The 71,239-nt window shown below is 47.3% G+C and overlaps 2 protein-coding genes across 4 annotated transcripts; both read left to right on the top strand.

The window, feature by feature from the left end:
* The first annotated feature begins 2,412 nt into the window (after positions 1 to 2,412).
* On the top strand, positions 2,413 to 17,143 carry pmf1 (polyamine modulated factor 1). The gene is made up of 5 exons (XM_072548831.1): positions 2,413 to 2,668; positions 7,696 to 7,801; positions 11,688 to 11,788; positions 14,807 to 15,002; positions 15,855 to 17,143. Exons 1-5 carry the CDS (start codon positions 2,430 to 2,432, stop codon positions 15,897 to 15,899), a joined length of 687 nt encoding a protein of 228 aa, XP_072404932.1. The 5' UTR covers positions 2,413 to 2,429; the 3' UTR covers positions 15,900 to 17,143.
* A 3,670-nt stretch (positions 17,144 to 20,813) lies between these two features.
* Positions 20,814 to 70,440, top strand: LOC140453952 (immunoglobulin superfamily DCC subclass member 3-like). Of its 3 annotated transcripts, none has more exons than XM_072548824.1 (14): positions 20,814 to 21,136; positions 37,147 to 37,452; positions 38,138 to 38,282; positions 39,227 to 39,357; positions 40,527 to 40,664; positions 50,252 to 50,410; positions 57,159 to 57,327; positions 58,947 to 59,197; positions 60,236 to 60,400; positions 62,031 to 62,219; positions 64,863 to 64,967; positions 65,051 to 65,183; positions 65,517 to 65,664; positions 65,766 to 70,440. In XM_072548824.1, exons 1-14 carry the CDS (start codon positions 21,067 to 21,069, stop codon positions 65,868 to 65,870), a joined length of 2,214 nt encoding a protein of 737 aa, XP_072404925.1. In that variant the 5' UTR covers positions 20,814 to 21,066; the 3' UTR covers positions 65,871 to 70,440. The 3 variants fall into 3 exon arrangements, with proteins under 3 accessions (XP_072404925.1, XP_072404926.1, XP_072404924.1); XM_072548823.1 differs by having other exon boundaries at positions 20,815 to 21,136; positions 65,763 to 70,440; XM_072548825.1 differs by lacking the exon at positions 62,031 to 62,219 and having other exon boundaries at positions 65,763 to 70,440.
* The last annotated feature ends 799 nt before the right edge of the window (positions 70,441 to 71,239 follow it).

The following is a 71,239-nucleotide window of genomic DNA, read 5'->3' as shown; positions in this document are numbered from 1 at the left end:
GGATTGGGGCTAATCCAAAAGATTAGAGAACAGCAAACATTTCCTCCTCACACAAAAATAGTTGCAGAAGTGCTCTCGCAGTTCCAGATGATTTAACAGCAGTGGTGTGGAAACTTCAAGAACATTGTTCTGCATAGATTAAGAGTCACATGGAAAACGTGGAGTGATTCGCAAGAGTCAGCACAGATTTGTTTGGGGGAAATTGTCTAATTAACTTGGGGTCTTTTGAACAAGGCTCGATGAGGGTGGTGCTGTTGGTGTGGTGTACATGGTCTTTGAAAGGTGTTTGATATAGTGCTACTGAAAAGACACAGGTAAGGAAAGTTATAGGTCATGGAATTATAGGGACAGTAGCAACATGGCTGCGAGATAGGATACAGACTTCGGGTGAGTGGGTATTTTTACAGCTGAAAGGTTTGTAATGGTATCATAGAATCCCTACAGTGTGGGAGCAGGCCATTCAGCCCATTGGGTCCACACTGACCCTCCAAAGAGTATCCCACCCCTCTACTCTATAACCCAGCATTTATTATAGAGCAAACTCTTGCAGACACAGGGAGAGTGTGTAAACTTCACACAGTCATCCGAGGATGAAATCAAACTCAGGTCCCTGACAACTGAGCCACCATGCTGCCTAAAGTTCAATATTGGGATCCTTGCATTTTCTGATACACACAAGTGATCTCTATCCTGTGTGCAGGGGACAATTTCAAAGTTACACAACACTTTGGAGAATTGTTGAGGAGGACAATGTAGAAATTCAAAAGGACATTGGTATGTTAGTAGAGAGAATGGATCGATGAAAGACGAAGTTCAGTGTGAAGAATGCTGGGGTGATGCCCATCACAAGGAAGAGGGAAAAACTATAAAGGGAGATTGCAGGAGATACTCAGCAGATCTGGCAACTTCTGAAGACAGAAACAATTAATACTTTGAGTGCAGTGATCCTTCTTCAGAGTGTTAATTCTGCTTTTTCTCCACAACATGGGCTTCTCCAGCACTTTGCTTTTGTTTTAGATTTTAAGTCACTGCAGTTCTTTGAATTATTATCATATAAAATGCATGAATCTGAAGGGTGTGTAGGAGCTAAGGGAGTTGGGTGTATAAATACTTGCTGTTAAGGGCGTTAGAACAAATAGCTGTTTGCAGAGCATACCAATTCTAGGTTTCATAAACGGTGCTGAAAATGAGTTGCTGGAAAAGCACAGCGGGTCAGGCAGCATCCAAGGAACAGGAGAATCGACGTTTCGGGCATAAGCCCTTCAGGAATGACTCTCTCTGCCCGAAACGTCGATTCTCCTGTTCCTTTGATGCTGCCTGACCTGCTGCGCTTTTCCAGCAACACATTTTTCAGCTCTGATCTCCAGCATCTGCAGTCCTCACTTTCTCCCCTAGGTTTCATAAATAAGAGTACAGGAGTAGGGACGTTATGACGATCTTATACAGAACCAGTAGTTAGACCTCTGCGGGAAGATTTGTGTTTGGTTTTGGACACTGCATTAGGAAGGATAGAGTCATAGAGATGTACAGCATGGAAATAGACCCTTCGGTCCAACCTGTCCATGCTGACCCAGATATCCCAACCCAATCTAGTCCCACCTGCCAGCACCCGGCCCATATCCCTCCAAACCCTTCCTATTCATATACCCATCCAAATGCCTCTTAAATGTTGTAAAAGTACCAGCCCCCACCACATCCTCTGGCAGCTCATTCCATACACGTACCACCCTCTGGGGGAAAATGTTGCCCCTTAGGTCTCTTATATCTTTCCCCTCTCACCCTAAACCTATACCCTCTAGTTCTGGACTCCCCCACCCCAGGGAAAAGACTTTGTCTATTTACCCTACCCATAATTTTGTAAACCTCTATAAGGTCACCCCTCAGCCTCCGATGCTCCAGGGAAAACAGACCCAGCCTGTTCAGCCTGTCCCTGTAGCTCAAACCCTCCAACCCTGGCAACATCCTTGTAAATCTTTTCTGAACCCTTTCAATTGTGTTCTGTGATTTTTTTTTAACTTTGACTGAAATAGGGAGCCAGGAGGAGTAGGATGGGCTGAAAGGCCGCCTACCCAGTCTCATAGTTTTGATAGGCTCAAACGGGGAGAGGGTGGGGTCTATGTATTGCGTGACCCTCAGTCTGGCCAATCATGGGTTTAGAGTGGTCCGCGCGATCAAAGCCGATGGTAGGCGGTTCCGCGAAGATTGGCCAATGACGGGAGTCCACAGAAACAAACCGGGCGCAGTTATCGTGTCGCTTTCCCTGATTCGCCGGGAGCGAAAGCGGGGCGACGGTGGATGCACGGCGTGACCCAATCAGTGCAGAGAGGGTGGGACGATCGGCGCTTGACTGGCAAGCCTCTAACCCAATTGGCAAAGCGTCCGTCGGCCAGTCAGGTTGAAGCGCGCGGGTGGGGACTTTGGCGGGAAGAATGGAGCTCGAGAGCGGCGAGGGGAGCGGGAGCGGAGTAACGGTCACCCCCGAGGGAGGGCGGGAGACAGCGGAGGCTGCCCCACCTGAGGGGGAACGGGGAGGGGTAACCCCGCCGTCCGTGGGCCTGGACTCTTCATCCGGATCGGGGGCGGACACTCCGGCCTCGGACTCAAAAAGGCTGAGACTGTTCAAGGCGGCGATAGACACCACAGTGGAGAAGCTTCTAGAAACCGCCAGGTAACAGTCAACAGGGCTGCACACCTTTCACAGACTGTCCCTTTAAGGGACACCTGCCCGTGTTACACTGGCACTGCCCCTTTAAGGGAAACCTGCCCGTGTTACACTGGCACTGCCCCTTTAAGGGAAACCTGCCTGTGTTACACTGGCACTGCCCCTTTAAGGGAAACCTGCCCGTGTTACACTGGCACTGCCCCTTTAAGGGAAACCTGCCCGTGTTACACTGGCACTGCCCCTTTAAGGGAAACCTGCCTGTGTTACACTGGCACTGCCCCTTTAAGGGAAACCTGCCCGTGTTACACTGGCACTGCCCCTTTAAGGGAAACCTGCCCGTGTTACACTGGCACTGCCCCTTTAAGGGAAACCTGCCCGTGTTACACTGGCACTGCCCCTTTAAGGGAAACCTGACCGTGTTACACTGGCACTGCCCCTTTAAGGGAAACCTGACCGTGTTACACTGGCACTGTCCCTTTAAGGGAAACCTGCCCGTGTTACACTGGCACTGTCCCTTTAAGGGAAACCTGCCCGTGTTACACTGGCACTGCCCCTTTAAGGGAAACCTGCCCGTGTTACACTGGCACTGTCCCTTTAAGGGAAACCTGCCCGTGTTACACTGGCACTGCCCCTTTAAGGGACACCTGCCCGTGTTACACTGGCACTGCCCCTTTAAGGGACACCTGACCGTGTTACACTGGCACTGCCCCTTTAAGGGACGCACTGCCCGTGTTACACTGGCACTGCCCCTTTAAGGGACGCACTGCCCGTGTTACACTGGCACTGCCCCTTTAAGGGACACCTGCCTGTGTTACACTGGCACTGCCCCTTTAAGGGAAACCTGCCCGTGTTACACTGGCACTGCCCCTTTAAGGGAAACCTGCCCGTGTTACACTGGCACTGCCCCTTTAAGGGAAACCTGACCGTGTTACACTGGCACTGCCCCTTTAAGGGAAACCTGACCGTATTACACTGGCACTGCCCCTTTAAGGGAAACCTGCCTGTGTTACACTGGCACTGCCCCTTTAAGGGAAACCTGCCCGTGTTACACTGGCACTGCCCCTTTAAGGGAAACCTGCCCGTGTTACACTGGCACTGTCCCTTTAAGGGAAACCTGCCCGTGTTACACTGGCACTGCCCCTTTAAGGGACACCTGCCCGTGTTACACTGGCACTGCCCCTTTAAGGGAAACCTGACCGTGTTACACTGGCACTGCCCCTTTAAGGGAAACCTGACCGTATTACACTGGCACTGCCCCTTTAAGGGAAACCTGCCTGTGTTACACTGGCACTGCCCCTTTAAGGGAAACCTGCCCGTGTTACACTGGCACTGCCCCTTTAAGGGAAACCTGCCCGTGTTACACTGGCACTGCCCCTTTAAGGGAAACCTGCCCGTGTTACACTGGCACTGCCCCTTTAAGGGACACCTGCCCGTGTTACACTGGCACTGCCCCTTTAAGGGACACCTGACCGTGTTACACTGGCACTGCCCCTTTAAGGGACACCTGCCCGTGTTACACTGGCACTGCCCCTTTAAGGGACGCACTGCCCGTGTTACACTGGCACTGCCCCTTTAAGGGACACCTGCCTGTGTTACACTGGCACTGCCCCTTTAAGGGAAACCTGCCTGTGTTACACTGGCACTGCCCCTTTAAGGGACACCTGCCCGTGTTACACTGGCACTGCCCCTTTAAGGGACGCACTGCCCGTGTTACACTGGCACTGCCCCTTTAAGGGACACCTGCCCGTGTTACACTGGCACTGCCCCTTTAAGGGAAACCTGCCTGTGTTACACTGGCACTGCCCCTTTAAGGGACACCTGCCCGTGTTGCACTGGCAATGCCCCTTTAAGGGACGCACTGCCCCTTTAAGGGACACCTGCCTGAGTTACACTGGCACTGCCCCTTTAAGGGACACCTGACCGTGTTGCACTGGCACTGCCCCTTTAAGGGACACCTGACCGTGTTGCATTGGCATTGCCCCTTTAAGGGACGCACTGCCCCTTTAAGGGACACCTGCCCGTGTTACACTGGCACTGCCCCTTTAAGGGACACCTGCCCGTGTTGCACTGGCACTGCCCCTTTAAGGGACGCACTGCCCCTTTAAGAGACACCTGACCGTGTTACGCTGGCACTGCCCCTTTAAGGGAAACCTGCCCGTGTTACACTGGCACTGCCCCTTTAAGGGACACCTGCCCGTGTTACACTGGCACTGCCCCTTTAAGAGATACCTGACCGTATTACACCGGCACTGCCCCTTTAAGAGATACCTGACCGTATTACACTGGCACTGCCCCTTTAAGGGAAACCTGACCGTGTTACACTGGCACTGTCCCTTTAAGGGAAACCTGACCGTGTTACACTGGCACTGCCCCTTTAAGGGACACCTGACCGTATTACACCGGCACTGCCCCTTTAAGGGAAACCTGACCGTGTTACACTGGCACTGCCCCTTTAAGGGAAACCTGCCTGTGTTGCACTGGCACTGCCCCTTTAAGGGAAACCTGACCGTGTTACACTGGCACTGCCCCTTTAAGGGAAACCTGCCTGTGTTACACTGGCACTGCCCCTTTAAGGGAAACCTGACCGTATTACACTGGCACTGCCCCTTTAAGGGAAACCTGACCGTGTTACACTGGCACTGCCCCTTTAAGGGAAACCTGACCGTGTTACACTGGCACTGCCCCTTTAAGGGAAACCTGCCTGTGTTACACTGGCACTGCCCCTTTAAGGGACACCTGCCCGTGTTACACTGGCACTGCCCCTTTAAGGGAAACCTGCCCGTGTTACACTGGCACTGCCCCTTTAAGGGACACCTGCCCGTGTTACACTGGCACTGCCCCTTTAAGGGACGCACTGCCCGTGTTACACTGGCACTGCCCCTTTAAGGGAAACCTGACCGTGTTACACTGGCACTGCCCCTTTAAGGGAAACCTGACCGTGTTACACTGGCACTGCCCCTTTAAGGGAAACCTGCCTGTGTTACACAGGCACTGCCCCTTTAAGGGAAACCTGCCTGTGTTACACTGGCACTGCCCCTTTAAGGGAAACCTGCCTGTGTTACACTGGCACTGCCCCTTTAAGGGACACCTGCCCGTGTTACACTGGCACTGCCCCTTTAAGGGACGCACTGCCCGTGTTACACTGGCACTGCCCCTTTAAGGGACGCACTGCCCGTGTTACACTGGCACTGCCCCTTTAAGGGACACCTGCCTGTGTTACACTGGCACTGCCCCTTTAAGGGACGCACTGCCCCTTTAAGGGACACCTGCCCGTGTTACACTGGCACTGCCCCTTTAAGGGACACCTGCCCATGTTGCACTGGCACTGCCCCTTTAAGGGACACACTGCCCCTTTAAGAGACACCTGACCGTGTTACACTGGCCCTGCCCCTTTAAGGGAAACCTGCCCGTGTTACACTGGCACTGCCCCTTTAAGAGATACCTGCCCCTTTGATGAAAGGCCTTGTGTGTTTGGATTGTCCCTCAAGGGGTACACCTCTATAAAGTCCTGCCCCTTTAAGGAATGCATCTTTAACTTTAAAGAATCACCCCTTGCCCAGAGATTCCCTTTTTTAAGAGTTTATACTCAGAGACTACACCATTGTGGAATCCCCATTACAATGGGGAAATGCCTGCTGACACTAGAACTGACCCTTTAAAGAATCTCCCTTGTACTGGGTCTATTCCTTTTAAGGAATTCCCCCTACATTAGGAATGTACCCTTTAAGAGAACCTCCTTACATCGGGGCTACCTGTTTAGATTGCCTGTTCATTGATCAGATCGTGTGAGTTGGGACAACATGTTGAGGTTGTACAGGACATTGGTAAGGCTACATCTGGAGTATTGTGTACAGTTCTTGACACCCTACCTTAGGAAGGACATTATTAAATTGGAGCGAATTCACAAAAGATTTACCAGGATGTTGCTGAGACTGGAGGGTTTGAATTAAGGGATAAGCTGGGAACTTTTTCACTGGAGCATTAGGGTCTGAGAGGTGACCTTAGAGAGGTTTATAAGGGGCATGGTAAATGGCCATGGTCTCTTTCCCAGGGTGACAGGAGAAAGATTTAAAAGGGACATGTGGGGCAACTTTTTCACACAGAAGGTGGTTCGTATGTAGAATGAACTGCTCGAGGAAGTGGTAGATGGAGGTACAGTTACAACATTTAAAAGTTTTGAAAAATCACGTAACATCAGTACTGGGATTTACATATTAATAAACCAAAACCTGCAACCCATTCTAAAAGATGAAAGACTTAACAGCAATCTAGGTTTGTTCAATATATCATTTCAGTTGCACGACACTGTAATCTTTTGCTCGGAATTCTGTGTTTTATGGTCCTGCTCCACATACTGATGAAGGAGCAGTGCTGTGAAAGCTAGTGCTTCCAAATAAACCTGTAGGACAATACCTAGTGTTGTGTGATTTTTAACTTTGTCCACCCCAGTCCAACACTGGCTCCTCCACATCATAACGTTTAAAAGACATTTGGAAGGAATGTGCACAGGAAAGGTTTAGAGGTATATGGGCCAAACACAGGCAAATGGGGCCAGTTTTGTTTAGGAAACTGGTCGGGGTAGACAAGTTGGACCCAAGGGTCTGCTTCCATACTGCATGACTGTCATAAGCAAGATCAACCCAGTATTTACTGCCCTTGAGAAGGTGTGAATCAATGCACTCCATCTGTTGTACGTCCAGCTTTGGAAGGGAGTTGCAGGATTTTGATACTGCTGATTTGATTACTGCTCTGTCTCCGAATACTCTGTCAGATCAATCCTAACTGCAAGCAGAGCGTGTTCTGCTTGAGCTCTTTAAATGCCTCAATATCCGCAAACTAGGTTGTTCATTGACCTTTGGTATATGTGGTCAACTAATAGCAACTGCTGGTAATTTACTCCACCTCTAAATTTGAAATGAATCTGATTACTTTATTTTGTGTATTTGTTTTGATTTTCACACTGACAATTGTTTGATGGATGTGTTTTAATAATTGAGGGCATGGCACCCTGTTTTTCTTCCCTCCGTATGTAGCTTTGAGAGGTTTGCTCAGTGCTTTCAACCTGTTTACAAAATTCAGCCACAGTTCACACATAGTGTCTACAAGCAGCTTATTTCTCAACTCCAGACCTCTATCCAGGTGAGCAATGAAGAACCCTGTTTATTAAAATTTCTGGCTGTTATCAAATTTGTTAATTGATCAATTGGTTCAAAATTAATAGCTCTGTCAAAGAAATGGAATAGGCTCAATGGGCCAAATAGCTGTGTTGTGTGATTCTTTGTTTGCCTTCCTACCAAACCTTTTGCCATTTTTTTGTGTTTTTCACTAGTTTAATGTTCTGTTTTCCTCTTTATCAGTTTCTTGGTCCTATTTTGCTGAAGGAGAAAGTGAGGACTGCAAATGCTGGATATCAAAGTCAAAGAGTGTGGTGCTACAAAAGCACAGCAGGTCAGGCAGCATCCGAGGAGCAGGAGCGTCAACGTATGCTGGAAGTGTTGAACTCTCCTGCTCCTTGGATGCTGCCTGGCCAACTGTGCATTTCCAGCACCACACTCTTCGTCCCTATTCTGCTGAAGTCGAAAATGTTCCCAGTCATCGGTCTTCGTAATATTTTGGCAACTTTATTTCTTTCGTCTAATGCAATCTTTTAATTTCTGTCAATGACCATGGTTAAACTACCTTCCTGACAAGATTTTTGAGTCTCAAAGAAATGTAAATTTGTAATCACCATGTTTTAAACTGTCTGTGAACTGGCCCTATTGCTCAATCTACCCAATTACAAGTGTCTTTCACTGGAGTGTCAGACGTTGAGAGGTGATCATATAGAAGTTCATAAAATAACGAAGGGTAGAGATAGAGTTAATAATAGTTGTCTTTTTCCCAAGGATGGGGGAATTTCAACACCAAGAGGCACAATTTTAAGGTGAGAAGAGTCAGATTTTAAAAAGATGCGAGGCGCAAATGTTTTGGACAGAGGGTGGTTCGCATGTGTCATAAATTTCCTGAGGATGTGGACATGTTTAAAAGACACTGGGATAAGTACTTGAATAAGAAAGGTTTGGAGGGATAGGGGACAGGAGCAGGCAGGTGGGATTAGTTTAGGTAAAAACGAGGACTGCAGATGCTGGAAACCCGAGTCTGGATTAGAATGGTGCTGGAAAAGCACAGCAGGTCAGGCAGCATCCAAGGAGCAGGAAAATTGACGTTTTGGGCAAAAGCCCTTCATCAGGAATCATTCCAGCACCACTCTAATCCAAGTGGGTTTAGTTTGGGATTATGTTTAGTATGGACTAGTTGGACCAAAGGGTCTGTTTCCATGCTGTATAACTCTATAATTCAGTAGAAAATCAATCTCAATTGTAATCAAAATGACCCTACTTCAATACATTTTCTACTTGTCTGTGTATTAGTGACATAGGTCACAAGCTAGATGGCCAGTTTTGAGTATGCTGACCTTTTCAAAGAACTGATGTGACCCAGAACAGTTCAAGGATCTTTTCACTTTGAAGTGTTAAGTTCCACACTTCTTAAAATTCGTTTCATGAGAGAAATACAGTATTTTTAAATGTTAGTATGCAAAGGGGTAGCCAGATTGTTTCTTACAGTTTCCTAGTTTATTTTCAGTTGAAGAACCTGGTTTAGGTTCACTTTCAAATTTAATGTATAATTCTATAATATTATATAGAGTATATATAATTATATATATTCCGTAGAAGTTCCATTACAAAAAGAGTATGAATTATAAATTTAAGGGTATTGCAGCTGTACAAGTTGCTGCTGAGACCACATGTGGAGTATTGTGAGCAGTTTTGGTCCGCGTATTTAAGAAAAGATATTTCTCTTGAGGCAGTTCAGAGAAAGTTCACTGGGATGATCCCCAGCGTGGCGGGATTATTGTATGAGTGAAAGTTAGGTCGTCCTGCTCAATGGAGTTGAGAAGAATGAGGTGATCTTATTGAAATAGATAGGGGCTCGTTGGGCTAAATGCTGAGAAAATGTATCTTCTGCTGGGAGTCTAGGATCAGAGGGCATAGTCTCAGAATCAAAGGGTGCCAATTTAAGACTGAGATGAGGAAGAATTTCTTTTCTCAGTGGTTTGAGGTTCTTTGGAACTCCTTGTCAGAGAGATCTGTGGGGGCAGAGTCTTTATGTCTATTTATGGCTGAGATAGACAGATTCTTGATCAGTCGGGAAATCAAAGATTATGGGGACAAAAGGGGAGGAAAATGAACATGAGGTATGTCAGATCAGCCATGATCGTATTGAATGGCACAGGAGGCTCAACGGGCCAAGCAGGCTGCTCCTGTTCCTGTTTCTTACGGTCTTGTAATTAGATCTTTTTCATTGCACAATACTATATCTAAAATAGAACGTAGAACAGTAATGCACAGCTCACCGTATCTGTGCTGACCATGATACAATTTCTAAACTAATTCCATCTACCTGCTCAAGGTCTGTATCCCTCTGTTCTCTGCCTGTTCATGTGTCTGTCTAAATGCCTTATAAACTTTACTATTGTATCTTCATCTACTACTACCCCAGCAGCATGTTCCACGCACCTACTACCCCCTGTGTTTTCCTCACTTTAAAGTTTCTCCCCATCACCTTAAACCTTTGCCCCACGGTATTTGACATTTCCATTCTGGGAAAGAGCCTCCCAACTACCCCCCCCATATCCCTTGTAATTTTATATACTTCTATTAGGTCATCTCTCTGCCTTCGGCTCAAGCAAAAACAATCCAAGATTACCTTTGTAGCAATACACTGCAATCCAGTCATCATCGACGTAAACCTCTTCTGCACCCTCTCCAAAGCCTCCACATCCATCCTGTAGTGCAACAGTCAAAACTGCACAGTACTCCAAATGTGGCCTGACCAAATCCTTGTGCAGTTGCAACATGACTTTAATACACAGTATCGTAACCAATGAAGCAAGCATGCTGCGTCTCTTCTTTATCATCTTATCCACTTCCATTGCCACTTTGAGTGACGGCTTTTACTAAATTCATATTCCACCATCTGCCATTGCAGGACTCAAACCTAGGTATCAAGGACATTATCTGAATTGCTGGATTAATAGTTCAGTTACAGTACCAGTAGACCATCATTTTCTCAGAATGCTACAAGAAATAGCATGTTATCTTATTGGATCCCTGAAATACAGTCCAAGAAAACTATCTTGTAGGTTGGTGTCCGTCTGTGTCAGTTGAAATTCCATGTGATCCAGCTTCCTGATTTATACCATGCTGTATAATACTGTTTAGTGGCTTACAAACAACTCCCACCACTCTTTGTCCTTTGCTGTTTCTTATCTCCACACACTGATTCTACATCTTGAATTTCACTGTTGTTGATCCTTCACTGACAGCATTATCCCACCTTCTTTTCCTTACTATCTATTGTTCCTGAATGTCAAATACCCGTGAGCATTTAGTTCCTGGTGTTGGTCCACACTGCAGCCATGTCTGCATCATGGCACTTAAATCTTACCTGTTTATTTGTGCAGTCAATTCATCTACCTTGTTGCAAATGCTATGTGATTTCAGTGAGAGATCATTTCAAAGAATCCCTACAGCATGAAAGCAGGCCTTTCGACCCATCGAGTCCACACCAACTCTCCAAAGAGCATCCCACCCAGACACAACCCATCCCCGTAACCCCAACTTTCCATGGCTAATCCACGTAACCTGCACATTCCTTTACACACGGCAATTTAGTATGGACCATCCACCCTAACCTGCTAAATGACATCACCAACCCAAAGAAACCCAAACGTATAAATAGAAAGCAAAAATCATCAGCAGTGCTTCGCCCGGAGGTTCACTGAAGATGTTACCTAGTAGGGTGACAAAACGTCTGGAAATGAACCTTCTAGCCCAGCCAGCAAACATACATCCAGAACCTCAACCTGAGCTACAAATCTTTTCAAAACTCGCTAAGATATTGTGTATTAAATCCTTTGCGTGTACATAATTAATCTGGGATCCAGAACTATCTCCTGAAACCTCTTCTTTCCCCATTACAGGAAGAAGTCAGTCAGATCTCTGAAGATGGACTGTTTGAGCGAGCACTCCCTAAATTGGATCAGTTGGAACGTGAATCTGAAGCACGTACAGACCCTGCGTGGTAAGAGCAGACTGCAATCATTTAGGAGTAAACTAGCAGCTGGATAGAACTCCTTGTCTAACAGCAGAGTCATACAGCATGGAAACAGACCCTTTGGTCCAATTGCTTTGCACCGATGAGACATCCCAATCTGACCTAGTCCTGCTTGCCAGTATTTGGCCCACGTCCCTCTGAACCCTACCTATTCATATACCCATCCTTTTAAATGTTGTAATTGTACTAGCCTTCACTTTGTCTGGCAGCTCGTTCCACACATGCATCCACCCTCTGCATGAAAAACCTACTCCTCAGGTCCTTTATAAATCTTTATCGTCTCATGATATATCTGTACCCTCTACTTTCGGACTCCCCCACCTTCTTGGCTATTTACCCTTTCCATGCCACTCATGATTTTATAAACCTCAATAAGGTCACCCCTCAGCCTCTGACGCTGCAGGGAAAAAAGCCCCAGCCTATTCAGACTCTTCCCCGTAACTCAAACCCTCAAGTTCTGGCAATATCCCTATAAATCTTTTCTACATACCCCCAAATTTAACAAATCCTTCCTATAGAAGGGTGACCAGAATTGCATGCATTATTTCAAAAATGACTTAACCAATATCTCTATAGCCACAACATGACACCCAAATTCTTATACTCAAGTGCACTGACCAATGAAGGCAAGCATACCAAACCCCACCTACACCACTCTACCTGCAACTCCACTTTCAAGGAACTATGCATCTGCAGCCCTGGGTCTCTGTTTGGCAACAATCCTCAGAGCTCACCATTAACTATATAAGTCTCGCTCTGGTTTGCCTTATCAAATCGCAACACCTTGCATTTATCTAAATTAAATGCCATTTGCCACAAGACTGCAGCAGCTGACCGCCATCTTCTCCAGGGCAATGAGGGATGGGCAGTAGATGCAGACCCAGCCAGTGTCTCCCACATCCCACAATGAATTTAAATAAAATCTATTTCCAAGGGCTGGCCTGGTATAACTAGTCTAAACAATCGCAGGGTTCCTGCTCCTGATCACTGTCAGTGATCTCTGAGTTAGAGAATGAGACGGTGAACAATGTGAATGGAATTGTTTTCCCTTTTGCTTTGTAAGCGTTTTAGATAAATGCGAGATGTTGCATTTTGGTAAGGGAAACCAGGGCGGGGTTTATACAGTTAATGGTGGCTCTGAGGACTGTTGCCAAAGAAAGTGACCTACGGTCGCAGGTAGACAGAGTGTTGAAAAAGGAGTTTAGTGTGCCTGCCTTCATTGGTCAGTGCACTGAGTATAGGAGTTGGGATGCCATGTTGCAGCTGTACATTGCTGAGGCCACTTTCAGAATAATGTGTACAATTCTGGTCACCCTTCTGCAGAAAGGATGTTAAATTTGAGAGGGTACAGAAAAGATTTACAAGGATGTTGTTGCCAGGACTAGAGTTTGAGTTACAGGAAGAGACTAAGCAGGCTGTGGCTTTGGAACTATAGATTAAGTCTGACAACGGTGGTGAGCATGTTGTTGGAGGAGATTCTGGGGGACAGGATTTACATGTGTTTGGAACGGCAAAGACTCAGTCATAGTGATAGTTGTCATGGCTTTGTGTGTGGGAAATTTATCTCAATAATTTGATTACTTCAAAAAACTCAATGAAGATTGATGGGGGCAGAGTGGTGGACATGATCTATATGGACTTCAGTGACCCGTTCAACAAGGTTGCTCAGGGTAGACTGTTTAGCAAGATTAGATCACATGGAATATAGGGAAAACTAGCCATTTAGATACAGAAGTGGTTCAAAGGTAGAAATCAGAGGGTGGTGGTGGATGGTTTCTTTTCAGATTGGAGACTGGTGGCCAGTGATGTACCATAAGGATCAATGCTTTGGATGTGTATATAGGAGGAGAAAGTGAGGACTGCAGATGCTGGAGATCAGAACTGAAAAATGTGTTGCTAGAAAAGCGCAGCAGGTCAGGCAGCATCCAAGGAGCAGGAGAATTGACGTTTCGGGCATAAGCCCTTCAGGAATGAGGAAGGTGTGCCAAGCAGGCTAAGATAAAAGGTAGGGAGGAGGGACTTGTATATAGGAGGTATGGTTAGGAAGTTTGCAGATGACACCAAAATTGGAAGTATAGTGGACAGTGAAGAAGGTTACCTCAAAGCACAATGGGATCTTGATCAGATGTGCCAAGTAGTGGCAGGAGTTTAATTAGATAAATGTGAGGTGCTGCATTTTGGAAAGGCACATCAGTGCAGGTCTTATATGCTTAATGGCAAGGTCCTGGGGAGTATTGCTGAACAAAGAGACCTTGGAATGTTCACAGTTCCTTGAAAGTGGAGTTGCAGGTAATAGGATAGTCAAGAAGGCGTTTGGTATACTTGACTTTATTGTGTGCCTTTATTGATCAGTACATTGAATATGGGAATTGTGAGGTCATGCTGTGGTTGTACAGGACATTGGTTAGGCCACTTTTGGAATATTATGTGCAGTTCTGGTCTCTGTGCTATAGAAAGGGTGTTGTGAAACTTGAAAGGGTTCAGAAAAGACTGACAAGGCCGTTGCCAGGTTTGAAGGGTTTGAGCTGTGGGGAGAGGCTGAATAGGCTGGAGCGTCGGAGGCTGAAGGTTTATGAAATCATGAGGGCCATGGATAGGGTGAATAGACAAGGTCTTTTCTCTGGGATGGGGGAGTCTAAAACTAAGGTGAGAGGGAAAAGATTTTAAAGGGACCTAAGGGGCGAATTTTTTCACGCAGAGGGTGGTGGTGTATGGAATGAGCTACGAGAGGAAGCGTTGGAGGCTGCTACATTACAACATTTAAAGGGCATCTGGATGGGTATATGAATAAGAAGGGTTTAGAGGGATATAGGCTAAATGCTGGCAAATGGGACTAAATTTATCTAAGACATGTGGTTGGCATGGATGAGTTGAACCGAAGAGTCTGTTTCTGTAAGTCTCTACGACTCTAATGTAGATATCGGTGTGTGTGGGACTGATGTAGTATGTCATCTGCTAAATGAAGCCCCTGTTGCTGAATTTCAGGCGTCCCACAGGCTCCCCAGCTGTGGACCTACGGACACACCTGGTGCCATACCTGCTGCAACAACGTGATTACCTGCGCCTGAAACTGAAGAGGGCAAAGGAGGAGAATGCAGCTCTGGCACAGTCAGTCCTCGAGGGCAGGAGCAGGGTCGAATCGTTGGTGCGAGTGCGAGACGAGCAATGTCAGCGTTGGCAGGTATGGAATACTAATAAACAGCGCAGCTCACTGCTGTCTCGAATCATGAGTGTAGATCTTCCATGAACAAGATGGCATGTTGGCTCAATGGTTAGCACTGCTGCCTCACAGCATCTGGAACCTAGATTCGATTCCAGCCTCGGGTGACTGTCTGTGTGATGGTTGCACATTCTGCCTGTGTCTGCATAGGTTTCCATTGGGTACTCCGGTTTCCTCCCACGTGCCAAAATAGGCAGGTTAGATGGATCAGCTGAGCTAAATTACCCTGTAGTGTCCCTTTTGTTCATTTTCTTTGTAGTTCTGCTCCTTTCTGTATAATCTTGCTTCCAATGTTACTGGAAGTGTTGACCAAGTCTAGGTTTGTATTGTTGTGGTTGATCACTCCTTTAACCTCTCAACAAAGGTACATGTAAGGGGTCCTTACCCTTGTATCATTGAATTGGCGCACTGTCTGTGTCAGGCTCTGAGCTGACTGGGGGAGAGTTTTAAATCGAGCAGTGGTATACCAAAAACTGCATCTAATCTTGAGACCAGAGGTATATTAGAGCTGCTGTATATACAACTTGTGTCTGAATGTATGACGCTGTCTCACTTTAGTCTAATTATTAAGCTCTATTTATTGTCTCTAGCCTCCTAGTGTCCAGGGATGTGTGGGTTAGTAATGGGAAATGCAGGGTTACAGGGATAGGGAAAGGGGCTGGATCTGGAAAGGATACTCTTTGGAGGATCAGTATGAATTCGATGGGCCAACTGGTCTGCTTCCACACTAGGGAATCTATGAACATTAGTGTATGTTTGGCGGAGGCTGGATCTCGATGTCATGTTGCTAACACTGGTGTATTTGATTCACAGCAATGTACTGAACTCTGTCGTCAGTTTCAGTTGGACGAACACTGAACAAGTGAAGGTGGCCGGTGTCTGAATGCCGTTGTTGAATTCCAAGTGATTTTCTCATTTTTGATGTGTTCATGTACCTTCATTCACATTCTGTGATCTTCAGAGGTGAACCAGCCCAGCTCAAAGTCCCTGCAGACCTCAATAGATAACTGATGAGGAGATAAATGGTACCCAGGTAGGAAGGGTAAATGAATGGTATGTGTAAAGTAGAGAGAGGAATAGCAATGACGTAGTGACTGTCCTTTTCCTCTGCAGACTGAATTGCTCTGCTGGCTGACTGTGGCCCATGTGATAAAATTAAAGGGCAGTCACAACAGCACTTCAAGATAGTATAGAGGAAGCATTACTCTCTATCTAACCCTATGATTGATGTGGACAATGTAGAGAGAGCTTTATTTTAAGTTTAAAAGCACAGAGGGAGCTTTACTCTTCCTAACCCTGTACTGACCTCGTCCTGACAGTGTTTGATGGGGACAGTGTAGAGTGGGTTATTTCTGCCGCAGTATCCCTCAACTTGATGGATAAAAAGATCCCTTAAACCTGGATGTTTGGCCTCTGCTTTGAGGTTTGAATTTGAAAGCCAATCTCTGTTGCTGTATATTGGTAATTTTATTTTGTTCATTTTCTTTTTTCTGTATAATCTTGCTTCCAATGTTACTGGAAGTGTTGACCAAGTCTAGGTTTGTATTGTTGTGGTTGATCACTCCTTTAACCTCTCAACAAAGGTATCTGTCAGGGGTCCTTACCCTTGTATCATTGAATTGGCGCACTGTCTGTGTCAGGCTCTGAGCTGACTGGGGGAGAGTTTTAAATCGAACAGTGGTATACCAAAACTGCATCTAATCTTGAGACCAGAGGTATACCAGAGCTGCTGTACATACAACTTGTGTCTGGATGGATGATCCCATCTCAGTTTGGTCTATTTATTAAGCAGTGTCTCCTACCAGTCTAGGAGTATGTGAGTGTATGCAGACACTCTGAAACTCAGCTGAAACCAACAGCCTGGTATCTCACTCGCTCAGCAGCCGCTCCTTCTACCGTGGGACCAACTTCTTCAACACACACACAAACAGTGGCATCTGTACTGTCACTGCAGAGAACATTGTCTGCACAAACTTTCTTCTAGGGCAATGTTTAGGACGGCAGTGAAATTTGTCACGGGGTGGGTGGTTGGTGGGCGAGGAATTATCAGTGTAAATTTGTGTTTGCATTAAACCAAAGCTGAAAATCAGCGTGAATCTCAATCATCCTGTGTTCTGTGTCTTCATTTTCTTCTCCCCCCCCCCCCCCCCCTTCCTCTTCTGCTGGATTGCAGGCCTCGCTCCAAAAGTATTGCAACAAGGTAGGACTGTCTGTGCCGAGAACAAGACTGTTTGAGTAGCCTGCTGGTGTTTAATTCCTTCCTCGTGGGAGGAAAGGAAGGGCAAGCTGCTATTTCTGTTGATGCCTGAGCTAGGACAGACTAGATGAACAGTGACAAGAGGTCGATCCTGGCAGTTTCTGACTGATGTAGTCACTGATCTGTCAACGGGAAGCACCTATACCAGCAATAACACTTTATCCCAGCTCTTCCTTATTCTGAAATAAGCAGTAACCATTCAGTCCCTGGAATGAGCTGCTCGGTAGAGAAATTAATCCCAAACAAAGTTACCAGCAGGAAGGAGAGAGAACTTTAACTCAGTGAGAATCAGCTCAGTGTCACCAAGTACAACAGAAGGCCATTCGATCTATCTTGTTTTATGCCAGTGTTATCCAATTCTGTTCTGTCAGATCACATAATCTCACTGACCATTCAAACTCTAGGTCGCAACAACTAACTACCTCTACCCAGTTACTTAGTTCCTGTGTCACTGCCATGGGGTATGTCTGAGTTGGTGGGTAGCTGTGTCTCCCTAAGATATTGTCATCCTAATTTTTAAGTCCCTCTTTTTCTGAGAAACATCCTTTAGCCCTACATATCCCTTTTCTCTGTAACCCATTCAAGATCCCTCCCTACATCTGTCACCTCCCCCAGTCCCTACACTCCCTGTCACAAGACCCTTTGACTCTATATCCATCCCTATCTTGAAAACCTACTCCGGCCACGACACCCTATCTCTGTCACCTCCTCCAGCCCCCGACATCCCTCCCTATCTCTGTCAATTCCTTCAGCTCCTACACCCTCTTCTCTGGCTCCTTAAAATATTTTGCTTTGATCAAGAGTTATGTTGCTTTACACAGACGCCTTTGTATCTATCAGTGTGCAGCTTTTCAACCTGTGATTCTCTACCACACTGAAGTAGCTCCATAACTAGTGCTCCGTGCACTATTGAAGGAGACCATCACAATGACAGTTGCTATATTATAAAGTTGGATCCGCCCCCTCAAACCTTGCATGCAGACACAACTTGATCAATATCAAAACTTTGCTACAGAGTTCCAGCCAATGCCAGATGTGATGAGGAGAAATCGAGCTTACTGCAAAGTGTTATCTCACTGTGTCTCCAAACACATTGGGACAATAGAACTCTCCTCCAGAATGTTCAGCTCCTGAATAGCAGATTACAGGAGCTCTGATCTTTTGCCCTACGCAGCCATCGGGGCCATTACCCAGCTAATGGGATGAGGGACTACTCCTGCTGACTGTGACAGAGGCACAGCACTCCACTGACACCCCCACCCCCTCCCTGCTTCTCTGCATTGCAGCCTCTGTTACCAAGGTTTTACACTCTTGACTCCAGCTTCTTTCACACCAATGGACATGAACAATCCTGATGGAGGTGGGGGGAACTGTGCTCATTTCTTATTGAAAGAGAAAGTTTTGCTGCTGAAAGGACCATACTCAGGCTTCCTTACACTCAATTGTTTCCTTTATGTAGTTCACTCTCCCTCAACCTAACCTCATTTTCTAATTAAGTTGGTTGGGGGCATGGGGGGGGAGAGAGAAGAGAATTACATTTCTGTAGCACCTTTCACAACTTCAGTATGTCTTCAAACACTTTATGTCTAATCGATTACTTTTGAAATGCAGTTGCTGTTTATTGTAGGTGAATTGGGAACCAATTTGTTCACAGCGATCACCCACAAACAGTATGCAACGGTGACCTGGATCATTGGTTTGCTTGAGATGTTGGCTGAGGAATAAATACTGGCTCCAGGAGACCAAGATGAACATGTCAACTCTTAAAAGTAAGGCTGGGGGTCTTTTTCCATTCACCTGGGAGGACAAACAGATCTAATAATTTATCAAAAATAATGCTTTTAACAGTGCAGCCCTGCATCTATTGCACTGGAGTCAGGATTTTTGTGCCAAAGTCAGACTTGTGTACCCCTCACCCTCTGACTCAGCCGCAGCAAGTGGAAACACATACCTATCTGGAGTCAACCTTGATGTCAACACAAGCGAGCCTGAAGATCGATTCGGGGGGGTGGGGTGGGTAGTTGGGATTGACCAAAATATCAACACAATTTCCAGCAAGCGGCACAGGGCCACAATTGGAGGCAGGATGTCTTGGTAGATTCACAGTGTGTGTGACATCGAGTGTCTGTGAGTATGTGTATCATATTCAGAGTATCTCTGAGTGAGTGAGACATTGAGTGTCTTTGTGCTTGTCATTAAGAGTGTCAGTGAGCGAATGTGGCATTGTGAAAATTTCAGTATATGTGTAACAGTGAGTTGGTGTGACTGTGTCAGGCAAAGAGAGCATCAAAGTCAGTGCTGCTGGCTTCCACAGGCAAATACCTGCCAACATAGAACATTACAGCGCAGTACAGGTCCTTCGGCCCTCAATGTTGCGCCACCCTGTCATACTAATCTGAAGCCCATCCCACCTACACTATTTCATGTACGTCCATATGCCTGTCCAATGATGACTTAAATGCCCTTAAACTTGGTGAATCTACTACCATTGCAGGCAAAGCATTCCATACCCTTACTATTCTCTGAGTAAAGAAACTACCTCTGACATCTGTCTTATACCTATCTCCTCTCACTTTAAAGTTGTATCCCCTCGTGTTTGCCATCCACATACTTGGAAAAAGGCTCTCCCTGTCCACCCTATCTAACTCTCTGATTATCTTTCACGTCCTAGATTTTCATTGCTCCACCATTGGAGGCCATGCCACCTAACCTCTGCAATTCCCTCCTTAAACCTTTCCACCTCCCTCAGATCCTCCTTAAAGCACTTGACCAAGTGCTTGTGTGCTTGCCCTAATTTCTTCCTCACTTGGCTGAGTGTCAGATTTTGTTTAATCAATTCCTGTGAAGTGTGTGTTGTCGAAGGCATCTTATCAACATAGGTTGTTGTCTGTATGGGGTTCTGGTTTGACTGGGCCTCCGCTGTCCTGCTTCTTCAGAGAATGGTAGAGGAAGAAAATAGCTAAATGTATTTATTGTTTGAGGAAGTTCTTTAATACAGTTGAGATTTTTGGGGTCAGGTCCCAAGAACTGATAAAGTGTGACAGTACGCGTCCTAGAGTTGACTGTTGCTAGTGTCTGCAAACTAATCACAATTAGCTTGCAGGCTTGCATAAGGTATTGTCCCCAATAGTTTTGTTAACCTATTCCACATGCTTTCACTTTTATTAACGATCTGCCTGTGAGGAGACACTGTGCCTTTAGAATTAATTATTTGGCATCTCCTGATCCTGTTTACTTAGTGATCTCTATCCTCATTGTCCTATCAGCATCCTTTCAATATAAAGCCACTTCAGGGTGTCAAATTATACCCTTGCTTTACTTTTAGTGCGTAAGGGAAGGTTTGAGTGTTTTAACTTTCAGTCAATTGCCTCCTGGTTCCAACTGATTCCTTTCCAGTAATTGGCCAATCAACTATCCAGCCTCATGAGATTATTCCCCCAACCTTCCTCCCTTCCTCGCCCCCTGCCTGGCTGCCACACATATATCAGTGTCTCTCTTTTGACAGACTGTGAATGAAGAGTAAACAATAAGGAGCAGTGGGGGTGGTGGGGGGTGTCCTGAACTGTGGGCAGACTTGGACAGCCAGCCAGCGAGTGAGGGAGAGCGCAGGAGGAACGGAATCTGAGCTTTTCTAGGAAACTGAAACAAAAAAAAGACGGTAAAACACCTTGCCACGTGCCCGGACCGCCACAGAAACTGTGTGTCGGAGTGAGACCATAATGTTGGAGACACCACAGTACGACCCCTGAGTTTGTTACAATTCACAGAATGAGCGAGCCAGCGTCCGAGCCGCAGGCAGGAGTTTGGCTCACGGTTTTGTTGCTGTCGCTAATGTTGGGTGAGTTGGGAATTGCATTGTCCCCTTATGTGAAATGGGGCAAGGGGCTGGGGGGGGTGGTGGGATGGTCCTGCAGGAAGTTCCAAAATAAAGTTTAGTCTGTTTGCATTGTTGAACAAAATCTTGCTGCGAAATAAAGGAAACAGTTTTAAATTGGGGGGAGGCAGTTTTCTTCAACAAGGAATGTGAAATCCTTTTGGTGTTAGTGAAAGGTTTGCTGACCAGTACTGTGTAATTTCTCAGTGGAACTCTGCTCCCTTAAGAGTAACTGGTTGTAAGTGACTAAAAGGACAATGTGGTCTGTCGCCCCACTGTCGGCAAGGTCCCGATGAGCAGCAGCTTCTGAGATTTCACTATTTGACCTATTACCACAACACCAGCAAGTTTTGGGAGGCACTAGAAGATAGCTGTGTCTGAATTTGAAAGTGCAATTGGTCAGAAATGTTTGGACGGTGAGCCAGCAACACTGTTATTGATGAGGGCATGACTGTACAGGATGGAAAAAGCAAGAGGCCATCAGACTGAAGTCCTCTAAAGTCTTAGTCAGCGGCCTTGTGTCAAAATATAACACTTCGTACGCGATGTGACATTGCATTACTGAGGGAGCACCATACTCCCAACTCAGCAAACAAACCTACTCCCAGAACCTCAAACTGAGGTACAAATCTTCTCAAAACTTGTGAGCACCATACTGTTGGAGAGTTGGTGCAGAGGCAGTGCTGCATTGTTGGAGGATCAATGTTGATGGAGTGCCGCACTTCCATAGGTTCAGAACTGAGGGAATGCTGCACCGTCAGAGGGTCTGTACTGAGGGAGTGCTGAACAGTTGAAGAGTCAGTACTTGGGGAGTGCTGCACATTCAGAAGTTCAGCACTGAAGGAACATGGTATTGTTGGAAGGTCGGTGCTGAGGGAGTGCTGTGCTATCGGAGAGTCAGTGCTGAGGGAACGCCACACTGTCGGAGAGTCAGTGCTGAGTGAGCGGTATAGTGTTGCAGGACGAGTGCCAGGAGAGGTATTGAAAATCCATTTTGGAAAAAAAAGTCAGGAACAATGCTTAGCATTAGAATTGCCTTCATATTGCCATCCTCCCCCCACCAATCTCTCCAGCTGGCCCCATGCCTCCCTCACATATCCATCCTCCGCGTAGGAGCCCCAGAACAACATCCTGACCCCCTGACCTGCGCCGGCCTTCCACCTCCTGCTGTCTTGCCCATCCTCCCACCACCACCCCACACACACGCACACACCTGTCCACGCACCAATTCAGGTCACCGACTGGGGGCAGAGATGCTGCAGGCCCCTCACCTTCCCACTCCGTTTCTCCTTTTCCCTGACGGCCCGAGAACATGAGCTGTCGGCTCTGTCACAGTCTGCACTGCCTCGTGGAATCTTCCTGTTCCCTCTGGTCCAGGGTTGACCACGGTGTGCAGTTTTGCACTTAGCCAGCAGGGGAGCCCTCTGAGTTTGAAAGCAGAAGGAGATGCTTGATGCTTAAGAAAGGGACTGAATTTGTACAGTGATTGTCTCATTACAGTGCAGTTTATGCTAATCCAGTTGATGGTCTATGACAGTCTCTCACTGACTGCACAGACCGGTTAGTGAGAGGGCAGGGGTGAACTATCTGCCAGCTGTACACTACCTTTTGCAGCTTCCCTACAGCTAAAAACATGACCAGCTTTCTGCTGAGGATGCTGTTCTCATCCAGATTTAGTTATTAGACAGTAGCCCCTCTGATCAGAAGGCACAGGGTACAACCCCACATCCTCCACCCAACTCCATCAGTTAGTGTAGGAGCAAATTATTGCAGGTGTTGAAATCTGAACCTGAAAACAAGAGATGCTAGAGATCACAGCGGGTCAGGCAGCATCCACTGAGAGAGCACAAGTTAACATTTCGAGACTAGATTGCTCTTCGGCAGAACCTAAACTCGTAAAATCTGTTTGATTTAAGATTTATATTTTTTACCCCGATTCAAATTATCCTGATTTGGAGATGCCGGTGTTGGACTGGGGTATACAAAATTAAAAATCAAATTATCAAATCAAAGCAAATCACCAGTTCAAATTATCTTAACTACCTTTAAGATGTACTTGAATGAACACTTAAAACTCAACCCTATGAACTTAGTGTGGAAAAGAGGGGCTAGTATAGATGGTTAGACTTTTTTTGCACTTCAGACTTGATGGCCTGAAGGGCCTCTTCTACACTTTTAAACTGAAACTAAAGTTTTTACTACACTGTCCCCATCAAACACCCCCGGGGACAGCACAAGGTTAGATACCGAGTATAGCTCCTTCTACACTGTCTGCATCAAACACTCCCAGGACAGGACAGCACAAGGTTAGATACAGAGTAAAGGTTCCTCTACACTGTGTCCATCAAATACTCCCAGGACAGGGACAGCACAGAGTGAGATACAGAGTAAAGGTCCCTCTACACTGTCTCGATTTAACACTTCCAGGACAGCGGCAGCGCATTTAGATTTTCTGTATTGTATGACTCTGGGCACTGTTGGAGGATCACAGCTGAAGAAGCTGTCAAGTCACTACTGAGGGAGCACTGTACTGTTGGTGGGTCCAAGCTGATGGTGGGTCAGTACTGAGGGAGGGTGCACTGACCGTGGTTTAGTACTGAATTGAATTGAACCGAGGCTTTGTCTTGCGAGCAATACAGGCAGATCACATAGCTAAGTAGCATAGATAATAAATATTAGGTAAACAGCAGCAAAAACAAAAACACAGAGTTTGAGAGTCCATTCAGTATTCTAACAACAACAGGGTAGAAACTGTTGTGAAACCGCTGGTGCGTGTGTTCAGGCTTCTGTACCTTCTCCCCGATGGTAGAGGTTGTAGAAAAACATTGCCAGGGTGGGATGGACCTTTGAGAATGCTGGCGGCCTTTCCTTGACAGTCGGTCCAGTAGATGGATTCTATAGATGGGAGGTTGGCCTTTGTGATTGTCCGGGCCAAGTTCACCACTCCCTGTAACCGTCTCCAATCCAGGTAGTGATACAACCAGATAGAATGCTCTCGATGGCACAGGGTATGAAAGTTGGCAAGGGTATTTGCCATCATGCCAAATTTCCTCAGCTGCCTGAGGAAGAAGAGATGTTGACGAGCCTTTGTAACCAGTGCGTCCACATGAAGAGTCCAAGAAAGCTTGTTGTGGATGACCATTCCCAGGAGCTTGACACTCTCCACTCGTTCCCCCTCTGTGCTGTTAATGTGTAGGGGGCATGAGTAACATCCCGCTGAAAGTCAATAATGAGTTCCTTGGTTTTGCCAGCATTCAGAGCTAGGTTGTTCACAGTGCGCCATTTTTCTAGGTCTTCGACCTCCTGTCTGTAGTCTGTTTCATCGCCATCTGAGATTTGACCAACTATGGTGGTGTTATCAGCAAACTTGTAAATGGCATTAGTCTGGTATTTGGCGACGCAGTCATGGGTATACAGTGAGTACAGTAGGGGGCTGAGTATGCACCTCTGGGAGGCTCCAGTGTTGAGGGTTAGTGAGGATGAAATATTGTCCCCAATCTTCACTGATTGTGGTCTGTGGGTCAGGAAACTGAGGATCCAGTTGCAGAGTGTGGGGCTTAGTCTGAGATCACTAAGTTTAGTAATCAGTCTCGAGGGGACAATAGTGTTGAAGGCTGAACGGTAGTCAATGAGTAGGATTCTTGCGTAGCTGTTCTTTGTGTCAAGATGTTCTAGGGCAGAGTGAAAGGCAAGTGATATGGCATCTGACGTGGACCTGATGGTCCGATAGGCAAATTGGAGTGGGTCAAGAGTAGTGGGGGGGCTGGAGTTGATTTAATGCCATGACCAGCCTTTCAAAGCACTTCCTGACCACTGAAGTTAGGGCCACTGGGCGGTAGTCATTGAGACATGCTGCATGAGCCTTCCTAGACACAGGGATGATGTTGGCCCTCTGGAAACAGGCAGGGACAGTGGCCTGCTGCAGGGAGAGGTTGAAGATGTCCGAGAAGATCTCTGCCAGTTGGTCTGCACATGCTCTGAGTGCACGGCCTGGTACACAGTCTAGTCCCATCAGTTTTCTTGGATTCAAACAAAGGAAAACTGATCTGATCTCTGATGCAGTGACTGTTGGGATAGGTTCGTCAGGAATTGTCGGAATAGATGTTGCCTCTCCGCCGAAATTCTGCTCAAAGCGAGCGTAGAAGGTGTTGAGATGATCTAGGAGGGATATGTCATCATCTGCTATCTTGCACTGTCTCCTTTTTAGTTTGGATCGGTATTGGTCCTTGGCTGTCTTAATGGCTCTGTGAAGGTCATACTTGGATTCCTTATATTTGAGTGGGTCTCCTGATCTGAAGGCCTCACCTTTTTTAGCAGGTTCTGTATGTCCTGGTTCATCCAGGGTTTCCTGTTGGGGAACACCCAGATTGACTTCCTCAGTATGCATTCCTCCACACACTTGCTGATAAAGTCTGTGACTGTGGTGGCGTACTCGTCCAAGGTACCTGCAGGCTGTTTGAACACAGCCCAATCAGCCAATTCCAGACAGCACCGGAGTTGATCCACTCACTACACACTCCAACCAGCACTGGACTGGAGCGAAAACTGCACTGTCGAAGGGTCAGTGCTGAGGGAGCGCCGCGCTGTCGGAGGGTCAGTGCTGAGGGAGTGCCGCGCTGTCGGAGGGTCAGTGCTGAGGGAGCGCCGCGCTGTCGGAGGGTCAGTGCTGAGGGAGCGCCGCGCTGTCGGAGGGTCAGTGCTGAGGGAGTGCCGCGCTGTCGGAGGGTCAGTGCTGAGGGAGTGCCGCGCTGTCGGAGGGTCAGTGCTGAGGGAGTGCCGCGCTGTCGGAGGGTCAGTGCTGAGGGAGTGCCGCGCTGTCGGTGGGTCAGTGCTGAGGGAGTGCTGCGCTGTCGGAGGGTTAGCGCTGAGGGAGCGCCGCGCTGTCGGAGGGTCAGTACTGAGGGAGCGCCGCGCTGTCGGAGGGCCTGTGCTGAGGGAGTGCCGCACTGTCGGAGGGTCAGTGCTGAGGGAGCGCCACACTACCAGGGGGGCAGTGCTGAGGGAGCGCCGCACTGTCGGAGGGTCAGTGCTGAGGGAGTGCCGCACTGTCGGAGGGTCAGTGCTGAGGGAGTGCCGCACTGTCGGAGGGTCAGTGCTGAGGGAGTGCCACACTGTCGGAGGGTCAGTGCTGAGGGAGCACCGCACTGTCGGAGGGTCAGTGCTGAGGGAGCATTGCTCTGTCACAGGGTTGACATGGACTTATTAGAGTCCATTTTTAACAGATCATCTTAAATTTTTTTGAGTCTGTAACTAGTGGAGTACAGAAGGCGGAACCAGCGGGTGAGGTGTATTTGAATGTTGAAGATGTTTGATCAGATCCCATGTCTGCAAAGTCTGAGCGCATGGGATGAGGATTGGTTAACAGAATGAAAAGACTATGGGAATAAACAGCTTATACTTGGACTGGTAGACTGGCTATTGGGGTACTACGCAGTTAACATGTGGAGCTCAGCTATTCACAATATATCAACAATTTCGACTCGGGCTAAGTGTAATATTTCCTAGGGAGAATGTGAGTTGTGTGGAGGATCCAAAGAGGCTTCAGATGGGGTTTAGACCAAGTGAACGGGGAAGAGCATGGAGTGTGTGGATAAGTGTGAAGTTATCCACCTTGGTAAAAGGAATGGCTGTGTAGAATATTTCTTAAACCATGAGAATGGAAAGTGTCGTTAGCCATGGGAAGTCCCTGAGGAGTTAGAGAGAGGTGGAGAAGCTGTGGTCATGTCACTGGACTAGTATTCCAGAGCCCATGGCTAATTTCTGAAGGACACAGGTTTGATTCCCAACCCGGCAGATGATAAGATTTGAGTTCAATTTTTTTTAAATCCAGAATTAAAGCTGCTGTAATGGAAACCCAGTAAGCATTGTTGGCTGTTGTAAAATCCCAACTGGTTCACTAACATCCTTTAAGGAAGGAAATCTGCTGTCCCTAACTGGTCTGGCCTCCATGTTACAAACCCACAGTGATGTTGCTGACTTTTAACTGGCCCCTGGGCAATTGAGAATGGGCAATAAATGTTGGCCCAGCCGGAGACAGCCACATCTCATGAACAGATTTTTAAAAATTCAACGAGGGCTAACTGAAATAACTCCACAGAAGCCGGTATCCTGTTACCTTGTCACCCTTTACTTACACGTGGAGAGGCCTTGACACTAGTCCAGCTCCCTCTGAGTCAACTCTCAGAATGAACTGGCACTCCTGTTCTAGTGTTATAGAAATGTACAGCATGGAAACAAACCCTTCGGACCAACTCATCCATGCCAACCAATACCATGGCTGATAACCTACCTCATCGCTATTTCCCCTCAAACAAGACCATATCCCTTAATGTCTCATCTAGAAATCTGTGTGAAATACAGTCATGTTACTGTACAGTCAAATTAATCTAGTCCCATTTGCCAGTATTTGGCCCACATCCCTCTGAACTCTTCCTATTCATATATCCGTCAGGTGCCTTTTAAATGCTGTAATTGTACCTGTCTCCTCTGGCAGCTTGTTCCATACATGCACCACCCTCCGTATGAAAAAGTTGCCCCTTAGGTCCCTTTTAAATTTTCCCCTCTCACCTTAAAGCTATGCCGTCTAGTTTTGGACTCCCCTATCCTGGGGAAAAGACCTTGGGTATTCACCTTATCCATGCCCCTCATGATTTTATAAACCTCTGTGTTCTTTTATTTTTCCTCCCCACCCCCAGGCTACTGCCTGACATCGGTTGTGCTTATTTTTCCCAGCACCCATGTTGTGTGTGTGTGAGGAGCGTAGGACTGAAGTGCCACAAAAAAACATAGGAGAAGGTTTTTAAGAAAATCAAAAAAGGGAGTGCAAGTCCCCACACCCAATATATACATGGTCCACAGACTCCACAGAACAAGCAGTTGGGCTGGGAGTCCGTGAACCACCGCAATCTGTGGTTGAGGGGACCACTGTGTGCAGCACCTTCCACCCCAGATCCCAAGAGAAAGGGGGAGGACTCTCGCATAGAGTGCCCTCCACTGAGGATCCCCATCACCCAGTGGCAGATGAGAACACTAAGGTATGTCCAGGCGGTGGATGAGGGAGAAGAGGTGGACAGTGTGCAGCAGCCATCTGTACGGGGCCCCACCGTTTTATGTCCCTAAAAAGGGTAAAACTAAAATTCCGGAGGTGGCTCAGTTAGTGGGGCACAGGTTCCCGCGGGATGTACGGGACTTTGGTGCCAATGTGAAATTCCATCCAGGCAGGGGTGAGCACAGACGGGATTCCACTGCACACCTGAGATAGACCCCCAGATAGAGGAGATGGGTGGTACTCCAAAGGAACCCCCGTGACTCCTCCGGTAGAGAGTCCACCCACCACGGACCGGCCAGTAGTCCAGAACATTTGGCCCATTTGATCCTGGCGGAAGACGCTGCTGAGTACACGGCCTGGCACTCACGCATCCTCCCCAGATCAGCCGGGTGGGTGAAAGTCAAGAGCGCGTTGTTGACGTAAGCCAAGAGAACCACCCCCATGCCTGCGCCGCGCAGAACCAGCCCTGACAACCTCCTCTGCAAGAGGCGCAGGAAAGGCTGCACGCACGTGGAATACAGCTGGCCGGACAGGGGGCAGCCTTGACGCATTCCTCTCCCAAAGCGAAGGGGCGCCGTCAGGGACCCATTAACTTTAACCAGACACTCTGCGGCGGCGTACAAAAGTCGGATCCAGGTGACGAACCGCGTCCCAAACCCGAATGCCCGCAGAGTCCCGAGCAGGTACTCGTGATCGACCCTGTCGAACGCCTTCTCCTGGTCGAGAGACAGGAAGGCGCTCGGCAGACCAGCCCGTCGACAGAAATGGATCAGGTCCCGGACCAGGTGGACGTTGTCGTGTATCCTCCGGGGACCATGTGGGACTGGTCCGGGTGAATCATGTGGGCCAGCACGGAAGCCAGGTGAGAAGACAACACCCTGGCGAAGATTTTATAATCCATGCTGAGGAGGGAGACCGGACATCAGTTCTTCAAAAAACGAAGGACCCCTTTGGCAGCAGGACGATGACTGTCCTGTGTCAAGAAAGGAGCGGCTCTCCGGCAGTAAGACACTTCCCCGGGATCTGTGCGTAGTCGCGCCCAGGACGTCGCAGAATGCCCTGAAGAATGCCACAATCAGCCCGTCCCTCCCTGGGGACTAGCCCCTCGAAAGCTGGTCAAGGGCACCGGTCAGCTCCTCTAAAGTGACGGGAGACCTCAATATTCTTGTCTGTCAGCCAGGACTCCCTGACTGAATCAGGTTATCAGGGAACTTATCTTCTATGAGGGCCTCCTAGCTGACCTCATTACAATCACTACACTAGCGTGTCACTTACTTAGGGGAAGCAGCACGTTAGTCCTTATTGGAAGAGGCTTTCAGTACAGGAGGAAGGACATCTTACTGCAGTTGTACAGAGCCTGGGTGAGACACCCACCTGAGTATTGTGTACAGTTTTGGTCTCCTGATCTGAAGAAGGATATAATCACCAGGGAATGAATGCAGTGATTGTTCATTGCGCAGATCTCTAGGCCGGTGGGATTACCCGATGAGACCGGGTCTTGGAGAGCCGACCTGTATTCTCAGAGTGGAGAAGAATGGGCAGGGGTCTCCAGGAGGCTTACAACATTCTTACAGAACCCAACAGGGGAAATGCTGGAAAGAAGTTAGCCCGAAGTCAGTGTGAGGGGGGGAGCTAGAACCAAGGACACAGTCTCAGAATGAGGAGGAAGCCGTTTCGGAGTGAGAGATGAGGAATTCTTTTCACTGGGAGGAGAGTAGAGCTTTCCAATTCCCTCACCCAGGGGCGGTGTAAGCTCAAACTGTGACTGTATTCCACACTGAGATTTCTAGATGAGGCATTAAGGATATGATTATAATTGGGGGAAAATGGTGATGAGTTAGGTGTTCAGCCATGAGCTAGACTGGTCAGGCTGGAGGGGCTGAATGGCCCACCTAGACATGTTCTCACATGTTCTGTAAAGCAGATCAAGTCAAAATCCAGTAAACTGCACAGTCAGTGCTAGGAGTTTAAGACGTAGAGGATACATATGTAACTTGAATCCCAATGTGAGTTGGAGTTCAGGGAACTGGTATCCCATTGAAAGGTGGTGTGTTTGGGAGCCATACCTCAGTAAGTAGGTTTCAGTGTGGGACGCGTACCAGTGAGAGTCAGTGCGTGCGTGTAGGACCCCGTACCCCAGTGAGAATCAGTATGTGTGTGTGGGACCTTGTACCCCAGTGAGAGTCGTGTGTGTGTGTGACCTCATACCACAGTGAGAGTAAGTGTGGGTAGGTCCCTGTACCCCAGTGATAGCCAATGTGTGTTGGACCCCGTACCTCAGAGAGAGTCCATGTGTGGAACTCTGTAGTCCAGTGAGGGTCAGTGTGTGTGTGAGCCCGTATCCCAGTGAGAGTCAGTGTGTGTTGGACCCCGTACCCCAGAGAGAGTCAGTGTCTGTGTGGGATCCGTACCCCATTGAGTCAGTGTGTGTGTGTGACCCTGTACGCCAGTGAGAGTCAGTGTGTGTTGGACCCTGTACCCCAGAGAGAGTTTGTGTGTGTGTGTGTGGGATCCGTACCCCCGTGAGAGTCAGTGTGTGCTTGTGTGTGTGTTTGTGGGATGCTGTACCCCAGTGAGGGTCAGTGTGTGTGTGTGGGGGGGAGACCCTGTACCCCAGTGAGAGTCAGCGTGTGTGTGTGGGACCCTGTACCCCAGTGAGAGTCAGCGTGTGTGGGACCCTGCACACCAGTGAGAGTCAGTGTGTGTGTTTGTGGGACACTGCACACCAGTGAGAATCAGTGTGTGTATTTGTGGGACCCTGTACCCCAGAGAGTGTGTGTGTGTGTGTGTGTGTGTGTGAGAGACCCTGTACCCCAATGAGAGTCAGTGCGTATGTGTTGGACCCTGTACCTCAGTGAGGGCCAGTGTGTGTGTGTGAGCCTGTATCCCAAGTGAGAGTCAGCGTGTGTAGGACCCTGTACCCCAGTGTGTGCTTTGTGTGTGTGTGTGAGACCCTGTACCCCAGTGAGAGTCAGTGTGTGTATATGTGTGGGACTCTTCCCCAGTGAGAGTCTGTGTGTGTGACCCTGTACCCCATTAAGAGTTAGTGTGTGTGTGTGGGACCCTGTACCCCAGTGAGGCTCAATGTGTGTGTGAGCCCGTATCCCAGTGAGAGTCAGTGTGTTTTGGACCCCGCACCCCAGAGAGAGTCACTGTGTGTGTGTGTGTGTGTGTGTGTGTGACTCCATACCTCAGTGAGAGTCAGTGTGTATGTGTATATGTGTGGGACTGTACCCCAGTGAGAGTCTGTGTGTGTGTGTGTGTGAGAGAGAGTGAGTGACACTGTACCCAGTGAGAGTCTGTGTGTGTGAGAGACCCTGTACCCCAGTGAGAGTCAGTGTGTGTGTGTGGGACCCTGTACCCCAGTGAGAGTCAGTGTGTGTTTGGGACCCTGTAACCCCAGTGAGACTCTGCGTGTGTGGGGGACCCTGTATCCCAGTGAGAGTCAGTGTGTGTGTTTATGGGACCCTGTACCCCAGTGAGAGTTGTGTGTGTGGGGGGGACCCTGTACCCCAATGAGAGTCAGTGTGTGTTTGTGCGAGAGACCCTGTACACCAGTGAGAGTTAGTGTGTGTGGGACCCTGTACCCCAGTGAGGGTCAGTGTGTGTCTGAGCCCATACCCCAGTGAGAGTCAGTGTGTGTGGGACCCTGTACACCAGAGAAAGTCAGTGTGTGTGTGGGACCCTGTACTCAAGTGAGAGTCAGTGTGTGTGGGACCCAGTACCCCAGTGAGAGTCAGTTTGTGCTTTGTGTGTGTGTGGAGGGGGGGGGGGGGGGGAACCCTGTACCCCAGTGAGAGTCAGTGCTTGTTTGTGGGACCCTGTACCCCAGTGAGGGCCAGTGTGTGTGTGCGTGAGCCCGTATCCCAGTGAGAGTCTGTGTGTGATGGACCCCGTACCCCAGAAAGAGTCAGTGTGTGCTTTGTGTGTGGGACCCTGTACCTCAGTGAGAGTCAGTGAGTGTGTGTGTCTGTGGGACCCTGTACCCCAGTGAGAGTCAGTGAGTGTGTGTGTCTGTGGGACCCTGTACCCCAGTGAGTGTGTGTGTCTGTGGGACCCTGTGCCTCAGTGAGAGTCAGTGTGTGTGGGACCCCGTACCCCAGTGAGAGTCAGTGTGTTTGTGTGGGACCGTACCCCAGTGAGAGTCAGTGTGTGCTTTGTGTGTGTGTGGGACCCCATACCCCACTAAGAGTCAGTGTGTGTGTGTGGGACTGTCCCCCAGTGAGAGTCAGTGTTTGTGTGGGACCCCGTATCCCAGAGACTGTCAGTGTGTGCATGCGTGGGACTGTCCCCCAGTGAGAGTCAGTGTGTGTGTGTGTGGAGCCATAACCCAGTGAGAGTCAGTGTGTGTGTGGGCCCCATTCCCTGGTGAGAGTCAGTGTGTGTGTGGGACCCCGTACCCCAGTGAGAGTCTGTGTGTGTGTGTAGCCGTAACTCAGTGTGTGTGTGGGACCCATTCCCCAATGAGAGTCAGTGTGTGTGTGTGGAGCCGTAACCCAGTGAGAGTCAGTGTGTGCATGGGCCCCATCCCTGGTGAGAGTCAGTGTGTGTGTGGGACCCATTCCCTGGTGAGATTCGGTTTGTGTGTGGAGTCGTAACCCAGTGAGAGTCAGTGTGTGTGTGGGCCCCATTCCCTGGTGAGAGTCGGTGTGTGTGTGTGGGACCCATTCCCTGGTGAGAGTCAGTGTGTGTGTGTGTGTGTGTGTGTGTGGGCCCCATTCCCCAGTGAGAGTCAGTGTGTGTGTTTGTGTGTGGAGTCGTAACCCAGTGAGAGTCAGTGTGTGTGTGTGGGACCCATTCCCTGGTGAGAGTCAGTGTGTGTGTGTGTGTGTGTGGGCCCCATTCCCCAGTGAGAGTCAGTGTGTGTGTTTGTGTGTGGAGTCGTAACCCAGTGAGAGTCAGTGTGTGTGTGGGCCCCATTCCCTGGTGAGAGTCGGTGTGTGTGTGTGTGGGCCCCATTCCCTGGTGAGAGTCGGTGTGTGTGTGTGTGTGTGTGTGTGGGCCCCATTCCCTGGTGAGAGTCAGTGTGTGCGTGGGCCCCATCCCTGGTGAGAGTCAGTGTGTGTGTGTGGGCCCCATTCCCTGGTGAGAGTCAGTGTGTGTGTGGGCCCCATTCCCCAATGAGAGTCAGTGTGTGTGTGTGGAGCCGTAACCCAGTGAGAGTCAGTGTGTGCATGGGCCCCATCCCTGGTGAGAGTCAGTGTGTGTGTGGGACCCATTCCCTGGTGAGATTCGGTGTGTGTGTGTGTGTGTGTGTGGGCCCCATTCCCTGGTGAGAGTCTGTGTGTGTGTGGGCCCCATTCCCTGGTGAGAGTCAGTGTGTGTGTGGGCCCCATTCCCTGGTGAGAGTCAGTGTACGCATGGAGTCATATCCCGGTGAGATCCATGTTTGAAAAGTTGGAGCTCTATGTCAGCTGAGCCAGAGTGATCGAAGTGACTCATCTAAATCTAGATGAGTGCCAATTAAATGTTGTATTATATTTATACGGATGGGACTGTGCAGGCAATTGCTGCAGGAGGCAGTCAGGCTGGAAGCCCTTCCCCCCCCACAGGTTGTTAGTGTGAATTCACTTTGTTCCTGTGACTCTTTTTACTGTTGGCCAGACCGAGACTCTTGGGAGTTGGGTGAGCCCTGAACGCCCCTTCCTTCAACATCATCCATTTCTCCAAAAGAGCCAAATGTCTTTTAAGACGTTAATTGAATTATTTCGAGAAGCTCAGCCATTGGAAGGAGCCTCAGAGCAGCAGGAGTTCAGAATTGCATTCACAGCCTGTCAGCCCATACAAAGGGACAGGCAGAGAGTTCAAGAGCACCCAGGTCCTATTCAGCACAAATCATCAGAGTCAACCTTAGCTCCATTTCGCAGCACCAGCAGTTGGGCGTCACTCTGATAGCCAGACAGATTGCATGGTGCCATTTATCTCTCACATTCCTGAAACTGCTACCTCTCACTTCGGTGGCAATTCACATTCGGCAGCTGTCCCTCTGATAGCCACAGTGATAATCAGTCTGCACAGTTCGAGCTAGCAGGCTGTTTAACTGTGGAAAGCATCACATCTGAGCGCAGACCAGTCTCATTGACAAGTATGCAGATGGTTAGCACTGCTGCCTCACAGCATCAGGGACCTGGGTTCGATTCCAGCCTCAAGTGACTCTCTGTGGAGTTTGCACATTCTCCCCTGTGTCTCCATAGGTTTCCTGCGGGTACTCCGGTTTCCTCCCAGAGTCCAAAGATGTGCAGGTGAGAGCAGGTTGGCCATGCTAAATTGTCCCATAATCTCTAGGAATGTGTAGGCTGGGTGAATTAACCATGGATAGTGTGGGATTATGGAGATGGAGTGTTTGGAGGGATAGTGAAATCTTGAAGGGCTGAATGGCCCTCTTCTGTACTGGAGGAATTCTGTGTACATTTGTGGGTGTAACAATGCAATATAAATGTGTTAGGCAATACAAGGTGATGTGTGCTAGAGTGTGTCAGTGTGCTACATCAAAATGTTACAGTGCAGTAAGGGGAGCTGGTGATGTTAGGCCATAATCTCACTGGACTGGCAATCCAGAGACCCATACTAAGGTTTTTGAGATATGTTCAAATCCCATCCTGACAATAAATGGAATTTACGTTCAACTAATTGATATAACATCATTTGTTCACGGGACTTAGGTAACCCTGGCTAGATCAGCAGTTATTGTCCATACAGCACGGAAACAGACCCTTCAGTCCAACTTGTCCATGCCGACTGGATATCCCAACCCAATCTAGTCCCACCTACCAGCACCTGACCCATATCCCTCAAAACCCTTCCTATTCATATACCCATCTAGATGCCCTTTAAATGTTGCAATTGTGCCAGCCTCCACCACTTCCTCTGGCAGCTCATTCCATAAACGTACCACCCTCTGTGTGAAAAAGTTGCCCCTTATGTCTCTTTTATTTCTTTCCCCTTTTCCCTAAACCTACGCCCTCTAGTTCTGGACTCCCCCACCTCAGGGAAAAGACTTTGTCTATTTATCCTATTCGTGCCCCTCATGATTTTATAAACCTCTATAAGGTCACCCCTCAGCCTCTGATGCTCCAGGGAAAACAGCCCCAGCCTGTTCAGCCTCTTTTATAGCTCAAATCCTCTAACCCTGGCAACATCCTTAAGTCTTTTCTAAACCCTTTCAAGTTTCACAACATCCTTCTGATAGGAAGGAGACAGAATTGCACGCAATATTCCAAACGTGGCCAAACCAATGCCCTGTATAGCCACAGCATGACCTCCCAACTCCTGTATTCAGTACTCTGACCAATAAAGGAAAGCATTCCAATGCATTCTTCACTATCCTATCTACCTGCAACTCCACTTCCAAGGAGTTATGAACCTGCACTCCAAGGTCTCTTTGTTCAGCAACACTCCCGAGGACCTTACCATTAAGTGTATAAGTCCTGCTAAGATTTGCTTTCCCAAAATGCAAATTAAAGCACTAACCCCTCTATACGCTTCCTTATAGACAGACGAAGGCAGGAAAAAGACATGGGTGTACTGGACAGAGGGGCAAACTGGGAATGCAGTTCAGTGCTCTTTGTTCTTGTGCTAATCAAATAAAAAACTGCTTTCCAATCGCCCTTCTCCAGATGACACCAAGCAGCAGTTTCACTGATAAAAGATCTCTGCATTATCGAACAAAATCACAGCTTACAGCAATTGTTGAAGAAAAGATAAACTGGTCTTGTTCAAGGTTAAAGTGGCTTAAAGAAAGGAACAGAAAACTGCTGAAGGCTTCTTAATGTGACTCGTGAGCTGTCTCCAACAGATCATCTCCTCACATCTTCTATAATCGACCTACTCTTTTAAATCTCAATTTTAAGTCTGTCAGAATTACCAACAATGACCTCTTCTCTCCCTGCACCTTCTCTGTAGCTGTAACACTGTATTCTGCATTCTTACTCTTACATACTAATGTAAGTTAAAAATCACTGGACACCAGGCTAGAGTCCAACAGGTTTATTTTGTCCGGTAGCTAGCTACCTGATGAAGGAGCAATATTCCGAAAGCTGCACTTCCAAATAAACCTGTTGGGCTATTAGCTGATGTTGTGTAATTTTTAATTTTGTCCAACACTGGCTCCTCCACATCATACTTGCGTAAGGTATAATTTGCCTGGATAGCATGCAAGACAAAACCTTTCACTGTGTCTCCATATGTGTGACAATAACAAACTAAATCAAATCAAAATCTTGCCCCCATCCCCAAGCTGTTCTGCTAACCCAAGAACCAATCATGTGTTGTTGACCGGCAGAAGGTTTTTGTCACAGAGATTCCTGGAAAAGCTCAGCAGGTCTGGCATAGTCTGTGGAGAGATATCAGAGTTAGCGTTTCAAGTCGAGTGACCTTTCTTCAGAACAAACCTTTCTGACAGACCTGCTGAGCTTTTCCAGCCATTTCTGTTTGTGTTTCTGCAGTTTCTTCCAGGTGTTTTTTTTAGCAAATCCTTGTCATTGGTAACTGGTCACTAGTACTGAACCAGTCAACCAAAATTCCGTCTGTCCACAACCCTTTCGGTTCCAGTTCATCTGCAGATCCTGCTGTACCCTGCAGGTATGCAATGAATATCTCGTTCCTTACTTACAAACTGTGTAACCAGGCTTGTTAAAAAAATATTCTTTTCATGGTTTCAATAACAATTCTTACAAAATCACACAAATTAAAACATATTAACCTTACATTCCCTCATCCTTGTAAAGATGACATCAGCTGCAGTCTCCTAAACACAGCCCTGGCCTGTCCAATTTGTAACTTGAATCATTTTGACAAATGTGTCCTCCCGAGCTTCCAAGGCTGATTAAACATTCCAGAGGTTAGGGGCCCAGTGCTGAGTGCTGCTGGGGCTCTGGGTCACAATGTCCTGACGTATAACGTGATGCTTCCCTATTGTGTATTACAGATGGAGGCTTGTTCTCTGAGTTATACTTTGTGGAGGAACCAAGTGATGTGATCGCAGTGAGGGACCGAGCGCTGATGTTAAACTGTCAAGTGGAAGGGGTGGAGCCTATCACCATCACTTGGAGGAAGGATGGTTTACCGCTGCAGGGCAGAGGCCGTATCTCAGTGCTCCATAATGGTTCGCTCTGTATCTGCAACTTTCTGAAGAAAAAGGAGAACAACGAATCGGATGTCGGGGAATACGATTGTACGGCGCGAAATCGATTTGGCATTCTGCTCAGTCGCAAGGCCCGTGTGCAGGTGGCAAGTAGGTGGTACCTGCCTCATTCCCTTCACCTGCAGCTATCACTGCCACACCTCCCTCTCTCTCTCTCTCTCTCTTATTGTCTCTCGCTGTCTCACCCAAACCCCTCCAAATTCCTCCCTCTCTCTTTCTCATTCTCTCTCACTCACCCATATCCCTCCAGATTTTTCTCTCTCTCTCTCTCTCTCTCTCTCTCTCTCACCTATATCTCTCTCCAGATACCTCCCGCTCTCATTTTCTCTCTCACCCATATCCCCCAGATTCCTCCCTCCCTTTCTCATTCTCTCTTTCTCTCTCTATCTCTATCTCTCAACCAGACTCCTCCACATTCCTCCCTCTTTCTCTCTCCTATTCCTCTATCTCTGTCTCTCTCTCTGTCTGGATTTTCTCTCTCTTTCTTATGTCTGTTCCCCTCAATCCCTCATCCTCACTCAGACTACAACCCCCCCTACCTTCAGCCTCACCCTCACTGCGTCCCTACCCTGGAGTCCTCACTCCCTCACTTCTCCCCTCATTCCCTCACCTTCCCATGATACCTGGTCACTTCTGATTCCTCCCTGTGCCGCTGAGCTATCCTCATTGTGCTTCATCCTCTCTCTAACTGGTCAAACCTCTGTGTCTTATCTGAAACCTTGGTGAGTAAGCTGAATGAATGCCCCTCACTGTTCCTGTCGGTCTTCCCTTCCAGCTTTGCCTCGGTTTCAAACCCACCCTCAGTCCATGAAGGTGCAGCTGGGAGGAGTGGCCCGGTTCGAGTGCCATATCTTCGGGATTCCTGAAGCCAAGATAACCTGGGAACTCAACCGTGTTCCTTTGAACATGGAGGATGCCAGGTAAGTTGCAGCTTTCCAACCAACCAATTAGAGTGATCATTCAAAACGGTCAGTGCTGAGGGAGCTGGCACTGTCAGAGGATCAGCGCTGAGAGAGCTGGCACTGTTGGAGGGTCAGCGCTGAGGGAGCTGGCACTGTTGGAGGGTCAGCACTGAGGGAGCTGGCACTGTCGGAGGGTCAGTGCTGAGGGAGCGGGCACTGTCGGAGGGTCAGTGCTGAGGGAGTGCCGCACTGTCGGAGGGTCAGTGCTGAGGGAGTGCCAGACTGTCGGAGGGTCAGTGCTGAGGGAGCGGGCGCTGTCGGAGGGTCAGTGCTGAGGGAGTGCCAGACTGTCGGAGGGTCAGTGCTGAAGGAGCTGGCACTGTCGGAGGGTCAGCACTGAGGGAGCTGGCACTGTCGGAGGGTCAGCGCTGAGGGAGCGGGCACTGTCGGAGGGTCAGTGCTGAGGGAGTGCCGCACTGTCGGAGGGTCAGTGCTGAAGTAGTGCCAGACTGTCGGAGGGTCAGTGCTGAGGGAGCGGGCACTGTCGGAGGGTCAGTACTGAGGGATTGTTGCACTGTCGGAGGGTCAGTGCTGAGGGAGTGGGCACTATTGGAGGGTCAGTGCTGAGGGAGTGGGCACTATTGGTGGGTCAGTGCTGAAGGGTTCAACAGGAGCCAGTGTTTTAGGTATCGTACACTTAAAGATCCAGCAGCCAGTATTTTGATGAAAAGCTGGTATTATTACTTGGTGTCATGAAGCACTGTTTAATCCTCTGCTTGTATCTCAGACAAGTGGTTATTTAGTGGTGTTTTACCTCACTGTGGCTGAATTTAACTTGTCTGCTGCCCTCTCTCTACATCCTGCCCTTGTCTATAAGGCTGAGAGGTGTGGAGCACTGTCATTCCCTGTGCCATACTGTGACAGAGTGTGGAAAGCATGACTGCCTCTACTTTTGTCTCCAGGTATACCCTGCTACCAACTGGAGTTCTTCAGATCACCCGGGTACAGCAGCAGGACCTGGGCTCCTACCGCTGCGTGGCAGTCAACATTGCAAACACCCGGGCCAGCCAGGAGGCTACACTCAGCCTGTCAGGTCAGGACCACAGCACGGCCTTCAGCTGCCAGTGCAGCTGTGCCTCACCCTCCACAATCCTACATCACCTTCTGTAACCTTCCCTCACCCTCCACAACCCTCCCTTACCTTCAATAACCCTCCCTCACCCTCAATAACCCTCCCTCACTGTCATTAACCCTCCCTCACCCTCAATAACCCTCCCTCACTCTCAATAACCCTCCCTCACTGTCATTAACCCTCCCTCACCCTCAACACTCATCCCCTACCCTCCATAACCCTCCCTCTCCTTCCACAACCCTCTTCCACACTCCATAACACAGCTTCAATAATCTCTCACCTTCAATAACCATCACTCACCCTCCATTGCCCCTCCCTTACCATGGAAAATTCCCTCTCCCTTCACGAGACCCCTCGCTCTCCTTCTGCCTCCAGAGCCCTCAACAGCCCTCCCTCACTGCCTCACCCCATAGTCCTCCCTCTCCTTTATCTTGTCCTCATTATGGTTCCTACCCAGCTCCCTAACCCTCATCCTCATTATGGTTCCTACCCATCTCCCTAACCTTCATCCTCATTATGGTTCCTATCCATCTCCCTAACCCTCATCCTCATTATGGTTCCTACCCATCTCCCTAACCCTCATCCTCATTATGGTTCCTACCCATCTCCCTAACCCTTATCCTCATTATGGTTCCTATCCATCTCCCTAACCCTCATCCTCATTATGGTTCCTACCCATCTCCCTAACCCTCATCCTCATTATGGTTCCTACCCATCTCCCTAACCCTTATCCTCATTATGGTTCCTACCCATCTCCCTAACCCTCATCCTCATTATGGTTCCTACCCATCTCCCTAACCCTTATCCTCATTATGGTTCCTATCCATCTCCCTAACCCTCATCCTCATTATGGTTCCTACCCATCTCCCTAACCCTCATCCTCATTATGGTTCCTACCCATCTCCCTAACCCTTATCCTCATTATGGTTCCTATCCATCTCCCTAACCCTCATCCTCATTATGGTTCCTACCCAGCTCCCTAACCCTCATCCTCATTATGGTTCCTACCCAGCTCCCTAACCCTCATCTTCCCCACTCCCGCCTGCCATCATAGCTGACCTCCAGTCCCTCTATGTGAGGTCAGGCCCAGCTGTCTGCTGTTTCTGACGTGTTTCTTAATTCTTTCCCAGTTTCATCTCCACAGGTGGACCAGGAACCTGTAATCCTCTCAGGCCCACAGAACCTCACCCTAACCATCCACCAAACGGCCATATTAGAGTGCATCGCCACAGGAAATCCTAAACCCATTGTGTCCTGGAGCCGCCTCGGTGAGTGTGAGACAGGATCAGAACAGTCACAGAGCTGAGTGTCCGGGGTGGGGGTCAGATTCTGCTGTTGTACCTGCCAGGAACACCTGAGGTCAACCCCAATAAAAATGCACACACTCCCAATCCCAGCATACCTTACTCCCAGACTGTCACGTCATTGTCAGCAGTCTCTCAATTCCCAGGCTGTGTGTTTCGGTCATGTGTCTTCACGTGACTGAAGTGGCCAATTTACCTTGGGCACACGGGGCAGGACATCCCACCAAGTTCTGAACCCAAATTGCAGGATTTGCTTTCTTTCCTGCCTCACCATTAACTTTAGATTCAAAACATGCTGCAACTTGCTGGGCACAGTGTCACCATTCTGACCAGTTTTGTGGTGAGCTCCTCAAAGCCGCCCATGCGTCAGGGAGAGCTTCAGAGAGCCTGTGCAGTGTGTTCTTTGTCCACCCTGAAACGCTGAAAAGGTTGGCAAAACGGGTCCCAGCACAGAAGACAATTTTCAGCCTCCCAGACACATTGTAACTGGCTTTTGCTTGAGTGCATGCAGAGCTGGCTTCAAGAAGAACTGTAATATTTGTTTTATGGTTCACTCAATGCTCCTCAGGAGGCGTTGCTGGTGAAATTTCCTTAGTCCAGGTCTCACTGCAGTACAGGAGTGTGGTGACAACGATTGCTTTGTACACTGCTGTGTCGAGTCTCTTTATCGTCAAATACTCACTGGCGCAGTGTGTAAAAGGCTAAGTTGGTGCAGCTGATCCAGTGTTGGATCTATTCAGTAGTGACCTTTCGACAGAAGTGGCTGCCAAAACATGGAAAGTGCTCAACATATAGGGGCAGCTTGGTGGTTAGCACTGCTGCCTCACAGTGCCAGGGACCCGGTTCGATTCCTGCCTCAGGTGACCGTCCATGTGGGGTTTGCACATTCTCCTTGTGTCTGTGTGGGTTTCTTCCAGCTGCTATGGTTTTCACCCACAGTCCAAAGATGTGAAGGTTAGGGTGGATTAGCCATGCTAAATTACCCATAGTGCCCCAGGGATGTGAAGATTGGCAATGCTAAATTACACTGGAGGCTAAATGAGTTAGCCATGGGAAATGTGGGGTTACAGGATAGGGTGGGGGTCTGAGTGGGATGCTCCTCGGAAGGTCAGTGATCACTTGATGGGCCTAATGGCTTCTATCTGTACTGTAGGGAATCTATAATTCTATAATGTTATGCTATCCCAGAGTCCCTCCTTCAGAATATATTGGGAGGTGGAATATTTAACTAACCAGATCAGTTTTGTTTTGGCAACATCATTTTTAAAAAAAGGAAGGGATAGACCAGGGATGTACAGGCCAATTAGTCTAATGTCACTCATGGGAAGTTATTAGAAAGAATTCTGAGGGACAGAATATGTCTGCACTCAGAGAGCTACAGATTAATTAGGTATAGTCAGCAAGAGGGTGGTGGTAACCGGGAGTGAAGGTAATGAATTTGATGTGGTTTACATGAGCTTTAGCAAGGCTTTTGATTAGATCCCTCTTGGCAGACTGGTCAAAAATGTGAATTCATGGAATCCAAGACAAGAAGACACATCAGATCCAAAATTGGCTGTGAGGCAGGAAGCAGAGGGTGATGAGTGAGGTATATTTCTGTGAATAGAAATTTGTTTCTAATGAGCTTCCATAGAGCTTGGTGCTGGGGCCCTTACCACTTGTGGTATATATTAATGATTTGGACTTAAATGGAGGGGGGGGGAAAGAGTACCATCAACAAGTTTGCACATGACGCAAAAATTGGTCAGGTGATAAATAGTGAGAAGGGTAGCCTTAAAGTGCAGGAGGATGATGGTCAGCTCAGCAGGATAGTGGCAAAAGGGCCAGCTCAGTGGTTAGCACTGCTACCTCACAGCACCAGGGACCCCGGTTCGATTCCTGCTTTGGGTGACTGTCTGTGTGGAGTTTGCACATTCTCCCTGTGTCTGCATGGGTTTCCTCCAGGTGCTCCAGTTTCCTCCCACAATCCAAAAATGTGTAGGTTAGGGTGGATTGGCCATGCTAAATTGCCCGTAGTGGTAGGTGCATTAGTCAGGGGTAAATAGAGGATAGGGGAATGGGTCTGGGTAGGTTACTCTTTGGAGGGTCGGTGTGGACTTGTTGGGCCAAAGGACCTGCTTCCATACTGGAGGGAATCTAATCTAAAAAAGAATGGAATTCAATCAGAAAAAGTGTAAAGTATTGCACTTGGAGAGGCCTAACAAGGCAAGGGATTACACAGTTGAATGAAAGGACCCTGTAAAGTACTGAGTGACCTTGGTGAACAGTTCTACAAGTGTCTAAAGATGGCATGGCATGTAGATAAGGTGGTTAAGAAGACGTGTGGAATACCTGCCTTTATAAGCTGAGGTCTGGCACACAAGAGCAAGAAGGTTATGCTGGATCTGTATAAAGTGCTGCTGTGGCCACATCTAGTGTACTGTGTGCAATTCTGGTCCTCACGGCAGCATGGTGGCTCAGTAGTTAGCCCTGTTGCCTCACAGCACCAGAGACCCGAGTTGCACATTCTCCCCGTGTCTGCGTGGGTTTCCTCCGGGTGCTCCAGTTTCCTCCCACAATCCAAAGATGTGCAGGTCAGGTGAATTGGCCATGATAAATTACTCAAAGTGTTCAGGGATGTGTAGGCTAGGTGCATTAGTCCAGGATAAATGGAGGATAATAAGGGAGGGGTATGGGTGGGTTACTCTTCAGAGGGTCGGACTTGTTGGGCCGAAGGGGATGTAGGGATTCTATGACACATTATGGTCAGGATGTGAAAGCACGAAAAGGAGCAGAGGAGATTTACAAAGATGCTGCCTGGGCCAGAGAGTTTGAGCTATAAAAAACGAGAGGGTAGATTTGGGTTGCTCTCCTTAGTACAGTGAAGGTTGAGAGAGGTCTATAAGATTGAGAAGCATGGATAGAGTGATTAGGAAGGCATGTTCTCCATTGGTAGAGAGAGGTCTAAAAAGAAAATGTGAGGTTATACACTTTGACAGGAAGAATAGAGGATATTGTTTAAATGGAGAAAGACTGCAGAAAGCTGAAGTACAGAGGAATTTGAGAAACCTTGTGAATTTATCACAAAGAGTTAGGATCCATTTCAAAGGGAATGGAATATAAATTAAGGAAGTTTTGCTAAAACTATACAAGACAGCAGTCATCTGGAATACTGAGGCTACTTATTTAAGGAAGGTTACTGGCACTGGAGATAGTCCTGAGAAGGTGCACCAGGCTGATTCCAGAAATGGAGGGACTTTCTTATGAGCAGAGATTGAGTAGACTGGGATTTTATTCGTTGGAATTTAAAAGAATTAAGGGGGGATCTTATAAAAACATATAAAATTATGAAGGGAATAGATAGGATAGAAGCAGGGTGGGTAGGATTGAGGAACTGCAAAGGTGAAAAACCACAGTTGGAGTTATGTACAGGCTTCCAAACAAATGTCAGGAGCTGAGGCACAAGATACACCAGGAGGTAGAAAAGATGTGTGGGAAAGGCAAAGTTACAGTGATCATGGGGGATTTCAATATCCAGGTGGATGGGAAAATCAGACAAGAAAAGGAATTGGTGGGGTGTCTATGAGAGAGGTTTTTTGGAGCAGCTTGTGATAGAGCCCACGAGGGAACAGGCAATACTGGACCTAGTGTTGTGCATTGAGACAGTGCATTGTGCACTAAGAAGGAATCCTGAGGATGCAGTGAATATAACATGATAGAATATACTGTGCAATTTAAGAGGGAGACGATAGAAACAATGGTGATGGTACTACAGCTGAACAAAGGCAGCTGCAAAGGCATGAGGGAGCGCTGGATAGAATAGACTGGGAGAGGAGCCTAGCAGGAAAGACAGAGGAACAGCAATGGCAGGAGTTTCTGGGAGTAATTCAGGAGACACAACAGAGATTCATCCAGAGGGAAAAGAATCATGGTACAGGGAAGGTGAGGCAACCATGGCTGACTAGGGAAGGCAGGGATAGTATAAAAGCAAAAGAGAAAGCATATATTGTGGTGAAGGGCAGTGAGAAACTTACAAAGACTAACAGAGGGCAACAGGAAAAGAAATAAGATTAAATATGACAATAAGCTAGCCAGTAATATAAAGAAAGAAAGACTGTAGGAGTTTCTTCAGATATATAAAGGGTAAAAGAGAGGCAAAAGTGGACATTGGGCCACTGGAAAATGATGCTGGAGAGATAGTAGTGGAGAACAAGGAACTGGCTGAGGAACTGAATAATTACTTCACAGAGAATGGTGGCCATCACCAAGGAGAAGGTGCAAGAAAAACTGAATGACCTGAAGGTGGATAAATCACCTGGACCAGATGGACTACACCCCAGAGTTCTAAGGGTGATAGCTGAAGAGATAGTGAAGGCATTAGTGGTTTTCAGGAATCGCTAGAGTCAGAGATGGTCCCAGAAGACTGGAAAGTCATGAACATGACAATCCTGTTTAAAAAGGAAGTAAGACAAAAACTAGGAAAATTACAGACTGATTAGCCTAACCTCGGTCATGGGTAAGATCTTGGAAGGCTGAGATTTCTGAATACTTGGGAGTGTATGGTAAAATAGGGCAAAGTCAGCATGGGTTCATCAAGGGGGAGGGTCATGTCTAACAAATCTACTAGAATTATTTGAGGAAGTAACAAGCAAGTTAGACCAAGGAGAGCCAATGGATGTTATCTACCTGGATTTCAAGAAGGCCTTTGACAAGATGCCACCCAGGAGGCTGCTGAGTAAGATAAGGGCCCATGGTGTCAGAGGCTTGGTGTTAGCATGGAGAGAAGCTTGGCTGTCTGGCAGACAGCAGAGTGTGGGGATAAAAGGGTCTTTCTCAGGATGGCAGCCAGTGACAAGTGGTGTTCCGCAAGACTCAGTGTTGGGACCACAACTTTTCACTTGATACCTTAACGATCTTGATGAAGGAACTGAAGACATTTTGGCTAAGTTTGTAGATGGTACAAAGATAGATAGAGGGACAGGTAGCATTGAGGAGGTGGAGAGGCTAGGAGAGTGGGCAAAGAAGTGGCAAATGGTCTGGTCCAGGATTCTCTCAAGGTAAATTTGCAGGTTCAGTCAATAGTTAGGAATGCAAATGCAACAGTAGCATTAATTTTGAGAGGATTTGAATATAAAAGCAGGGATGTACCTCTGAGGCTCTATAATGCTCTGGTCAGGCCACATGTGGAGTATTGTGCACAGTTTTGGGCCCCATATCTCAGGAAGGATGTACTGGTGCTAGAGGGTGTTCAAAAGAGGTTCATGAGAATGGTCCCAGGAATGAAATGCTTAACATATGAGGAAGATTTGAGAACTCTGGGTCTATTCTTGATGGAGTTTAGAAGGATGAGGGGGGATCTAATTGAAACTTACAGAATACTGAACGGCCTGGACAGAGTAGATAGAGTCATAAAGTCCTAGAGATGTACAGCATGGAAACAGACCCTTTCGTCCAACCTGTCCATGCTGACCAGATATCCCAACCCAATCTAGTCCCACCTGCCAGCACCTGACCCATGTCCCTCCAAACCCTTCCTATTCATATACCCGTCCAGATGCCTTTTAAATGTTGTAATTGTACCAGCCTCCACCTCTGGAAGCCCATTCCATACACGTACCATCCTCTGTGTGAAAACGTTGCCCCTTAGATCTCTTTATATCTTTCCCCTCTCACCCTAAACCTATGCCCTCTAGTTCTGGACTCTCACATCCCAGGGAAAACACCTTGTCTATTTACCTTATCCATGTTCTCATGATTTTATAAACCTCTGTAAGGTTCTTGAATTTTATTCTGTTAATTAGTAAATCCCTTCTCTTTTTCACTGAAGGATTTGTGGGGCTTATTTTTCCATTTCAATTCTCTAGAATATGTTTTTTTAACCTACTTGGAGTCAAATTTGTATGGTCTTAAGTTCTTGATTTTAAGTATTTATTTATCCAATATAATCAATGTGATGGTTTAAAAGTTTTCCAGTAGATATCATCTTCTGTTTCTTATGATCTAGCTTTTGGTAATACTGAACAAGGTAGATCCCGGTGTGAAACCAGGCCTGATAGATCATAAGTTTAATTTTTGCACTTGGTACTGTGGTGGTTCATCAACAAAGATGTTCATACAGGACTGTCAGTAAATTAATGCGAACACAAGTTAATAACACATAAAAGAAGCAAAGTTATAAATAAATGAGCCAGTTTCTTAGATCTTCACATAAAGAGCATAACAAGGTTTCCTCCTGTTTCCCATCAATGTTCCATAAACCATGATACTCAAACCCAGTGTGGGATCGTGTTCAAATAACAACTGGAATCAGTGAGTGGGGAAAATAGCCTCTTTTATGAGGGAAGATGTTTCCATTGGGAGGAGAGACTAGGACCTGAGGGCACAGCCTTAGAGTAAAGGGAAGACCTTTTAGAACAGAGATAAGAAGAAACTTCTTCAGCCAGAGAGTGGGGAATCTGTGGAATGCACTGTCACAGAAGGCTGTGGAGGCCAGGTCATTGAATGTATTTAAGACAGAGATGGATAGGTTCTTGATTGTCTAGGGGAATCAAGGGTTATGGGGAGAAAGCAGGAGAATGGGATTGAGAAACTTATCAGCCACGACTAAAAAAGACCCTCTTGGGAGTTATCTACAGGCCCCCAAACAGTATGGATGTAAGTTGAATCAGGAGCTGAAATTGGCCTGTCACAAAGATGTTACTACAGTTGTTATGGGGGATTTCAACATGCAGGTAGACTGGGAGAATCAGGATGGTATTGGACTTCAAGAAAGAGACTTTGTGGATTGCCTCCGAGATGGATTCTTAGAACAGCTGGTGCTGGAGCCTACCAGGGAGAAGGCAATTCTGGATCTGGTATTGTACAACAAACCAGAATTGATCAGGGACCTCGATGTGAAGGAGCCATTGAGAAGTAGTGACCATAACACAATAAGCTTCAATCTGCAATTTGAGAGGGAGAGGGTACAATCGGAAGTGACAATATTTCTGTTGAATAAAGGGAACTATGCGGCTATGAGGGAGGAGCTGGCTAAAGTTCAATGGTGCAATACCTTGGCAGGGATGGCAGTGGAGGAACAATGGCAGATATTTCTGTGTATAATGCAGAAGATGCAGGATCAGTTCATTCCAAAAAGGAAGAAAGATCCTAGGAGGAGGCAGGGGTGGCCGTGGCTGATGAGGGAAGTTAAGAAACATATAACGTTAAAAGAGAAAAAGTATAACATAGCAAAGATAAGTGGGAGGACTGGGAAGCTTTTAAAGAACAACAGAGGATTACGGAGAAGGAAATACGCAGAGAAAAAATGAGGTACAAAGGTAAACTGGCTAAAAGTATAAAGGAGGATAGTAAAAGCTTTTTTCGGTATATGAAAGGCAAAAAAAGGGTTAAGACTAAAATTGGGCCCTTGAAGACAGAAACAGGGGAATATATTACGGGGAACAAAGAAATGGCAGAAGAATTGAATTGGTACTTCAGATCTGTGTTCACTGGGGAACACACAAGCAATCTCCCTGAGGTAACACTAGCTGAAGGACCTGAACTGAAGGGAATTTATATTTGCCAGGAATTGGTGTTGGAGACACTGTTAGGTCTGAAGGTTGATAAGTCCCCGGGGCCTGATGGTCTACATCCCAGGGTACTGAAGGAGGTGGCTTGAGAAATCATGGATGCGTTGGTGATTATTTTCCAGAGTTCGATAGATTCGGGATCAGTTCCTGCGGCTTGGAGGGTGGCTAATGTTGTACCACCTTTTAAGAAAGATGGGAGAGAGAAAGCAGGAAATTATAGACCAGTTAGTCTGACCTCAGTGGTGGGAAAGATGCTGGAGTCTATTATAAAGGATGAAATTATGACACACCTGGATAGTAGTAACAGGATAGGTCAGAGTCAGCATGGATTTATGAAGGGGAAATCATGCTTGACTAATCTTCTGGAATTTTTTGAGGATGTAACTCTGAAGATGGACAAGGGAGATCCAGTAGATGTAGTGTACCTGGACTTTCAGAAAGCTTTTGATAAAGGCCCACATAGGAGGTTAGTGAGCAATGTTAGGGCACATGGTATTGAGGGCAAAGTATTAACTTGGATGGAAAGTTGGTTGGCTGATAGGAAACAAAGAGTAATGATAAACGGCTCCATTTCGGAATGGCAGGCGGTGACCAGTGGGGGTTCCGCAGGGATCAGTGCTGGGACTGCAGCTTTTTACAATATATGTTAATGATATAGAAGATGGTATTAGTAATAACATTAGCAAATTTGCTGATGATACTAAGCTGGGTGGCAGGAGGATGTTAGGAGATTACAGGGTGACCTGGACAGGTTAGGTGAGTGGTCAGATGCATGGCAGATGCAGTTTAATATATGGTTATCCACTTTGGTGGCAAGAACAGGAAGGCAGATTACTACCTAAATGGAATCAATTTAGGTAAAGGGGCAGTACAAAGAGATCTGGATGTTCTTGTGCACCATTCAATGAAGGTAAGCATGCAGGTGCAGCAGGTAGTGAAGAAGGCTAATAGCATGTTGACCTTCATAACAAGAGGGATTGAGTATAGAAACAAAGAGGTTCTTCTGCAGCTGTACAGGGCCCTGGTGAGACCACACCTGGAGTACTGTGTGCAGTTCTGGTCTCCAAATTTGAGGAAAGACATTCTGGCTATTGAGGGACTGCAGCGTAGGTTCATGAGGTCAATTCCTGGAATGGCGGGACTACCTTACGCTGAAAGACTGGAGCGACTGGGCTTGTATACCCTTGAGTTTAGAAGACTAAGAGGGGATCTGATTGAGACATATAAGATTATTAAAGGATTGGACACTCTGGAGGCAGGAAACATGTTTCCGCTGATGGGTGAGTGCTGAACCAGAGGACACAGCTTAAAAATACGGGGTAGACCATTTAGGACAGAGATGAGGAGAAACTTCTTCACCCAGAGAATGGTGGCTGTGTGGAATGCTCTGCCCCAGAGGGCAGTGGAGGCCCAGTCTCTGGATTCATTTAAGAAAGAGTTGGATAGAGCTTACAAGGATAGTGGAATCAAGGGTTATGGAGATAAGGCAGGAACAGGATACTGATTAAGGATGATCAGCCATGATCATATTGAATGGTGGTGCAGGCTCGAAGGGCAGAATGGCCTACTCCTGCACCTATTGTATATTGACTGAATGGTGGAGCAGATTTGATGGGGCAAATGACCTAATTTCTGCTCCTATGTCTTATGGACTGTTTGTTGCTCACCATGGGACTGTGTGGAACTCGCTCCCAGACTGTTACTCATTGTGGGACTGTGTGTAACTAACTGCGGGACTGTGTGGAACTTGCTCTCGGACAGTGTTACTTACCTGTGGGATTGTGTATAATTCGTAACTGGACTTTGTGTGACATGTTCCTGGCCTGTGTTACATGATCCTGATCTGTATAACTCCTTCCTGGTTTGTGTAACTCTCCCTCCTGCACTGTGCATACCTCATGCCTGAACTATATGTCGCTCCCTCACAGACTGTGTGTTACTCACCCACTCCTGGCTCACTTCTGGCATGTAATAATTAGTTTTCTTTGTCCTGATCTGTTCCAGATGGACGTTCGATTGGAGTGGATGGAATCGAGGTGCTTGGGACGGGGAATCTGATGATCTCTGATGTGACTGTACATCATTCTGGGATTTATGTCTGTGCAGCCAACAAACCAGGAACCAGGGTTCGACGTACAGCCCAAGGCAGGCTGGTGGTGCAAGGTGTGTAGGTGTAAGTCACACTGGGGGTGAGCACAGCGGGTGAGGGGTGTGTAGGTGTAAGTCACACTGGGTGTGAGCACAGGGGTTTAAGGGTGTGTAGTGTGTAAATCACAATGGGTGTGAGCACAGGGGTGAGGGGTCTGTACTGTGTAAATTACACTGGGTGTGTGCACAGTGGGTTAAGGGTGTGTAGTGTGTAAATCACACTGGGTGTGAGCATAGGGTTGTGTGAGATGTGCGTAGTATCAAAAAGTGTAATGCGGGAAAAGCAGTCAGTCAGGCAGAATCCGAGGAGCAAGAGCAACCGATGAAGTGCTTCTGCTCGAAACGTCGACACTCCTGTGTAGTGTGTAAATCACACTGTGTGAGAGAGTACAGGGGGTGAGGGGTATGCGAGGTGTGTAGTGTGTAAATCACACTTTTGTGTGTGTGCTGAAGTACCAGGGAGTAAGTGGTTTTGCCTAGACATCTCCCTTTGAACACGTTATGTACCTGTGGAGTACAGCTCGCTTGGGATAACATTGTCATGGTGTCTGCTGAACAGATAATGGGGCAGGATGAATCGAGGAAAAAATTGGAGAGGTACTGGGGTGGGTCTTTGCCAAGTTTAAAGTCAGTGCTCTGAGCACTTGCTGAAGTCTGGGAGGTGGGCAGTCCAACTTTTCCTGACCTCTCTCTTTTTTTAATTTAAAAGAAGGATAAAAGCCCAAAGACTTCTCACGGACAGCTGCCTGGACATCTGGGATAACTGCGGCACACAAAGTGATCACCCGAGTGTGTCTAAACTGAGTCCCTGAGACAGGTCGTGACCCACTGCCCTCCACACCCTGAACTCGTTCATAAAGAATCGTCAGACAAAACGAGTTCTTCGAAATGGCTAATAGATAATGGGGAGTGTGGGCTGGGGGAGGGGGTGTTTGGGGAGGAGAGATTCCCCAGCCCCTATTGTCTGTCTGTTTCCTTTGTCATACACACAGTCTGGAGTGAAGGCTTAGAGAATTGAAGGGGCCCTCAGTGACCAGAATCGATTGTTAGCATTTGGTTAAATGTAATAAATTAGCTCTGCCCATCCAGTGCAGCTGAAAGAGATTTGGAGACCCCTCGAGACAGGGCGGCGTTCTGTGTTGAAAGGCATATGATGGAGCGCTGTTTAGTTTGGGAATTGGGGGTGGTTTGCCGTTCTCTCCCACCATTTCCAACCTGCTGACATACTCTGGTCCGGTACAGCTCCTGACCTTGAATAACCTCTACCTGGCAGATGCACAATTTCAACAAGAAAGGGACCAGTAATGTCCGATTGACTAGAGCGGTACACTAACTTTCACTTCACATCGGAAAAAACATTGCTCTGATTCCCCCGAGATTCAGTGAATGAGCTGGCAAGTTTGTACCAAGCTCCCGGGACAGGACCAGCACGGCTTTCAGTCCCATTTCCAGGATTGAAATAGTCTGTGTCTGGATGCAGCAAGACCTGGGCGACAGTTAACAACTGTCTCCAACAAGAACGAGGCAGCCTTAAAGTCATAGAGATGTACAGCATGGTAAGAGACCCTTTCACTCCAACTTATGCAAGCCAACCACATATCCTAAATTAATCTAGTTCCATTTGGCCCATATCCCTCTAAACCCTTCCTATTCATATACCCATCCAGATGCCTTTTAAATATTGTGATTACACATATCCCCATCACTTCCTCTGGCAGCTCATTCCATACATGCACCACTCTGTGTTAAAATGTTGCCCCATAGGTCCCCTTTTAAATCTTTTCCCTCGCCTTAAACGTATGCCCTCGAGTTTTGGACTCCCCTACTCTGGGAGAAAGACCTTGTCTATTCACTCTATTTAGAGTCATAGAGATGTACAGCATGGAATCAGACCCTTTGGTCCAACTCATCCATGCTGACCAGATATCCCAACCCAATCTAGTCCAACCTGCCAGCATCTGGCCCAGATCCCTCCAAACCCTTCCTATTCATATACCCATGCCCTTTAAATGTTGCAATTGTACCAGCCTCCACCACTTCCTCTGGCAGCTCATTCCATACACGTACCACCCTCTGCATGAAAATGTTGCCCAGGAGGTCTGTTGCGGTTCTGTTTGCCGAGCTGGGAATTTGTGTTGCAGATGTTTCATTCCCTGTCTAGGTGACATCCTCAGAGATTGGGAGCCTCCTTTGAAGCGCTTCTGTGATCTTTCCTCCGGCATTTATAGTGGTTTGAATCTGCCGCTTCCAGTTGTCAGTTCCAGCTGTCCGTTGCAGTGACCGGTATATTGGGTCCAGGTCGATGTGCTTATTGATTGAATCTGTGGATGAGTGCCATGCCTCTAGGAATTCCCTGGCTGTTCTCTGTTTGGCTTGTCCTATAATAGTAGTGTTGTCCCAGTCGAATTCATGTTGCTTGTCGTCTGTGTGTGTGGCTACAAAGGATAGCTGGTCGTGTCGTTTCGTGGCTAGTTGGTGTTCATTGATGTGGATCGTTAGCTGTCTTCCTGTTTGTCCTATGTAGTGTTTTGTGCAGTCCTTGCATGGGATTTTGTACACTGCATTGGTTTTGCTCATGTTGGGTATGGGGTCCTTTATCCTGGTGAGTTGTTGGCTGAGAGGCTGTTGGTTTGTGTGCTGTTATGAGTCCTAGTGGTCGCAGTAGTCTGGCTGTCAGTTCGGAAATGCTCTTAATGTATGGTAGTGTGGCTAGTCCTTTGGGTTGCGGCATGTCCTCGTTCCATTCTCTTTCCCTTAGGCATCTGTTGATGAAATTGCGGGGGTATCTGTTTTTTGGCGAATACATTGTAGAGGTGTTCTTCTTCCTCTTTTTGCAGTTCTGGTGTGCTGCAGTGTGTTGTGGCCCTTTTCAATAGTGTCTTGATGCACCTTCTTTTGTGTGTGTTGGGGTGGTTGCTTTCGTAGTTCACGACTTGGTCTGTGTGTGTGGCTTTCCTGTAAACCTTTGTGGTGAATTCTCCATAAGGTGTTCTCTGTACCATCACGTCTAGGAATGGGAGTTGGTTGTCCTTTTCTTCCTCTCTAGTGAATCGGATTCCTGTGAGTGTGGTGTTGATGATCTGGTGTGTGTTCTTTATTTCTGTGTTTTTAATGATTACAAAGGTGTCATCCACATATCTGACCCAGAGTTTGGGTCGAATTTGCAGTAAGACTGTTTGTTCTAACCTTTGCATTACCACTTCTGCTATGAGTCCAGAGATAGGTGAGCCCATGGGGGTGCCGTTGATTTGTTCATATATTTGGTTGTTGAATGTGAAGTGTGTTGTGAGGCACAGGTCCAGTAGTTTGAGTATGCCGTCTCTGTTGATAGGTTCAACATCCTGTTGTCTGTTTTGTATGTCCAGCAGGTTAGTTATTGGTTCTCTGGCTAGGGTTTTGTCGATAGAGGTGAACAGTGCCGTTACAGTGCCCCGGAGGTCTCTTATATTTTTCCCCTCTTACCCTAAACCTATGCCCTCTAGTTCTGGACTTCCCTACCCCAGGGAAAGACTTTGTCTATCCTATCCATGCCCCTCGTGATTTTATAAACCTTTATAGGTTCACCCCTCAGCCTCCAACGCTCCAGGGAAAACAGCCCCAGCCTATTCAATCCCTCCCTATAGCTCAAATCCTCCAACCCTGGCAACATCCTTGTAAATCTTTTCTGAACCCTTTCAGGTTTCACAACATCTTTCCAATAGGAAGGAGACCAGATTTGCACACAATATTCCAACAGTGGCCTAACCAATGTCCTGTACAGCCAGAATGTGACCCTCCAACTCCTGTACTCCATGCTCTGACCAATAAAGGAAAGCATACCAAACGCCTTCTTCATTATCCTATCTACCAGCGACTCCACTTCCAAGGAGCTATGAACCTGCACTCCAAGGTCTCTGTTCAGCAACACTCCCTAGGACCTTACCATTAAGTGTATAAGTCCTGCTAAGATTTGCTTTTCCAAAATGCAGCATCTCACACTTATCTAAATTAAACTCCATCTGCCACTTCTCAGCCCATTGGCCCATCTGATCAAGATCCCATTGTAATCTGAGGTAACCTTCTTCACTGTCCACTACACCTCCAATTTTGGTACTATCTGCAATCTTACTAACTGTATCTCTTATGTTCACATCCAAATCATTTATATAAATGACGAAAAGTAGTGGACCCAGCACCGATCCTTGTGGCACTCCACTGGTCACAGGCCTCCAGTCTGAAAAACAACCCTCCACCACCACCCTCTGTCTTCTACCTTTGAGCCAGTTCTGTATCCAAATGGCTGGTTCTCCCTGTATTCCATGAAATCTAACCTTGCTAATCAGTCTCCCACGGGGATCCTTGTCGAACACCTTACTGAAGTCCATATAGATCACGTCCACCACTCTGCCCTCATCAATCCTCTTTGTTACTTCTTCAAAAAACTCAATCAAGTTTGTGAGGCATGATTTCCCACGCACAAATCTATGTTGACTATTCAAACCAACATGATCATTCTAAAAGATGAGAGACTTGACAAACAATCCAGGTCTTTTTCAATACACAATTGCAGTTACATCACACTGTAAACTTTTGCTACACATTCTGTGTCTTACAATCTTATTCTCCACAACCGCCTGATGAAGGAGCAGCGCTCTGAAAGCTAGTACTTCCAAATAGACCTGTTGGACTATAACCTGGCGTTGTGTGATTTTTAACTTTGTCCAGTCCAACAACAGCATCTCCAAATCATAATTAGTCCTTGCCTTTCCAAATACATGTACATCCTGTCCCTCAGGATTCCCTCCAACAACTTGCCCACCACCAACGTCCGGCTCATCAGTCAATAATTCCCTGACTTTTCCTTATAGCCTTTCTTAAACAGTGGCACCACATTAGCCAACCTCCAGTCTTCCAGCACCTCACCTGTGACTATCGATGATACAAATATCTCAACAAAGAGCCCAGCAATCACTTCCCTAGCTTCCCACAGAATTCTAGGGTACACCTGATATGTCTCTCACGATTTTATAAACCTCTATAAGAACACCCCTCAGCCTCCAACGCTCCAGGGACAACAGCCCCAGCCTATTCAATCTCTCCCTGGAGCTCAAACCTTCCAGCCCTGGCATCGTCCTTGTACACCATTTCTGAATCCTTTTAAGTTTCAACATCTCTCCTGCAGAAGGGAAACCAGAATTGAAAACGGTATTCCAAAAGTGGCCTCACCAGTGTCCCTTACAACTTCAACATGACCTCCCAACTCCTATAAATAATTCTCTGACCAATAGAAAAAAATGCCTTATAGAGGTTTATAAAATCATGAGGGGGTATAAATAAGATTAATGGTAGTTGTCTTTTTCCTGGGGTAGGGGATTTCAAGATGGGGGGCAAATATTTAAGGTGAGAGGAGGGAGATTTAAAAATGACATGGGGGCAATTTTTTACATAGAGGGTGGTTCGTGTGCGGAATGAACTTTCGGAGGATGCGGGTACAATTAAGGTGTTTAAGAGACATTTGGTTAAGTCCATGAATAGGAAAGGCTTGGAAGGATATGGATCAGGAGCAGGCAGGTAGGACTAGTTCAGTTTGGGATTATATTTGGCATGGAGAAAGTGAGGACTGCAGATGCTGGAGATCAGAGCTTAAAAATGTGTTGCTGGAAAAGCGCAGCAGGTCAGGCAGCATCCAAGGAGCAGGAGAATCGACGTTTCGGGCATAAGCCCTTCTTATGCCCGAAATGTCGATTCTCCTTCTCCTTTGATGCTGCCTGACCTGCTGTGCTTTTCCAGCAACACATTATATTTGGCATAGACTGGTTGGACTGAAGGGTCTGTTTCTGTGCTGTATGACTCTGTAAGAGAGAATTTAACCCTCGTCAGTGCCATTACAGAATTGTTTTTTTCATTTGGTCATGAGATGGATGGACCTGCATTTATTGCCCATCCCCCACTTCCTCCCAGAGGGCTGTTAACAGTCAATCCCATCACAGAGAAGTACAGCACAGAAACAAGCCTTTCAGTCAACTTGTCCATGCCGTCCAGATCTCCGAAATAAATCCAGTCTCATTTGTCAGCATCTGGCTCATGTCCTCTAAAACCGTCCCATTCATATACCCATCCAGGATGAGTCTATGTGCCTGGAGTCACCTGAAGACCCAGCCCAGGTAAGGAGAGCAGATTTCCCTTCCCTGAAGAACTGAGTGACCCAGATGCATCTTGACAGGTATCGACAACAGGTTGGCTCTTGCCACAGTGTGATTTGAACCTTTGGCATGGGATTTTGGGTTACTAGTCCAGTGACAATACCACCTTCCTACATCTCCTTTATCAGTATGCTGAAACTGAACTGGACTATCTGCATCAATATACTGGATTGGTGGTGCTGGAAGAGCACAGCAGTTCAGGCAGCATCCAAGTAGCTTCGAAATCGATGTTTCGGGCAAAAGCCCTTTACCTGCATCAATATACTGGCTACAAGAGCAGGTCAGACGCTGGGAGTACTGCTGGCTTTTGCCCGAAACGTCGATTTCGAAGCTCCTTCGATGCTGCCTGAACTGCTGTGCTCTTCCAGCACCACTAATCCAGAATCTGGTTTCCAGCATCAGCAGTCATTGTTTTTACCTCTGCAGTGAGTAACTCAGGTGTTGGGGTCAGGTAAGTCGCGTGAGGCAGTCTTAGCAGTGAGAATTGCAGCCTTTCCTCCAAGCTGCAGCCTTCCCATGTCAGTCTCAAGCTGTCTCTCTCTCTCACTCTCACTCTCTTTGTCTCTGTCTCTTGTCCACAGCTCCTCCTGAGTTTGTCCAGTGGCCACAGTCAGTCAGTAAACCAGCAGGAAGTACAGCTGTCTTCACCTGTGTGGCCCAGGGAGTCCCAGAGCCACATGTAATCTGGCTTAAAAACGGCAATGAGCTGACCTCACCTAGTGAAAACATCAAACTGACCCACAGCAACAGGTAAAGTCAGCACACTGTAACTGGATCAGACTTTCGGAAATGTGCTTCTGACAAATCTCCCCTGTCTATTCAATTCTCCCCAAACTCCCACCTGATGGTTGAAGACAGGGCCCTTGTCTGTAATCGACATGTTTCCTGTACGTCTACCCTCACCTCTTACCCTCCCAGGGTCAGAGTGTTCCCTTCTCTGCACCCCAGCATCCTCTGTGTTCAAAGAATCACCTCAAACACATTCAGGTGAAGCAGCAATTCACTTGTACATCTTTCCAACTTCTCAACAGCCTCTGATGCTCACAGTGTGGCCTCCTTTTTGTCAATCAGATCGATGACCACTTTGCAGGGTACCTCCACTCAGTCCATAAGCATGGTCCAACCTTCCAGAGACTTGCCATTTCAATGCACCACCTCGTGCTTCCATTGCTGAAGTTCTGTCTGAGGACTGCCATAGTGAGTGGAGTCCAATGTAACTCTGGAGGAACAGCATCTCATCAACAGGAGTTCAACAACTCAGACCATCACCTCTATTCTCAGCACAGACCCTCCAACAGTGCAGCACCCCCTCAGCACTGACCCTCCGACAGTGTGGCAATCCCTCAGCACTGACCCTCCGACAGTGCGGCACTCCCTCAGCACTGACCCTCCGATAGTGTGGTGCTCCCTCAGCACTGACCCTCCAACAGTGTGGTGCTCCATCAGCACTGACCCTCCGATAGTGCCCGCTCCCTCAGCACTGACCCTCCGACAGTGTGGCACTCCCTCAGCACTGACCCTCCAACAGTGTGGTGCTTCTTCAGCACTGACCCTCCGACAGTGCCCACTCCCTCAGCACTGACCCTCCGACAGTGCCCGCTCCCTCAGCACTGACCCTCCGACAGCGCGGCGCTCCCTCAGCACTGACCCTCCGACAGTGCCCGCTCTCTCAGCACTGACCCTCAGACAGTGTGGTACTTCCTCTGCACAGACCTGTGACATTCCTTCAGTGCTGACCCTCCACACTGATGGCCTCTGTCTTGTGCAGAATCAGAGTTCAAGCTGAAATGGACTTTTAAACCGAGTATCTGCTCTATAGAACCTGCCAAGAGAAGCCTGAGTAAATCGTATTTGGATTAGCTGACAGCTGTTGATTGTTTAGGGGCTGCTCAGTGGTTAGCACAGCTGCCTCACAGCACCAGGGTCCCAGGTTCGATTCCATCCTCGGGCAACTGTCTGTGTGGAGTTTGCACATTCTCCCTGTGTCTGTGTGGGTTTCCTCCCACAGCCCAAGGATGTGCAGGTCAGGTAGATTGACCATTCTAAATTGCCGATAGTGTTAGGTCAGTTAGTCAGAGGGAAATGGGTCTGGGTGGGTTATCCTTCGGAGGGTCAGTGTGGACTGGTTGGGCCGAAGGGCCTGTTTCCACACTGTAGGAAATCTAATTTGTCTGTAAATTGTGAATCTCAGAGCTCCGAAAGGTGGGCAGTTTCAGGCTGTCTGTCTGACCTGACCACTGGGGTTGTGTTCTCACATGGAAATGGGCAGTTTGTGTAAGAGTGAGCTGTGTCCCTGTTGGGGTATAGTGGCCTCAACAGGAGGCTGGCATTTAACCTGAGTATCAGTACCTCTCATCTCTCCTGTCCAGCACCTTGATTATAAACCACATCACCCCATCCGACGAAGCCATATACCAATGTATCGCCAAGAACAGTGCAGGTACTAACCAGGCAAGTGCACGCCTTGCTGTCGCTCTGTCCCAGGAGCTTCCCGAACCCCCAGATGACGTATGGGCAGAAGCTGTGTCTCGCAACGCGATCCGTTTATCCTGGAAAGAGCCGGCACACAGTGTCACTGAGGAGATCATCGGCTACGTCCTGCATATCCGACGGGCTGCAGGTAGGTCACCACTGTTCCCGGACATCCCCTCCCCTGAGAGCCCAGAACATCCCCCCCCCAGCCCTCGAGAGACCAGACTTCCTTCCCCCCGAGAGACCAGACCCCCTTCCCCATCCAGAGTTCAGACCACACCAACTGTGCATTGATGGCTGGCCCATTTCCTTACATCCGGATCTTGTTCCCCTACATCCTGATCCCATTTTCCAACATTCAGACTCCGATTTCTGACATTTAGACCCCTTTCCTAATGTCAGATATGACGCCTGGGGGAAGTACGCCTCATCTTCTGCCTAGGAACCCTCCAACTACAAGGGATGAATGTAGATTTCTCCAGCTTCCTCATTTCCCCTCCCCCCACCTTATCTCAATCCCAACCCTCGGACTCAGCACCACCTTCTTGACCTGCAATCTTCTTCCCGACCTCTCCAGCCTATCACCCTCACCTTAACCTCCTTCCACCTATCGCATTCCCAACGCCCCTCCCCCAAGTCCCTCCTCCCTATCTTTTATCTTAGCCTGCTGGACACACTTTCCTCATTCCTGAAGAAGGGCTTATGCCTGAAACGTCGATTCCCCTGCTCCTTGGATGCTGCCTGACCTGCTGCACTTTGCCAGCAACACATTTTTCAGCACTGCCCCTTCCAAGCTTGATATACCAGGGACCCGTGCATGTCTGGTGATGCCTCCCACAGTTGACTGGCTGAAATAAGAGGTGATTTACTCTCTTTGCAGAACTAATTGTTTACTAAGTCTGGTGTCTCATTAGTTGCTATTATGTATGTATCGCGATGTTCAGATCCTGTTTCCCAACATCCAGATCCTGGTTAAAAGCAGCCAACCCTATTTTCCAATGTCTGCCTCACATTTCTGGATGTCTGTCTGCCTCCCAGCTTCCCAACATTTCCCTAAATCCAGGCCCTGCTTCTCTACATCTGAACTTCGATTCCTGACATCCAAGCCTTGATTCCCAACATCCGGATCCCATTTCACAACATCCGGAGCCTGAACCTTAATATGTTGCCTGTGCTCAATCTCCAGATGCGGAAGGCAAAGAGCTTCAAGAGGCTGTCAGTAAGACTGCATTCCAGCACGTTTTCACCAACCTGGAACCTGCCACAACCTACTCTATGTACATCAAATCCTACTCTCCAGTCGGAGCCAGCAGTCCCTCTCATCTGGTCACTGCCACGACAGCAGGGCAAGGTAAAGATGGTCAATCTGTGTCAACCTTCGAGAGATGTCTGTGCCCAGTTCTGGTCTCCCTGTTAAAGGATATTATTTATCTGGAGAGGATTCCAAAGAAATTTACCAGGATGATGGTGACAGTGGAGGGTTTGAGTTATAAGCAGAGATTGAATAGGCTGGGACTTTTTCACTGCAGCATAGGAGGTTGAGAACCTGATGGAGGTTTACAAAATCATAGATTTCGTCATTCCTGATGAAGGGCTTATACCCAAAACGTCGATTCACCTGCTCCTCGGATGCTGCCTGACCAGCTGTGCTTTTCCAGCACCACACTCTTCTACTCTTACCCCAGTCCATTTTCTGTTCTCCTTTCTCTGCATTGTCACCTGCACATTACCTCAGTCAAGTTCCTTCCTCCATTACCCCTACCCGACGTTCTGCTTTTCTAGGTTGGATTGTATTCTTTCCTATCCATACTGCCCTCACTTTGTATTCCATTTTCCTCAGTTTCCGTTCTCCTACCTCCATTTACCTGGGCTATCCTCATTTTTCCTTACTCTTTCTGTTATTATGTGATTCCCCTGTGTTGGCTCTGCTTGTTAAACTAAATTTTCAACTTTTGATGCTGGGATTTGAACCTGTGATTACTAGACCCAGAATGTTGTTTGTTGAACTACTGCTAGAACCTGGTATAACATGGTTCCATTTGAGTTCATCTCAAATAGCCAGCAATTGTTGTCAGATGTAGTGAACGGACAGAAGCATTTGGGTTCCTTGTAATCAGTCCGTCTGTACCCAATAAATAATACTCAGGCAGAAACATACAAACATAGTGAGGACAGGTTTGGGAATGAGAGATTCACAATCATATGCCTCTGGGACACCCGGACCAACCAACCCAACCACCCCGTGGCTGAACATTTCAACTCCCCCTCCCACTCCACCAAGGACATGCAGGTCCTTGGCCTCCTCCATCGCCAGACCATGGCAACACGATACCTGGAGGAAGAGCGCCTCATCTTCCGCCTAGGAACCTTCCAACCACAAGGGATGAACTCAGATTTCTCCAGTTTCCTAATTTCCCCTCCCCCCACCTTGTCTCAGTCCCAACCCTTGGACTCAGCACCGTCTTCTTGACCTGCAATCTTCTTCCTGACCTCTCCGCCCCCACCCCCTCTCCGGCCTATCACCCTCACCTTAACTTCCTTCCACCTATCGCATTCCCAACGCCCCTCCCCAAAGTTCCTCCTCCCTACCTTTTATCTTAGCCTGCTGGACACACTTTCCTCATTCCTGAAGAAGGGCTTATGCCTGAAATGTCGATTCCCCTGCTCCTTGGATGTTGCCTGACCTACTGCGCTTTTCCAGCAACACATTTTTCAGCAATCACCTGCCCCTTCCAAGCTTGATATGCCAGGGACCCGTGCATGTCTAGTGATGCCTCCCACAGTTGACTGGCTGAAATAAGAGGTGATTTACTGTCTTTGCAGAACTAATTGTTTACTAAGTCTGGTGTCTCATTAGTTGCTATTATTAACATACTTCATTGCCACATTCAAATCTGCTTCGTTTTGCTATTCCTCGTTCTTTACAAAACCTAACATTATCTCTCTCTCTCTCTCTCTCTCTCTCTCTCTCTGACTCTCAGTTCCAGATGCTCTGATATTCTTCACCCGGGTGCTGAACTCCTCCGCAGTGCAGTTATTTTGGGAGCTGTCTCACAGTCGGGACCTGATTGATGGTTACAAGGTGTATTATAGAAACGTGCAGAGCTCCCAGCTCCTGGGGCCCACACTGCTGTCCAGCAGTGCTACCAGTTTCACCATCACACACCTGGGTAAGTGAGAACAGCAGACAGGATTCTACACCTGAGGCTTCCCCTCGACCTCCAACACACACATGCACGTTCTCTCACACTCACACAATCTCTCTTACACATTCACACAGACAAACTCTCTCACACACATTCTCTCTCTCTCTCTCTCTCTCTCTCTCTCTCTCACACACACTCATACCAGAATGTCAGAACCAAACAACAAAGAGGATGTATTGGATTCTTACTTAAAGAATTATAGGTTGTTGCAGCACAGAAGGGGGAACCACTTTGTCTACTCCAGTGGGATCTAAGGGATCATTCACTTCCAGCTGGGATAGTGTCTTGATTTAACATTGTGTATGAAAGACAGTACATAGAACATAGAACATAGAACAATACAGCACAGAACAGGCCCTTCGGCCCACGATGTTGTGCCGAACTTCTATCCTAGATTAAGCACCCATCCATGTACCTATCCAAATGCCGCTTAAAGGTCGCCAATGAATCTGACTCTACCACTCCCACGGGCAGCGCATTCCATGCCCCCACCACTCTCTGGGTGAAGAACCCACCCCTGACATCTCCCCTATACCTTCCACCCTTCACCTTAAATTTATGTCCCCTTGTAACACTCTGTTGTACCCGGGGAAAAAGTTTCTGACTGTCTACTCTATCTATTCCTCTGATCATCTTATAAACCTCTATCAAGTCACCCCTCATCCTTCGCCGTTCCAACGAGAAAAGGCCGAGAACTCTCAACCTATCCTCGTATGACCTACTCTCCATTCCAGGCAACATCCTGGTAAATCTTCTCTGCACCCTCTCCAAAGCTTCCACATCTTTCCTAAAGTGAGGCGACCAGAACTGCACACAGTACTCCAAATGTGGCCTAACCAAAGTCCTGTACAGCTGCAACATCACCTCACGACTCTTGAATTCAATCCCTCTGCTAATGAACGATAATACTCCATAGGCCTTCTTACAAACTCTATCCACCTGAGTGGCAACCTTCAAAGATCTATGTACATAGACCCCAAGATCCCTCTGTTCCTCCACCTGACCAAGAACCCTACCATTAACCCTGTATTCCGCATTCTTATTTGTTCTTCCAAAATGGACAACTTCACACTTGGCAGGGTTGAACTCCATCTGCCACTCCTCAGCCCAGCTCTGCATCATATCTAAGTCCCTCTGCAGCCGACAACAGCCCTCCTCACTGTCCACAACTCCACCTATCTTTGTATCATCTGCAAATTTACTGACCCACCCTTCGACTCCCTCATCTAAGTCATTAATAAAAATTACAAACAGCAGAGGGCCCAGAACTGATCCCTGCGGAACTCCACTTGTAACTGGACTCCATGCTGAATATTTACCATCTACCACCACTCTCTGACTTCGACCGGTTAGCCAGTTTTCTATCCAATTGGCCAAATTTCCCTCTATCCCATGCCTCCTGACTTTCCGCATAAGCCTACCATGGGGAACCTTATCAAATGCCTTACTAAAATCCATGTACACTACATCCACTGCTCTACCCTCATCCACATGCTTGGTCACCTCCTCGAAGAATTCAATAAGACTTGTAAGGCAAGACCTACCCTTCACAAATCCGTGCTGGCTGTCCCTAATCAAGCAGTGCCGTTCCAGATACTCGTAAATCCTATCCCTCAGTACCCTTTCCATTACTTTGCCTACCACAGAAGTAAGACTAACTGGCCTGTAATTCCCGGGGTTATCCCTATTCCCTTTTTTGAACAGGGGCACAACATTCGCTACTCTCCAGTCCCCTGGTACCACCCCCGTTGCCAGTGAAGACGAGAAGATCATTGCCAACGGTACTGCAATTTCCTCTCTTGCTTCCCACATAATCCTAGGATATATCCCGTCAGGCCCGGGGGACTTGTCTATCCTCAAGTTGTTCAAAATGTCCAACACATCTTCCTTCCTAACAGATATCTCTTCTAGCTTATCAGTCCGTTTCACACTCTCCTCTTCAACAATACAGTCCCTCTCGTTCGTAAATACTGAAGAGAAGTACTTGTTCAAGACCTCTCCTATCTCTTCCGACTCAATACACAGTCTCCCACCACTGTCCTTGATCGGACCTACCCTCGTTCTCGTCATTCTCAGGTTTCTCACATACGCATAGAATGCCTTGGGGTTATCCTTGATCCTATAGTGTAGTGCTACCTCCAATAGTGTAGTGCTCTCCCAGTGCTGACCCTCCCTCAATGCTGACCCTCCGACAGTGCGGCCCTCCCTCAATGCTGACCCTCCGACAGTGTGGTCCTCCCTCAGCGCTGACCCCCTGACAGTGCGGCCCTCTCTCAGCGCTGACCCCCTGACAGTGCGGCCAAACCTCAGCGCTGACCCCCTGACAGTGTGGCCCTCTCTGTGCTGACCCCCCCGACAGTGCGGCCCTTCCTCAGCGCTGACCCCCCCCCCGCTCCAGTGCTGACCCTTCCGATAGTGTGGCATTCCTTCAGCATTATCCCTTCACCAATGTGGCATTCCCTCACCACTGACCCTATATCAGTAGAACATGCCCTTACAGAAGTGCATTTAAGATTGATGGTCCTGGCCTTTAGAGTACTTTCCTGCTTGGTAGCATTTTGAATTATTTTGATCTGCTTGAGCTGGGCTTTTGGTTTCTGTTTGTAGAACCTTCAGCACTCTACGAGATTAAGATGTCAGCCTTCAACCAGCATGGAGATGGAAACAGCACGGAGCGATACGTGTCTCTGAGGGAGAATACTGAGTTGCCAGGCACGTGTATTGTAATTGTGTGTGCATCTATTTTGTGTATCTGTACACTGACAACTCACTAACAGCCATGTCAATGCTTCCAGCCCCACAGACTCCCCCCTGTGACTGTAAGGCATCAACAGAGAGCCCACTGACCGGCATAGTGGTCGGGATCCACATTGGAATGGCCTGCATCATCTTCTGTGTTCTCATCCTCATGCTGGGGTACCAGAGAAGGTAATGGGGATGTGGCGGGAGGATGGAGTGGAGGATGGGGAGACACAGTGCGGAAAGGGTTGAAGAAGGAGGCTGGGAAAAGACTGAGGCAAGGGGGTGAAGGAAAGGAGAGGGAAGTATGAGGATAATATTGGGGGGAGGGATGAAGAAAGGGAGGAAAAGGAAGTGACAGTTGAGGAGGGGACCTTTGAGAAGGTGATAGCGTCATGAAGCACACAAACAGACCTTTCAGCTCATCTCAAATTTCCTGCCCAAGCTTGGTGAGAGGAAGAGAATTGTAGAGGACATGTAAGAGATTAGCTGATGTGCTCACTCTGACTCCATGTCTTCTAGTCTGTTTGGGTGTAAGGGTATCAAGGAGAGTTGGACAGTCCCACAGGCTGGACATAGCCTGAGCCAAGAGGGACAGAATGGCCACGTGGAGCTGGATAAAAAGGATGAAGCTGGGAGAGTGATGGAGATGACGGAGTTTGTCAGTGGGGTGAGACCAATTTCATCATAATTGCTGCATCAGTAATTACCCATCACGTGTGTATCTTTACATTTCCCTGATACGCCACTCTCCTCTCACTTTTTAAGAAGTTTCAGAACGGAGATGCAGTTTCAGAGAATGGTCACGATCGAGAATGTTCCTCCAGTCAGCTTCAGGTCGTGATTGAGCAACATCCAACAGGACCCAAACCCTGAGAACCTCCGGCAGAGACACAGCTCCACCATTCTAACATTTCAATTTCCTCTTTGTATTTTCCTCTGAACCAAAGATCTGATGTGGGTTTGAGACCGGATTTTTAAAAATCGGGTTTACCTGGGATTTTAACAAGTTTAGAACCAGCTTTAACTGAATTTGTTCGTAATAACCCGATTCAGTCGGACACTCCAAAGATTCCTACCTCAACTGACATGAATGTTTTAAATGTGAGCCATTTTTAGTAAGATCTCCACATCCAGTGACTGACACAACTACCTCGAGAGTCATTGGTTCGAACCGCAGTGAGAGAGACATCCTCTCAAACTGTCTCACTGCAGACTGAGTTAAACAGCTCCTAGTTTAGAACAAAATATTCTATACATCCAAATATTTTAAGCTGGCTGAAAAGCATCCAAAGATTTTAGAGATTTAGGAGAAACTGAATTTATCATATTTTGTATCCAGTAATTCTGTATTTCAGCTTCCAAGTCCTTCAGGAAATATTCATTGTGTCCTCCAAAGCTCTTTGGAGTTCTGACTCCTGAGGTTTCATAATCACTTCTGCAGCCCCCAGGGCTCTTATTGATCCATTGGCCTGAAAACTCAGCATCTGATGTGAGAGTGAGAGAGAGAGAGAGAGAGAAAGGTGTTCCTGACACCCCTCAGACCAAAGATGCAGACCAGCCACCTAACCTGGGGGTCTCTGCTAATTTCACTGTACTCAATTATGGCCCACAATCTCCGCTCTCTCTCTTTCTCCCTCCTCACCTTTCTCAGTAATCTCTTTCGACAGAGGGAGGCAGCTTGCACATTAGAATTTCGAAGCAGGAGTGTGCCATTTCATTTCTTGGACCTACTATGCTGTTTGATGGGGTAGTTTGACGGTGATCTGATTGTGGCCTCAACTCCTCTCTCCTGTCCACCTTTTGATTCCCTTTGGCAACCTGACTTTAAAAATGTTCAATGATCTAGACTCCCCTGTCCCCTGGGAAGAGACTTCTACTATAAGCAATCCTCAGAAAAGATGTCTCCTGTTTCAACTATCCAAGAAAAAACATTCTTTTCAGTGTGCTCCCTGTCAAATACATTCCGGCTTGTATATGTTTCAATAAGATCACCTCTGTGACTTGTAAAATGCCACCTTCCCTCAGAGGAACCAGTCAAGTGAGCCTTGTCTAAACTGCTAATACAAGTAATCATTTTTATTAAGTAAGGAGATCAAATCTGTGCATAGTAGTTAAGATGTGGTGTCACCAAGTGCAATAAAACACAAGTCATAGGGATGTACAGCACAGAATCACACCCTTCAGTCCAACCCGTCCATGCCAACCAGATATCCTCAATAAATCTAGTTCCATTTGCCAAGATTTGGCCCATATCCCTCAACCCCTCCTATTCATATACCCATCCTTAAAAGATGCCTTTTAAATGTTGTAATTGTACCAGCCTCCACCACATACCTACGTTTATATTCCATTCCCCTTACAATAAACAAAGACTTTCCATTTGCCTTCCCAATCATTTAATGTCCCTGCATACTAACTTGTGATCATGTACTAGGACACTGTACCACACATTTCTGTAATCTCATCCCCTTTCTATTCGTTCTCCTACAGTGGACAAGTTCAGAGTTTGGCATGAGAGCTCCATTTTTGCCCATTCATCGAACCTGTTCAAATCCCTTTGTCCTCCTCACAACTTATTCTTTTATCTTTGTCATCAGCAAAGTTAGCAATGGTGCACTTGGTCCCCTCATTTTCATATAAACTATTGACATAGATAGTTAAAAAGAGGCCCCAGCACAGATCCCTACGACACTTTGCTACTTATTTTTTGCTAACTTAGAAATGAGTGATTTAGCCCTGTTTTGCTTCAACATTAGTTAGCCAATCCTCTAATCATTTTCACGTCACCCACTTTACCATGAGCTCACATTTTGTGAGTAAACTTCAGTGTGGCACCAAATCAGATGCCTTTTGGAAATCCAAGCACAACACATCTGTAAAGATCCCCTTTTTCCACATTGCTTGTTGACTCTAGTTGCCTTGACTTCAGTCAAATACAATTTTCATTTCACAAAACCATGTTGATTCTGCCTGATTTCATTGATTGGGAGATGCTGGTGTTGGACTGGGGTGTACAAAGTTAAAAATCACACAACACCAGGTTATAGTCCAACAGGTTTAATTGGAAGCACACTAGCTTTCATTTGTTCGAACACATGAAAGGCTTAACAGACAATCAATCAATTTTTCAATGTATAATTTCAGTTACATCACACTGTAAATGTTTGCTATAAATTCTGTGTTAGGATTGAGCCCTCCACTACCACCTGATGAAGGAGTGCCACACCGAAAGCTAATGTGCTTCCAGTTAAACCTGTTGGACTATAACTTGGTGTTGTGTGATTTTTAACTGATTTCATTGAGACTTTCCGAGTGCCTTGCTAAACAACAGATTGCAGCATTTTCCCTACAAAGGATAAGCTAATGGGCCTGTAGTTTACAGCTTTCTGGAAGATATGAACTACATTTTCCAGTTTCCAATCTGATGTGGCTTTCCCAGAATCCAGGGAAATTTTGGAAAATCACAAACACTTCTTTAAAATCTGCAGTCTGTATCCTGCTATTCATGTTTCTGTCAAATGCCTCTTAAATATTGCTATCGTATCTGCTTCTATCACCTCCTCTGATAGCACATCCCAGGCACTCACCACCCTCTGTGCTTGGGAAAAAATGCCTCTCACATCTCCTTTAACCTTTCCAACTTTTATCTTAAACCTGTGTCTCCAAGATATTGACATTTCTACCCTGGGAAAAAAATTCCAACTATCCACACCTGTCACAATTTTGTAAACTATCAGCTCACCTCTTGTGTTCGAATGAAAACAAAATGTTTGTCCAACCTCTCTTCATAGCTAATACTCTCCAAACCAAGTGACATCCTGGTAAACCTTTTCTGTGGCCTATATAAAGTTCTATACAGCTGCAACATGACTTAACAATTTTTATAACTTATGCCCTGATTGATGAAGGCAAGCTTGCCATATGCCTTCTTGACCATCTTATCCACTTGTGTTGTCATTTCCAGGGAAATGTGGACCTGTACACCTGTATCCCTCTGTATGTCGATGCTACTAAAGGTTCTGCTATTTGCTGTATACTGTACCTCTCTCCTGCATGAGACCTTCTAAAATGCATCACCTCACATTTGTCTGGATTAAACTCCATCTGCCATTTCTTCACCAAAGTCTTCAATCTGTCTATGTCCTGCTGTATTGGCTGACAATCCTCCTCACTAACCTAAGCTTCCTCCAATCTTTGTATCGTCTACAAACCTTTTAGTCAGACCACCTACACTTTCATCCAAATCATTTATATGTATTGTAAACCACAGGGGTTCCAGCACTGATCCCCGTGGAACACCACTGGTCACAGATTCCAGTCAGAAAAACAACGTTCTGCCACTACAGTGTGTTCTATGCCAAATCAGTTCTGTATCCATCTTCCCAGCTCACCATGGACCTGATAGGACTTCACCTTCTGTGCAGGCCTGCCATGAGGGACCTGGTAGACAACAGCCGCTGCCTCGCCCTCATCAAAAAGCACAATCAAGTTTGTGAGACATGACCTTCCCCGCATGAAGTCTTGTTAATAAGCCCATATTTTTCCAAACGTGAGTAAATCCTGTTCCTAAGAATCTTCTCCAATAATGTCCCTACCACTGACATAAAGTTCATTGGCTTGTACATTCCCAGATTATCCCTGATGCCCTTGTTAAACAGAGGAACAACATTGGCTATTATATGAGACCTTGCCTGTGACTAAACAGCATACAAAGATTTTGTTCAAGGCCATAACAATTTCCCCCCTCAGCATTCTGGGACAGATCCCATCAGGTCCTGGTCCAGATACTTTTCAAAACACCCAACACCACCACCTTTTATGTCGACGTACCTGCCCCAAGGACTCATCATCCACCAGATCCTTCCCCTTGGTGAACACTGATGCAAAGTATTTAATTAGGACCCCTCCCACTTCCTCCAGCTGCACACATAAATTCCCTCTTTTGTCCTTAAGTGGACCTACCTTTTCCCCAGCTAACCTCTTGCTTCTGAGAATCCCTACAGTGTGGAAGCAGGCCATTTAACCCATCAAGTCCAAACCGACCCTCTGATGACACAGACTCATGCTGCTGCCCTATCTGTGTCACCCTCTATTTCCTGTGGATGAATCATCTAGCCTGAACGTCGCTGCACACTATGGACAATTTAACATGGCCCTTCCACCTAATCTGCACATCTTTAGACTTCCATTGTATAAAAGGCCTTGGGATTTTCATTAATCCTGTTCACCAGGGAAATCTCATGGTCCCTTTTAGCCTCCCAATTCCTTGTTTGAGTTCTATCCTGCTATCCTTGTATTTTTCAAGGGCCTTTATGTCTTCAGTTTCCTAAACCTTACGTATACCTCGTTTTTCTATTTTGGATACAAACAAACTGCAGATGCTGGAATCCAAAGTAGACAAGCAGGAGGCTGGAAGAACACAGCAAGCCAGGTGGCATCAGGAGGTGGAGAAGTTGATGTTTTGTGTATAACCCTTCTTCTTTAGGGGTTAAACCCAAAACATCAACTTCTGCACCTCCTGATGCTGCCTGGCTTGCTGTGTTCTTCCAGCCTCCTGCTTGCCTACTACTTTTTCCTTTTGACTAAGCTCTCAATTTCTTGTGTCATTCCAAGGTTCCCAAATCTTGCTATCCTTATCCTTCGTTTTCACGGAATCATATAGTCCTGAACTCTAATCATCTGACCTTTTAATAGATTCCCATATATCAGATGTGGATTTACCCTCAAACAACCACCCCGAATCTGCATTCCCCAATTCCTACCTGAAATTGTGGTAGTTAGCCATCTCCCAATTTAGAACTTTCACTGGAGGATTACTCTTGTCCTTAAGTAAGGTAAAACTTACAGAATTATGGTCACTGTTCCCAAATGTTCCCCGACTGAAGCTTCAATAACCTGGCCTGGCTCATTCCCCAAAACCAGGTCTAGTATGGCCATTTCCCTACTTGGAAGATTTACATATTGCTTCAAGAAACTCTCTTGGACATATCTCACAAATTATAGAACATAGAACAAAACAGCACAGAACAGGCCCTTCGGCCCACAATGTTGTGCCGAACATTTGTCCTAGCTTAAGCACCTATCCATGTACCTATCCGATTGCCGCTTAAAGGTCACCAATGATTCTGACTCTACCACTCCCACAGGCAGCGCATTCCATGTCCCCCCACCACTCTCTGGGTAAAGAACCTACCCCTGACATCTCCCATATACCTTCCACCCTTCACCTTAAATTTATGTCC

Source organism: Chiloscyllium punctatum, chromosome 28 (genome assembly GCF_047496795.1).
Source record: "Chiloscyllium punctatum isolate Juve2018m chromosome 28, sChiPun1.3, whole genome shotgun sequence".
NCBI classification, from domain to species: Eukaryota; Metazoa; Chordata; class Chondrichthyes; order Orectolobiformes; family Hemiscylliidae; genus Chiloscyllium; species Chiloscyllium punctatum.
Note: the sequence above shows the minus strand (reverse complement) of the source record. Positions and strands in the feature narration are given on the sequence as shown.

Excerpts from the sequence above, each read along its gene's own strand:
- pmf1 (XM_072548831.1), top strand. The coding sequence starts at position 2,430 with ATGGAGCTCGAGAGCGGCGAGGGGAGCGGGAGCGGAGTAACGGTCACC. Across the intron at positions 2,669-7,695 it reads AAGCTTCTAGAAACCGCCAG|CTTTGAGAGGTTTGCTCAGT; the intron begins GTAACAGTCAAC and ends CTCCGTATGTAG. Across the intron at positions 15,003-15,854 it reads AGCAATGTCAGCGTTGGCAG|CAATGTACTGAACTCTGTCG; the intron begins GTATGGAATACT and ends TTTGATTCACAG.
- LOC140453952 (XM_072548823.1), top strand. The coding sequence starts at position 21,067 with ATGAGCGAGCCAGCGTCCGAGCCGCAGGCAGGAGTTTGGCTCACGGTT. Across the intron at positions 37,453-38,137 it reads GGCCCGTGTGCAGGTGGCAA|CTTTGCCTCGGTTTCAAACC; the intron begins GTAGGTGGTACC and ends CTTCCCTTCCAG. Across the intron at positions 57,328-58,946 it reads AAACTGACCCACAGCAACAG|CACCTTGATTATAAACCACA; the intron begins GTAAAGTCAGCA and ends TCTCCTGTCCAG.